This window comes from Tenebrio molitor, chromosome 8 (assembly GCF_963966145.1).
Source record: "Tenebrio molitor chromosome 8, icTenMoli1.1, whole genome shotgun sequence".
In the NCBI taxonomy this organism is placed as follows: Eukaryota; Metazoa; Arthropoda; class Insecta; order Coleoptera; family Tenebrionidae; genus Tenebrio; species Tenebrio molitor.
This window is the reverse complement of record NC_091053.1, coordinates 11,281,193-11,353,281: the sequence shown is the minus strand read 5'-3', so window position 1 is coordinate 11,353,281 and position 72,089 is coordinate 11,281,193. Positions and strand designations below refer to the sequence as shown.

Genomic DNA, 72,089 nt, shown 5'->3' with positions numbered 1-72,089 from the left:
TACTTATCTACCAATTGCTCAAGGATATCAAAAATGTGTTGACTCTAGTTGACGAATGACGTCGCATGAAACCATAGAACCATTTTTTCCCGCCATACGTTTCTCATTGTTAAATCGATGGATGACATGGTTCTTTTCAGCCAAGTCATAAGCTATTCTTCTTCTGTCGGTAATAGTAAGACCGAACATTCTTTCTTCAAATTTCAAGATATATTGAACGAGAAGTTCTTCTATTTCATGGTCAAAGTCAGTACGTCTGTCTAATACTTTTATCTGACCGTTGGCGATTTTATTTTTATTCTCTAAATGACGTTTTAGAGTGGCCTTCGGTACATTATACGTATCTTCTTTGGCATTCTTTCAGTCCCGATTTATTATTTCTGTAAGCTACTCGTATTATAGCTTTATCTATATCGGATTGATACCATTTTCCATTTTTTCCTATCTTGGACATAAAAACATATACGAATGACAATAAAGTAAGGAAAGAAATCAGTTCCCAAAAAAACCTGTCCTATTTCGGCAACTTCTGTTCATACACTTTTCAGAAATAACATATTTTTCATTAAAGTTTGACTACAAAAAAAAAAACCTTTTTAAATATCATGGAGCAATTGACTCTCAGTTGTCGCCAATAAACTGCAGATACGGGGGCGCACCCATATTGCCGTCGCGGTCAAAGTTAATCCCATCCCATACCGAAACTGTCGTCAGAAAAATGTTTACCTGTGCCTATGTGCAGGTATAACTCATGCAAACAGCCCTTCTTCAAAAACACTCATTACCCCAGCAGGATTACTTTTAATGTCGGTAAAAAACTTGAATAAGGCTTCTTAAATATAAAATTAGTAGTTTATTTCACGAATTCATGTGTAAATTGGTCTTTTTTAGAATGAATGGGTCAGTTTAAAACGCAGAAATTGTTCACTTTAACTACTTCTGGAATTTTCGCGTTTTTTCTGGCTACACAGTCTCAGGGCGTCCTCCTAGATCGTTTCCCACCATTCAAACCTTGTGCAAATGCCTTTTTTTTCTCTTGCTGTGTTTCAAGGTCGCATCAAGGTCGCGCCAATGTCTTAGTATAACTAAAGGATAAGGAAAATTCATTTGCACAAGGCTTGAGTGGTGCAAAACGATGTAGGAGGACGCCCTGAGGCTGTCTAGCCAGAAAAAAACGGGAAAATTCCAGAAGTAGTTAAAGTGAACATTGACCTAAAACGCAAGTGAAACGAGCGTTTTAAAGGGCTACGAGTACCAAAAAACAAATTTACACACGAAAGAGTTGAATACAACGTTTTTTTGTAATTTTATAATTGTCAAAAACAACTAAGGGATTGCCTCGTTTACTAAACATACACATTAATTTCATGTTGAGGTGTTGCTACCACGAAAGTTAAAATAAAACAAACTAAAATACCTACCCACCTACATTTTAGAGATAAAGTCAATTTCCAGAAAAGTGCTAATTACTTACTTACTACCACAGCGGCCTTTACCTGATTGAAGGGATTAAGAACCTTAGGATTAAAGTACCCTTAATAAGGTCAGTACGACCGTGACGGCAGTTTCGGTCCACCCAGATACGGGATATAAAAGGTGAAAAACCTACCTTTAAAGTTGAAGGGAATATTTTCTTAGTAAATATATAGTTCGAAATATAGCTGTACACCGTAAGAATTTACAATTTCGTGCCTCCGTTATCAATGCAATCTGCTAAACGGGTGCAACGTGGCATTTCTTTCTTATCGGACATGGTTCAAATAAGGAAACTCTCCTAAAGACAAAAAAAGGTGATCTTCTCGTCTTAACGTTTTACTTTTATGGGACCTTGTCCAACTCGTCTAGTGTACGTTCCTGTGTCTATTTTTAATATTTTCTAACATTTTGATTTGGTCCTGCCTATTTCTCCGCTGTACTACGAGTAGATTAAAAATTGACAAGACCTAGGATGGTGTCTTTCCCGAAATCGTTCTTCATACTCTCTCGACGCCTCAGCCACATTCCGATAGCATTGCCCATACGTTACCAACATATACAGGTTCGTGCTAAAAAACGCCGCAAGCCATATCTCCGTTATTTATGACTCGATTTAAATAAAACAAAAACTGGAACAAATCATTTTAAAAACACTATAAGCACGATGTAGTTTTTTTTTTGTTTGACACTGTCAAAACTTGAGAATTTTCTCCTGTGTGAACGGATTTTGATAAATTTGACAACTTGTTAAAATGAAACGTCAAGCTAATTTTAAAGATTTTTAGCGATTTGGAGCCTTCAAGGGGCTCGTCGAACAAAAAAACTTTGTATTCAACTCGTTCTTGTGTAATTTTGGCTTTTTTTGGCACTCGTGGACCTTTAAAACTCTCGTTTCACTCGAGTTTTAAACTGGTACACTCATGCCAAAAGAAGCCAAAACTAGACACGAACTCGTTAAATAAATAACTATTTTTTCAAAAAGTCATTCAAAGTCAGATGATAGTCAACTTTATTTTTTCAAATAGCTTGGTATATTTTTTTATTCTGATTTTGAAAGAGATTATTTTTCTGAATCCAACGATAAGCCACATGTTAGAATAAATACATTAATAAAATACAGGGTGTTTTCGAAGTTGAGGCGTTCCTTTTAACATGTGACAGTATGCGTTGTTCTAAAGAGTTTTAGCCAAAATCACCTTAGTAAAATGTGTACCGCAATGAAGATACAATAAGTTAATTTTTTTGAAATTTTTGAAACCGGTCCTTGCCAAATTTGCGCTGATTTGTTAGAAATTAGAATTGACAAAAAAAAATATCAAATGAGCATGGACGTTAATCAAAAATACTGTCAGAGTTGTCATCTAATTAGTCCGAATGGCTTTATCATTACAAAAATAATGAGTTCACAGATATCTTGCTAATGTATGGGCAATGTTATCACGTTATCAGAATGCAGCTGCGGCATCCAGAGAGTCCGCAGAGCGATTTCCAGACACCATCCTGGGCCACGTCAGTTATTAATCTAGTACAGCAGAGAAATAGACAGGACCGGACTTAAAATTTTAGGAAACAATAAAAATATACAATCAATTATCTCCCTTAATACAACCATTTTACTAAGAAGATTTAGGCTAAAATTCTTATCAATAATGTATAGTACCTCGTGCTACAAGGAACGCCTCAACTTCGAAAACACCCTGTAGTATTTTTGGAAATTTTTTGCTCGAAAAAAATCAAGTATACTATGGAAATCAATCCTAAACGTAATATTTATTACACGTTCTGTCATTTTTTTTTTAAATTTTCAGAAAGTATTGTTATTGCGTTTAGGATTGTTTTCCCATAGTATATCTGATTTTTTTCGAAAAAAAAAATTCCAATAATGCTATTTTATTTATTTATTTTCGCGGTTACTGTTAAATGCATTCTAACATATAACAATATGCCTAAATTTTGAAATAGAATCGCACTAATTATGAATATGAACAAAAAAGATATACACATTTCTTCAAGGAACACATAAAATTACTACAATACATCCTCGTATGAGGAAGGTGTAACTATTTTAGCATCTCTTACATTTGTAGTAATTAATTTTCAAACTTTTTCTGATTAGTGAGGATAGTAGGTATGAACGTTTTTTTTCTCTTGGAAACAAAATGACCATAAAATTCTACTCTTCTCCAATTATTCTATTTTTTACCTCCAGGTGTACAATCAGTATTTAAAATTCGCTGATACATGACGGGCGTTTGCAATGGCCCAGCTGGTTTGAGAGTGGTTGTGACAGCCTAAACATACTTTCACGTGTTGGGCCACAGGGCCGTGCATTCCGGGTCAGAAATAATTTTTTCTCCCTACCGGTTAGAAATGTAGGCTGTGGATACCTCATTTGAGGTGAGAAAATTCAACTTTCTCGCTAAGGTAAGAAAGTGAATCATGAAATGTTTATGGTAAAACTGTACCAAAATACAAATGTCAAAAGTGTCAAAAGTGAAATAAGTTATTGATAAATGAAAGCCAATTCAATAAAGCAAGTTGGTAGATCAATCATATAATCTGGAAAATAAACGGATAAGCTAGGTAGGTAGATTACTTTACTCTGTTTATATCAAATTTTCGAACAAACCTCAAATCTTCAAATGCGATGACAAGTTAATTAAACAAATAACACAGCCTACTATTCAATTCTCAAAATTTTCGTTTTAATCACGAATTTAACCATCTTTTTTGACTTTTTTCAACAAAGTTGTGCCGGTAGGGAAAAAAATTGTATTCAAACCTTGTTAAGAAAGTGTCCTTGCAGACCTTAGGCACTTACAAACCTCGTCTACGACTCGATTTATAATCTTTGCCTGCGGTCTGCAAGAAACCACTTTCTTACCTTGGTTTGAAATATACTATTCCTAACTCGTCTTAGGGTGTGATCTACACCATAGTGTCCGGTGGTAGGAGCATCGTGATATTCCTTAAGAATGTTGGCGTATTCTTGTTGGGGAACAACCAATTGTGCCTCTTCTGTGTCGTCCTCCTGGGAATATCTGTACAATACTCCTTGACTCAGAAGGTATCCGCGGCCTGTCCATCGACTGGCATTTTCCGGCTTGCCAGATTCAATGGTAGCAATAATTTCTCTAAACTTTGGATCCTGGAGTTGTCCTTGGCGGGTGTCGGCAGGTCCGCGTGAGGGTAGGTCGATGGCGATGATGCACAGAGAGCAGGTTTGAGTGTTTTCTTCAGAACATGGGGGTCGAGAGAGGGTATCAGCGACCAGCCTTTCCTGGTCTATACTCGATGCGAATATTAAAGGGTTGTAGTTTAGCGAGCACCAAGCGAGTCTACCGCTGGGTGATTTTAATGACATTCTCCACCGCAGTGGTTGGTGAGCGGTGATAACAACAGTTGGGGTGTCTTCTAAGTTTGCCCGAAATATCCGAACGGCAAAGACCTCCTTTTCCGTAGTGAAGTAATTCCTTTCAGTCGGATTGAGGAGATTCTATTGGTCGTTCGCTGGGTACCTCCCCATGGAGAAGGGCAGCCCCTAGAGGCCTAGAGCATAGCCACTGACGTCGGTTCGCAAGGGCGTAGCAATGATTTTTTGCTGGGGTGGGCCAGATTTTAAACCACAGATAGATGATACATAGATATTGCAGATGTATCTTGTTTTTAATGTGTTTTACTTTTATTCTAGGGTGGGCCAGAAGGATTCTGGGGTGTGCCGGGCCCACCTGCCCCCCCCTTTGCTACGCCCTTGCCGGTTCGTAATATACTCGTATATCCAAGGTGATAATCAGCTTGTTTCAAAATGGGCGCTATTATCAGCGTTTCTTTAAGCTTGTCATAGGAAGGCAAAATGGGAATCTCACTTTTTAATTTAAATAACTTTGGACTGTATTTAAATAAAACTGTAAGGGTTATCATTATCAGGTAGGTATACAGGTATTAGCAGGCAAAAATTTATCCCTGTCGTAAATCTTAATAATGATAATCCTTACAGTTTTATTAAAATACAGCCCAAAATTATTTAAATTAAAAAGTCACTCTACAGTACTGGACCACTTAAAACACCTATTTACGTGAAGCGAGTACTAATAGCCAGTACTCGGCTTTAGTAACTCGTGCGAGTTACTGGAATCGTGTAAACCGCCTATACCTACTCGAAGGGTTGGATGAAAACGAGTGTTTTTCAACATTTCAACGTGGTATGTATGACCGTTGCCTGATAGCAACATACGGTTTTGTCGTGCTTTTTCCGCGTCCACGTATTTCTTTTATTAAAATAGGGCCCTCTAATCTACCCCGCAGTTTTGGAATGGGCGGGATGGTATCACGCGGTCCGTTAGTATAAATATTAATTACCGATTAGTTGGACATATTTTATGGGTTTATAGTTGGAGCGGCGAACCACTGGAGTAATCACCAGATGTTCACGTGATAGTTCTTAGCGACCTCATGAAAAGCCTGATGTACACTGCTTCACCAAATTTGAGTTTTGTGCGGGAAATCTTACGACCTTAAGAATGGACGGAAATTTCGGATGCGTGCATTGGCTGCACCATACTTCTTAACGTGCGCCCTTTACCCAATAGGAAACCATCCCCCGAAAATCACGAGATGATGACGCCAGTTTATTACTCCAGTGAGTCGCCACGACAACTATAGTGTGACCAGACCCGGCGGTTACAGTTTCGTCCGTAATCCTTTTATGATGCATAAATTAAAGATTACACTTTCGTCCAAATAGTTCGAATTTATAAAACTTAAAATGCATATACATACATACAGTTTCGCCCCAAGAGAGATCAGGTATATCCGCTGGGGTGGCCGGGTGTAATTACCTAACATTTGAATAAATGTTTCAACTTTAATCATCCTAACATACTCGTATTTGTATTTTTAGATATGTACCATTCAAAATTATCAATGTGAAGTTTATATGTATACAAATTCAGAGCATTCACAAAAGAAAAAAGCCCTAATATTAGAACTCAGAAAAGGGAAAACTTCTTAAAATAACAAATCAGACAGTTACTTTATTTTCACTACAAACCTTATTTCTCAACATCTATCTCTTAATATGAGTAGAGGTTGGTATCTAATAATTTCCTTTACAGCAGCTACTTCCGGACGAAACCCGATATTTTACAGGTAGAGAGTTTTAAGGATCAGGTAATTAAAAGAATTCTCTGGACGAAACTGTATCAACCCACGAGACCTTACTCAATTACATTTTTTTAAATTGATTGTACCTTTGATTTTATATTACTAGATTGGCCACCTAAATGGAAAACCGTATGCAAGAAATTTTACTTTTGGATGCCACTGATAGAGAGCGTAGCAATCAACGAAACAAATTTTTACAGTCGACCGAATGAATTTGTGAGCACTAATTAGAGTTGATGAATATTCAGGCGAGCGGTTCTTTCTTTGCAACTTTTCACAGAATCACAGACGCAGCAGCGTACGCTATCAAGGGCCGATCCAAGCCAAGTAGTGGAGCAAAATCGGACTGAAATTATGACTTCTAGCGATTCCAAGGTATAACTCAATGAGACCGATACTATCTTGTAGAGGACATTTTGGGACATAAGGAATGGTCATCTACAACTTTTTTTAATAAGACCGAACTTTGAAAACGGCTTTTATACGTAGTTGAGGTGTAATCCGAAACACTACGTTTCTCGTAACATTTAACGCTGTGTTAATTCAACTATTGAAGCTATAATTTGGATTTTTTGTATATTTATACTAAAAAGTACAGCGCTTCCAATAGTGAATTGGAAATTTCGCAAATATTGAGAGTTTTGAAAAAAATAATTAATAAATTTAGATTAATCACAAATGCGCATAGTAAACTTCACTTTGCTGGGACCTATGTGAAATGTTGAAAATTTCGATACACATGCAGCGAGTCAAATGTAACTAAGATATCGGAAAAGTTTTTAAAAAAAGAATTAATTCTGTGGCCTGTATACTTTTTGAGAAAATAATTATTTTTGTTAGCCGTGTCAAAACAATAATTGTAAAGTTTTGAGTAGGTAATATTTTTGTATTTTTGCTAAAATTTACCTATGTACTTTAAATGCTTTCTTCTTCGTTACCCTCATCCTCATATAAACAAGAAACATTGTTCTGACATTTTTTCCAAGAACAATCACTGCAGCATTTTAAGACTTCCTTCATGCACATATGTACAATTATTGTTTTTTTTTTTTAAGAAGGATAGATAAGCTATGGTAGATACTTTCACACCATTACCAAAAAAGGTTGTGGTATTCGCTCCACCTTAGGAAATAATTAATCATAATCTTCAGAAGAACAAAGTACGGGGTCATTATAAATGATTGTCCCATCGCAGTAGGCGTTGGTGACGTAGTTGAATGTGCCGCAAGCTTTATAACATGAGTGAGACTAGCATCCCCGATAGGTAGTGCTGCTGGCGGTAGTGTAAATTTGTCTACACTAGTACTAGTACTAGTACACTATTGTCTAACGTTGCGAAGCTAGAGGCACATCCCAAATTTGTGCGGGTTTTCAACGCCAACTGCGATGGGACAATCATTTATAATGATCCTGTATATAAGGTGCTGCTTTTTTTCGGTTCCGGTCTTTTATTAGGTTTGTCATATTTTTCAATATTGTGAAATGATACTCCAATGTATCAGCCTTTAAAGGGAATATTCAATTACTTTAGGGATTTCATTGTTTGGTGTTAAACTATCACATTTTTCTTGAACAAAGACCAAAGCGGTGGGTGGTATTTTTTTCGTTAATATAGTTTACTGAGGTCACTTAGTATAAGAGTTTAATGCTGTGATATTTAGCGTCACAAGCAAAGCAAAAAATTATTTCTCCACGACTATTAAAGAATGAATGCATTCTTGTTGGATATTCAACGAAAGAATGATATCAATTCCATATCCAGTGAGAGAAAATGCTAAAACCCACGGCTGTCGACCAATCCATCCCTGCATCCCTCGTATTTACATTCCCTCACCCGCAGATCGCCAATCAGATGCGTTTCTGAACAATAAGTCGCGCATCGCGTAGCAACCGCTAAATGAGGCACAATTTTAATTGTCAAATAGTAAAAGTCAAATTAAATTAAATTCAACCTGACATTAGAAAACTGATAAACATTTTTTGCACGGACCAATTATGCCAAAATAATAAATGTATGTGCATGAAGGAAGGCTTAAAATGCTGCAGTGATTGTTCTTGCAAAAAATGGCACAACAATGTTTCTTGTTTAGGTATATGTATGAGAATGAGGATGATGAAGAAAGTATTTAAAATAGGTACATTTTAGCAAAAATTCAAAAATTGACCTACTCAAAATTTTACAATTATTGTTTTTAGACGGCTACACTCTCTATCTACATCGATATAGACGACTAAATACGCGTGCCGGGTTATTTTTGCCTTCCAGGAGCCGCCGCGCATTTGCTCGTCGAATAAAAACATTATTTTCCCAAAAAGTATACGGGCTATCGACTTAATTGTTTTTTTCAAAACTATTCCAATATCTTAGTCACATTTGACTCGCTGCATGTGTATCGAAATTTTCAACATTTCACATAGGTCCCAGCAGAGTGAAGTTTACGATGCGCTTTTTTGATTAATCTAAATTTATTAATTATTTTTTTCAAAATTATCGATATTTGAGAAATTTCCAATTGACTGTTGGGAGCGCTGTACTTTTTAGTATAAATATACAAAAAATCAAAGTTATAGCTTCAATAGTTGAATTAACACAGCGTTAAATGTTACGAGAAACGTAGTTTTTAGTACACATCAACTACGTATAAAGTCCGTTTTCAAAGTTCGGTCCTATTAAAAAAAGTTGCAGATGACCATTCCTTATGCCCCAAAATATCCTCTATATTATACAAGATATTATAGATCTCATTTAGTTATACCTCGGTATCACCTACCCTCAGAATAAAAACCTTCCTTCATTTCGCTGTTATCTATCTTTAACAGTTGCCTCTATTTGCGGCCACTTTTCCATAAGCAACGGTATTCCATCGTGTAGAGCAAAAACTTAGCTTTATTTTGATATAATTTATGAGGATAGGTTATGATATGAACATATAAATTAAACAGAGACGTAGGTACCTGTTTACACCCTGTTGCCAAAAGGTTGGGGCCAAGTGAGAAATGGCAACCCAAATTTTTTAAGTTCTTTACACATCTCTCTTTGAAATGAATTATAATTTATCAAAAACGAGTGAACGAAATTGTTTGCAAAAAATAAATTAATTTAATTTTAATTAAAAATACTTGCGGCTAAATTTTCGGGTGCAACTGAACTGCGCACAAAATCCATTAGATCCTTAATCCGACACTCAAACTGCGCTCAAGAAATTTTTTCTACCTGGACTGACTTTTACAAACACCTGAACTGCGCTCAGTATCCAAAAGGATTAGAGAGATGGTGAAGTAACCATTGATTCAAATTCCTTTTCCCTCACAAATCAAATTATTTATTTCAATATTTTTACAAAATGTAAATGTTTATATTATAATACATAACATAAAAAGTAATATATTTACCTATTACAAATTCGCAATACTACTAAATTTATACGAAATACATTTAACAAAATTATAACGTGATATTTCATGCCTATCTAACTGTATAATTTTTGATCGGATAAACTTCTGTTTTAACAATATTTTCCGTCGAATATATTTCTTTTCATTTCGCTTAATAGAATTAAGTTTTACATATGTGTCGGTTTGCATTTCCAACAATACTTTTAAAAATGAATGTATGTTTGGATATGGGCTTGAATTTTCTCTTTTAAATTTAGAATGGAAAGATTCGCATGTGTTTGTCGTCCTTAAAATGCTGCAACTGTTTTCCGCCCATATCTCTGGGGGAAATTTAGACTCACTGTCGATGTAATTGTCAACCAAATAATCAGCAAACTGGTCAAGTTTCGAATTTTCTGGTTTTTCGCACATGAAATCTTCCGCGAAACAATCTCCCACTTCCGCCGGTGGAAGAAATGTCAGGCCGAATAAATGTTTTAGCCAGGTTCCAATATAGTAGAGTGCATTGATATGCTTTTTGTGACTTCCGTGGGGGTTTTGGTGTTACAAGCTGAATTATATATAAAATAGAAGCTTATCTACTGAGGTTTCAAAATCCCAAGGCCGTCAAAAAACGTCCTGTTCCAAAGGACATTAAACTTAAAAAGCGAGTTAGATAGATGATCATCAAGAAGAATAAATGACAACATTTTTGGTATATTTTTCACAAAAAGTTTTGTACAGCAAATATTTTTTTTAATATTTCTAAAATGGTCCGTGATTAAAGTTAACATTAGTCTCTTACGGGAGAATAAAATCGAACAAAACTTTAAACCCCAATATCTCAGTTTCAGATGGTTGAAAATCTAATTCATTTTACACAATTTTTTCGTTTCTATCGCGACATCTCTAAAACAAAAGCTCTAATAAAAATTTTGTATTCTTTATAAAAGTTTGTATTATCTTTTGTGTTCATACTAGTATCAGTTTTATAATTTTGTGAATTATAATAAAAACGTTATATAATTTAATGCAATGCAATGTAAATTTTCGGCGATTGGCTATAAGTCGCTACTAGGCGTCCACACCCCGATGAACCATCTTTTATTGCACTTTTCTCCGTAGCTCCATTGCGCTTCCACACATTACAGATATGTATTATCACAGGATATTATGTATTAATTATTACTATTTATGTACTCATAACAATACCAGTATATAACTAGTATATTATAACAAATCTATCTTTATACAATATTTCAAATTTAACCAAGGGGTAGATAGAAACAAAATAAACTCGCGTAGAATACCAATCAATAAAATATAAACATATTATAATAAATATGTATATAGCCTAGTTATGATACTGTTAAATCCATATTGAATTCTAAATGAAACGTTTAAAGTTAATAAAATTTCACTGGTCATCAGAGCTTTCTGAATCACTTTGTGGAACTGGTGGAAGTGATGCGGCTGCTGTTATTGTTATTGCATTCCTGCAGGACTTCTGGGCCATGCACTTACAAGCACCTATGCACCCTAATGTACTTTTCTTGCATGTGCACACTTTCCTTGCACAATCTGAAATTACCAGATTATTAGTAGACCTATGAATGATTAGTAAAACAATATCTTACCTTTTTTGCACCCGCAAGAAGTTAAAACTGTAAATTTCTCTGGAAGTGGAGGCAATGTTGTTATAGTGATAAATAAATTGCTACTGTCAGATAGAAGAAGTTGGGTTATAAACTGGTGTTTCAAATTATTTTATTTAACGCTATTTAAGGTATTGCATCTAAATCTTCCTCAGAATAGAACTCCAATTCTGATCCTGAATCGGACGCGGCAAGAGAAATAATTGTTGGAGGAACATCAGCAATAGATAAATGACTCATATGCCTTTCTAATGTGGCAACATTATTTTACGTAAATTACCAAGTTAGTATAATAGGGATTTTAAATATTACCAACAGCTTGTCAACCTGACAGTGCGGATGTCAAGTGAACGGATAATACATAGTAGTCATAGTTCCGATTGTAGAAAAAATGTTGTGTGTGTTGCGAGCGCAAGTGTACTATTGGGAGCACGGAAATTCGGACAGACTTGAAATTTGACTGATATAAGATGTGAAATAGGCTTTAAATGCTAGACGACTTAATAAACCTCATTTTAATATCTACTATTGTTGCATGTCATTTTGACAAATTGCATTCATCAATCCTGAAAAGTTGCAAGTGCTTAGATGTGATTTTCTGGAAACTAAACAGTCTTTTATTAAACTTTGGAAATTACAGTCGCGGACAAAAAAATAGGACAATATTTTTTCGCTAATGTAAGGCTCTATACTATTTCTATGGTTACTATTAAAATATTTATTTATTTATAAGCCAGGTTTACTTAACTCAATTTTAGTTAAATTTCGTAATAAGACTTGTCCCACTTTTTCTGTCCGTGACTGTAATAACTAAAATGTAAAATAATTGTGCATAACTGTTTATTTCGTCAAAATTAATTGTTATGACATTTATGACAATAAAGCTTAGACTACATTGGGTTTTTTTAAATGACATAAATAGCTGCCCGAAATTCCATGCTCCCAATAGTACATTGTCAATCTCTCAATCAACATCAACAATGTATCACTTTGCGTTCTTAATACACAAAGAACTACATATTTCGTGTTAGTTTCCTGAGATACATAACGTGAAAAGTCAACAAACAAACAGTTACCATTGATACTCGGGAATGAATTTTATAATAATTTTTTAAACTAAAACAATGATTTAGTGATTACAGTATGAAATAAAACGCATTGCGTTATATGTCCAGTAATATTTTAAACAGTAACTCGTCGCCTGGTCTGTTCCCGTCGCGTTCTGGAAACATTTCGAATTTCGACTCGATAGTGCGATACTCCCGTGCGATACTCCGAACTCCGCGCTTTATTTAAGTTACGACAAGCTTACTCTGGCGACAGAAACGTAACGTATGTCTAACCGAATTCACACAGCGGCAATAGGCGCTCCCTCTGGTATCCGCATCCAAAAGTTTGCAGAAAACTGGTTCCATTGGTGGCCAATCTAGTAATATAAAATCAAAGATTGTACCATTAACCGCGAATGGCTAACAGGTGGCTTTCACCACTGATATTATTGGCCAAGTGCATCTTCGTCGTTAATTCTAATTTTTCTCCGATTGTCTGGCATGGATGAAACGCCATTTTTTTCATCAAGATGTGTTACGAATATTTTTTCAAGATCCTCTCTGTGTTCTTTTGGAACATAAAACAAAAAAGCACAAGAATATGTGCATAATATATTTCGTTTTTTACTTGCTTTTTGTGCAGGTGTGTGATCTTTTACATAATTTTTTGTGACTGCATAATTATATGCTATCTGTAACATGCATAGTGACTTAATGAATTTATTTATATTCAACTCTTACTCTATAATCAGGCGACATGCTAAAAATTTCGATATCTAAGGGAAATTCAAATACTACCCGTTACGCCGAATTGGTAGTACAAATGCGTTCTGCTACTACCCTCGTGGTGTCGCTAGTAGTACCTTGCGGCCATGGCTTGCGGCACTACGCTCTGTCACAGCCTCCATTGGTCAAACGTTCCCGCCGACGCCACATCATCAACCGTCGTCAAAACGGCGCCAATCGACGCCTATAAAAAATCGACGCCCGGCCAGTCCGCTGGGACTCAACTTCTGTAACCTCTCTCCTATCCTAGATACACTGCTTACTTTTTGGTTACTTGTATGAGGCCGAAATTTGAAGCACGAGGCGTCAGCCAAATGCTACAAAACAGGCCGAATACCTGAAAACTGACAGCCCACGAATAATGAATAACATTTTTCGTGTTCGTTTAGGCAAAGTCTTAAAAAGCATTAATTTACTGTAAATTTTGAGGTGATCTTTGACAGATGTCAAGTTAGGTATATAACCGGGAAAGTTTATATATGTTAAAAAGTGTTTATCTAAACTTCCTTTGGAATTCGCTTTTATTCACTCTTTTACTATTTCGTATATTTGAACAGAAACTGTCATTAATAATAAATTGTTTTTTTTTTTTTAATGTCTCTATGCAAATCCTTTTTTCCTTTTTGTATCGCGGTGTCTGATCGATGCTCGCGCTGGGCCATCAGTTGTCCTCAGATGTGAATGCTGCTGCCCTGTCAGCTATGATTCTTCTAGGTTTTCCTATTTATTCGAATACTAGCGATAAGGCCCTGATTGTATCCTCCGTGCTCTTTTTGAGGATGGGGCGTAAACTACAATACTTTGAAAAGGCATCTATCACTACTAACAGTTGCGTGCAGCCATGACTCTTCACCAACGGGTCAGCATGATCGATGTGCCAAACATCGAGAGCACTAGATGGTCTTTCACCTCGTTGCCAGAGGCCAGCTAGACGTCCGGTGTGGGACTTCCCCAGGACACACTAACGACAATTCCTGATGTATTTTTTTAGAGATTGCCCCATTCGTGGCCAGAACAACTCTTCTCGCATCTTGGCGATGCACTTCTCCCAACCGATGTGAGAGGATTTGTCGTGGTACAAACACATAGCCTGTAGACGCGCGGCTACTGGCACGAAACACTTTGGGTCTTGTCCTTTTATCATCACAAGATCGTTTTTAATCTGACATTCATTGTAGTCATCGGAGTTATTAAGAACTTCTTGACAGAAGCGGTCACTTTTCTGATAATCACGCAAGGAGTCGATTGCAGTGAGTTCGGGTTTTGTAACACGCACGGTGCATACTTTATCTAACGGATTTCTGCTTAAGTCATCAACATGAGCCATTTTGCTTCCTGGTCTATACTCAATCGTGAAGTCATAGACCTGTAGCTTGACCCACCACCTGGCAACACGTGGATGCAGATCCTTTTTGAGGGCCGTCCCTCGGATAGCATTACAGTCAGTAAAAATGGTAAAGTGCATTCCGTACAAGTAAGCACGAAAGTGTTCCACTGCCTTCACGATAGCTAGCGTTTCTAAATCGTAGGAGCAGTATTTTGCTTCACAGTCTGTAGTACGCCGGCTGTAGTAAGCTATCGGACGCACAACGCCGTGTTCTTTCTGCAACAATGCCGCCCCGATGCCTAGAGCACTAGCGTCGGTGTGCAATTCACATGGTAACTTGGGATCAAACATCCGCAGCACGGGTTCGGACACTAACTTACTTATTATTATTTGTCCGGCATTTTCACACACCGCGGTCTATTGAAACACGTGATTTTTACGCAATAAGGTGGTTATGGGTGCCGTAATCAGAGAGAATCCTTCAATAAAACGTCGGAAGTAACTCGCGAGTCCCATGAATTGCCTCACGACCTTCACATCTGATGGGACTGCCGAGTGTACAAGTGCACTCACCTTCCGAGGACTCGGTTGAACTGAATCATGACTGATTACGACCTCTAAGTATTTTGTCTCTTCGGCAAGGAACGTACACTTACGATAGTTCAATGAAAACCCTGCATTGGCTAAGGCGTGTAATACATTCTCTAATCGTTGCAGACCTTCCTCTATGGATTCGGAGGGTATTAGTACGTCGTCCATGTAGACGTGGGCTTCCGTTCCCTTGAGCTTTCCGAGGGCTTTATCAATGGCTCGTTGGTATACGGCTGGGGCGTTGACGAGACCAAAAGGCATCCTATGATACTCGTACAAGCCATCCGGGGTGATGAAAGCGGTAATGTGCTTTGAGCCCTCGTCTATTTCCATCTGGTGAAACCCGGATTTCATATCGAGTGTTGTAAAATACCGCGCGTGGCGTAGAGTGTCGAGCAGATCACGTATGAAGGGTAACGGGTATCTTTCCCTTGCAGTCTTTTTGTTTATGTCGCGATAGTCCACACATAATCGGGCCTCGCCATTTTTCTTCCTTTTCTTCCCTTTTGCAATAGGTCTGCCACGATCTCTTTGACTTGGGTTCTTTCTGCATGAGCTAATCGTCTGGGTCGGTACGCTACTGGAATATCATCTTTCAGTGTGATCGTCAACTTCCCCGTGGTGATATGGTCTAGAGTTGCTTCCCACGTCTCGATCAGGAGTTGTTTTAGTCGTGCTAGATCCCGTTCGTCCAACCTTGTTACTTCTAAGTCATGAAAAGCATCAGTTTCCGCGATGGTTAGAACATTCCCGGTGTTGGTGGACACCTTCGACTCGGTTGGCTTCTCTGGCTTTTCCGTTTCTACGGGGTTTTTAGTTGTCTACTGTACGCGACAGTTTCTTGACGATGACCAACCCGACCACAATTAAAGCACTTTCCGCGGAAAAAAGGGCCTGACCTACCCGGCCGTTGGGCTGTTGAACGCGCCGCGCTTTTTGTTCCCACCGTGTCAAAAGAACGCGAGCCAACCACAGCTTGATATTTGCGTCTACGTCCATCAATTTCGGAGAGTAACTTCAGGAGTTCTCGCTCATCTCCTGGCTGTCGGATCCTGATGGAAGCTTGGGCTTCTCCATGGTCAAGGCCATATTCGATCATACTCAGTATAGTCGCCCACGGTAGCGCATCACAAAAACGATGAATGCAGCGAAGCTTCTGGTTTCCGTAGTCGCTGAGCGATTCACAGTCTTTACTTCTCAAAGTAGCCGCCGTAAAAGCACGGACACATTTGAAAAATTATGAAAAAATGTTTAATATAAAAATTGTTTGGTTTATTATCATGCATGACGTTCAACAAAAATTGTCAAATTTCCATGGCATTCTTGATATTGCATTTTATTACTTAGTAAGTTAATTTTATCACCTTTGTTTATTTTTTTTAAATTTTATTCTTTTTCCCCATAATGGCAAAACTGTATTTATGAATACAGAAAGATACGCTTGTTTGAAAATCACACCAAAAATGTATGGGTGCTATTTAAAAAACCAAAGTTGGTTGCCACAGCAGCGAAACAAAAGAAGATAGGAACAAACTAGAAAGACCAGATGATGCAGGATAATACACCAATCAACTTTTGTATTAAACATTTTTTCATAAATTGTCAAATTAAAAAGTTACAGCCAATATTTGATACTTTTGTTCCACCCTGTGTATTTAGTTATATACCACTTTCCCGGTTATATATCCCAGGAAACGAACACGAAAAGGTTTTTGTAAAAGGTGACAACTGTTAAATAAATTAAATCATTAAAAATTATACAGGGTGTGTCAGCTAAGACTTTCGAGCCTAATAACTCAGTTATTTTCCAGTGGATTTTTGTAAAATTTAAAATGCAGATATTTTAGACGGTGAAGAATAAAATCCCATTAATGCAAAAACCCGTCTTAAAAACGTAATTTTTACATGCCTTTTTAAAATGTTGATTCAATTAATATTTACATAAAAAATTGATCGTCAATAAAAAATGCTGTAGGGAAAAATTTGTCCTTGAAAGATGTCTGGTTTGCAAGAAAAAAGCCAACAACTGTGTTAAACGTAGCTGCAAATGCAAAAACGTAGACGTGTATGAAACAAACGCGCAATTTTGCAGAATTTTGGTCATCGCTTTTCGCAGAAGCGCAGGTGACATATTTGATGTTTATCTTGCTAACCTTACAAACACTTACAAAGTTAAAGACATCATTTGGACGTAATTTATTATACTGGATGCTTTAATTCTTCCATAAAGGACTAAAACACGGTCGGAATATTTTAGCAAGGTAATTTAGTTTACGTACGCTTCTTGTGTCTTCAAATAAGTTGACGACTCTCTTAACCTTACATTTTGTAAAGCCTACATTTGGATAGTGTTCCACGAGAAAACGAACTGTGTCATTGAAGTTCTTGTGACACCCTCCATAGGCAAAATTTTTTTCGTTTTTCAACAATATTGAATTTTCTGCCGCTGTCTATTTTTAGAGTATTTTCAATAAATTTTCACAATTTGACGTTTCTGATAAAGTGCGCCCAATTTTGACAGGCTTTAAAGAGTGTACAAAATGTTACTTGGCAATTAATCATCAATTGTTTCAAAAGGTAACTGCTCAAATACCTTCAAATTTTACATTAAATTTTTAACGACAAAATCTAATCTTTTCGTTGAATCAGACAAGTGATTTACTTAATTGTTTGTGAAGACCCCTATTTTTTAATCTTTAACAATCTAATAATAATCGCGCATAATTTTCGATAAAGGAAACATGTGTTAAAATTACATTTTTTAACTTGAGGTAATTTTATTATTACTAATTGAATCTTCACGGTCTAAAATATCTGCATTTTAAATTTCATAAAAATCCGTTGGCAAATAACCGAGATATTAGGCTCGAAAATCTTAGCTGAGAGGGTACATACAGTTTCATCCGGACAAATCTTTTAATTACCTAATCCTTAAAACGCCCTACCTGCAAAACCTACGGTTTCGGCCGGACTCAATTTTAGGGTACATGCACTTTCGTCCGGCAGTACCTGTTGTACTTAATAAAATTTATTGAGTACCTGTCTCTACCAATGTTAAGACATGTCGAAAGACAGGGTTTGCAACAATGAAAATAAATAAACTGTATATATAATTTTATTATATTTATATACATATTTACATTCAATTAAAAACTAAAATAGTGGGAAGTCAATTTAATGAACTGAAGCCGAGTAATTTGGTTATCATCTAATTGTTTTATTTTTTCTTTTAAGTAGTTTTCTCGTTTCTGGGTTCTGATATTAGGTGTTTTTTTTGTATGAATGCTTTGAATTTGTATGTAAATTTCAGACTGATAACTCTGTATGGGGTTACTAAAATTGAAACATTTATTTAAGTGAGCATGAAACGATTCGCATGCGTTTGTGGTTCTTCGGCTGCAAGCTGATTTCGAAGCCCAGATTTTTGGTGGAAATGGAGCATCATCGTCAATATAAGTTTCGACCAAATAATCTAGGAATTTTTCCAGTTGCTGATTATGTGGCCTGATTTCATTCAGCTCGAACACTAAACAGTCACCAACACTTTCGGGTTCCGTAGAAAGAGAAAAAAAAATTTAAAGAGAAAAATATATGAAAATTACAATAACATAAAATTAATGTGAAATTGTACAAAATAATAAGTAATTTTTTTACCCAAAAAAAGAAGACCAAAACAGTATCCAATTCATTTTCCAACTTCGGTTGTTTCTTTATAATCCTTAGATAGTCCCAATTCTTGAAATTTCCTCCACCATGCTTGACTAATATGAAATCGACAGCCTATTATTTTAACTTCATTCCATACAATTTTGACGGCGTTGTGAATAGATTTTTCGAAGTCGATCACAATTTCTTCTGGTTGGAACTTCAAATTTATTTCCTTACATTTGTTTAACAGAATAGTTAGACATTTTGCATACGTCTCTGTTAATTTATCTTTGAGCAAACAAAATGCCAACGGAATATAATGCCCATTATAGTATCCATGAAGTGTGAATAATTGTAAGAAATACTTTGGACAGTATTTGAAAGTTCCGTCCATGAATATACGAGTACATCTGCACAAATGCTTTAAATTTACGTCGCACGAAAAAATTATTATGTTGGATTCAATATCGTTAACCATCAAAAATTTTTCTTTTCTGTTAGTAATTATTTTTTCTTTTATGTCCTCCAAAGCGCGATGCGATTCCAAACAAGATTTAGGCAACTTTGGAAACTTCTTGCGTCTTTCTCCGTATATACTCCTTTTTACAGATTTTACGTCATCAATGGTTAGTTGATCCGATTCATTTTCTTTTAAAACAGAATGGATAATTCTTTTAGGTTGTAATCCAATATCTTCAGTAGCCTTGCGTTTAGCTGCTACTGCCACGAATTGTTTTTGTAGTGCTGACTTACTGAGTTCCTCGTGAGAATGGATTAAATTATGCCGTGATATTAAAAAATCTTCACCAATTGTATAGATCGTGGCGTTGCACTTTGGAACACTGCATCTCCATCTCGACTCACCATTCAACAATTTATCACAAAAACTGAACTTATAATTGTTATCAATCAACAATACTTTTCCACGTTTAGAAACACTTTTTTGGATGTCTAAATTTTCCATTTTGCAAACTTAGAGGGTAGGAGTTACCGGGTTTTTCCAAAGGATAGGTAATAAAACCCAGCCACCCCAGCGTACCTATATACCTGATCTATCGTAGGACGAAACTGCATATTTTAAGTTTTACAGATTTGAACTATTTGGACGAAAGTGTAATCTTTAATTTATGCATGAAAGGATTACGGACGAAACTGCAATCGCCGTTGCTGAGACACCCTGTATACCGGGTACCCCAAAATTCGCGGAACAACTCAGTGGGGCAATGTCAACTCATGCTAGAAAATTATGAAAAAAATAACACATACATTCTATACATTTTAGTTTGAAGAAATGGGGGCTCAAACGGTGCAGTTTTCATCTCGTTTATTTTAAATTTTAAATATTAAAAAAGATTTTGACAATTTATTTTTTACTAACCCATGATATAATAATTCTGAACGATTGTGATCAGGTTTTCAATTATTTTACTTCCAAGTACCTAGTAATTTTATGGCGGTTTTAACTCAAATAACGTACGGCAACATGGCTTTGATTTTTCTCTCGCATTTCCATGGATACAATAAAAATGACATATAGGCTCTGCCATTTCTATTGAAACACCACCTGTTGGATTTTTCCTAAAATTTAGCAATGTGTAACAAGTTCGGTTGGTTGTAAAACGGCTTTTAGTGAGAAATTTGAAATTTTGACATTTTCTAGTTTCTAAAACGTCAAAGCAAATCACTGTCAAAATAAATATGATAAATTGATGAATCAATGATCTAACTACACATTTAGCAATTATTTATCTCTTCTACGCATCGTGCATTCTTAATATACAGGGTGTCCCAAAATTGGCGTACAAACTTGTTACTACCTTATCGAGGATGTTTAAATGTACATGAAAAAAATATGGAAAAAATGTTTCCGACAAAAAAAATCTATTATTTTTATTTTTCGTATCCCACCTCCACCCGGCGGCACGGCAATTTTGCCGGAGTACATACACTATTACGGATAATACTATCAAGTAATAGTGCAGTGCTTATCAACATAATTACCGGCGTCTCGCCTCCACATTTTGACTTTTTTGTGTTTTATGTTCTGTGTCAATGTTAAGGAATTTCCTCACGATGTGACATGAGTATAATAATAGACCTTTTTGAATTTCAACCACCAATGTGTTCTCTAAGTCCAAAATTTTTAAATTTTTAAAAAGAGATTGCGGTACTATTCCTGTTGCTGAAATTATAAATGGTAAAATCGAAATTTTTTCTAAACACCAAAGATTTCTCATAGCAACGGAGAGTTCTAAATATTTATTAATTTTTGTATTATATGTCTGTGTGAATTTGGAACAGCTATACAGTGAGTTTTTTTTAAGACTGGCCATAGGGTTTTACATGCTAATTTTTCAACCCCGTGTTAACTTTTGTTCTGATGAAAATATTCAAACCATTTTTGGAAGAAAGTTGGAAGATTTTTCAAACTATCGGATAGATTACAATTCAATATCCCAACCTGTCGAAAAAGTTGTGAAAAAAATATTTTTGTGTGCAACCGTACGCGAAATGAGCACTTCGCGTGCCTTGAGCAGGCCGCGAAATTGAATTTCGCAGCCGTTGCCTTGACGACGCCCGTAAAAGTAAAAGCCATTTCAATATTTATTTATTATCACAATTACAACATATCTATCTCTATATTTGCCGTGTGATCTTACAAAATCTGGATTGGGTACAGTTAAAGTTTTATTTATGCCAGTTTTTGTCTCAGGAACGGCCGCTATTAGTACAGAATTTTCATCTGGTTTGAAGTTCCCGCCAATTTCAAATGGAGTGGTGGCTTCATGAATGACGAGTCGGTAAAAAAGATCCCGATTATCGATCTAGAAGAATTATATAGGTTAATTTTTAACTGGTCAAAAAGGGAAATATCTAGTAACTAGTAACATATCCTGAATCCTGAATGGCATCAACAGACATTTTGGTTTATTTGTCTCTTCGCACGGCATCTGATATTTCCACGATTAAAATAACCTAAAAGGGAGCAGATGATAACTTATCTTAACAGAATTTAACATTTACCTGCCACAATAAATAAATTCCAGTAAATAGGTAAGCCAATGCAACATTATCCAACACGGTTTTCACATTCTTCTTGTTACATCAGTCTCAAAGTCACTGTAACATTTTTTTATATTGCTGTTTCGATTTTTCAGGTTTCAAATGCGACACTGCACAATTTATAATATTTTTTTAACTCTGGATGAGTACACGGAACAAGAGCTGCATATTTGCGGTATAATCTTACAAATTCTGGATTGGTGACAGTAAAAGTTCGTTTTATGCCAGTTTTTGTGTCAGGAACGGCCACTATTAATACAGAATGTTCATCATTTTGGTTAGTTCGTCTCTTCGCATGGCTCCTGATATTCCCATGATTAAAATGACCTAAAAAAGGGCAGATTATACAGCAAATCGATCTGGTCTCGTGTCAATACCTTAGACTATTTCGCCTGATAACCAACTGACTTTTTTTTAAAAAAGGTACCAATTTCAGAAACTTCGTAACACCAATGCCATCCCGAATGTTCAGCGTGAGCTTCAACATTGAATATGTGCTCCATAAAGTTGAACTTTTCACAGTTTTTGATTTTTCCATTAAATAAGCCAAAACAACAATCTCCGACACCGTTTTCATATTATTTTTATTACACCGCTCTTTAAAGTCATTGTAACACTTATCGTACTGCCGTTTGGACTTTTCTGGTATTAAATTGGACACTGCACAATCTGCAATATTTTTTAACTCCGGGGAAGTAGACGGAACAAAAACGTTGTAAATTTCTTGCGACATTTTTCTAATTTTTCTCAAAATGAATTCTTTTATTTATGTCGTTTCCATAGCGACATGGCGACATGTAGGCCGACTTTATTTTTATTGACAGTGAAGGAAATTTTACTTGTTCATTTTATAATTACAAATTTTCGGGTTGCACACAAAATGTTGTGTACACCTTGGCTACGAAATCCTTTGACGACCTCGAGATTGTTTTGTCTCGGCCGCAAAGCGGCCTTGACGACAATTTTTCTCTCGGTTCGTCAAAGTAGGATTTCGCAGCCTTGCTATACAAATAACTATTTAGCGCGCCGAAAGCGTCCAAAAGTGGAGATCGTCAGGTGCTGGTTGAGCCGACAATGGCGCTACTCTGGCGGCCGCTCGACGTACTATTATTTCGGCGCCCTGAAAATATTTTTTTCACAACTTTTTCGACAGTTTGGGATATTGAATTGTAATGTATCCGATAGTTTAAAACATCTTCCAACTTTATTCCAAAAATGGTTTGAATATTTTCATCGGAACAAAAGTTAACAGGGGGTTGAAAAATTAGCATGTAAAACCCTATGGCCAGTCTTAAAAAAAACTCACTGTACATATCTAAAAGATATGCTTGCTTTTGTTGTTTATTTAAAATAATAATGTCTGGTCTGTTATGCTGAATGTGAATGTCAGTTAAAACTGTTCGATCAAAATATAATTTGTAATTGTCATTTTCTAAACAACTTTCTGGTTTATAAATGTAATGTGGTTGTGTATCCTTTAATAAATTGAATTTAACTGCTAAATTCATGTGTATAATTTTTGCGAATATATCATGACGTTTTTTATATTCGCTTTGAGCCAAAACGGTGCAAGAAGAAATGATGTGTTCAATGGTTTCCCCTTCAGTTCCGCAAATCCTACATTTATCAATGATCGAATCTAAACCGCATATGTGTTTTTTTATAATATCTTGTATTGCAAATATAAAACCCTCAGTCTCAGGATGAATATTTGATTTTTTAAGCCATGCATGAGAAGCTTGAATATTAATTTCTGGCTGTTCTAGCTCTTTAAAATATCTCCCATGTAAAGACTTTTGTTTTATATTTGCTATAGTGTCAGGTATATTTGGCCCAACAATATCTGAAATTATATTATCACTTAAATTTAAAGGTGTGTAACCTTTATCTGCTGAAACCAAAGCATTAAAAAAAGTGTTATCACGAGCTCTATTGAGAAAATAATTTTTTAGTGAAGCAATTTGATTGTGTTGTAGAATTTCTAGATTTGAAAAACCCCTACCACCATTTTCGCGTGGTAAATTAAATCTTTCAATAGCAGATTTGGGGTGATGTTTACAAAATTTTGTAAAGAGAACTCTAGTTTGAATATTTATATTCTGTAAATTAGTTTTGGACCATTTTATAACACCAAAAGAATAGGTCAACAATGGAACAGCATATGTATTAACTGCTTTAATTAAATTATTACCGTTTAATTTTGATTTTAAAATAGATTTAATTCTTAAATAAAATTGTTTTTCTAAATTTTCTTTTATAATTGAATGTTGAATATGATTTGATTAATTAATACCTAAATATTTATAAAATTCTCCTTTATTTAAATTTTTAATGATTTCTCCTTCTTTAGTTATATATTCTAAATTTTCGTAATGACCGCGACATATTGATTGCGTTTTACACTTATCAATACCAAAACTCATGCCAATATCATTTGAGAAATTTTCAGTTATTGTTAGTAAAGATAAAATGTGATTCTTTTTAGATGCATAAAATTTTATGTCATCCATATAAAGAAGGTGATTTAATTTATTATTATTAACGGTAATACAATATAAACAAAGATGTATTCGTACATTCGTACCTTGCAATGTTATCGTAGTAGACTTAAAATAATTTTTTCGATTTCCAAAAGTTCGAAATTCTCTACTATGCAGGATTAGATATTGGTAGTGAATGATCTTGTACTTTGTGATAATATGTACGATTAGAGGTAGCTATCATGACAATTTCATACATATATTTCAAAATAATTGACTTGTTAAGTGCCACTTTCAAAGACCGCCAAATCAGCAAATAAGTCCAATAGAATTTTTCTGACGTTTACGGTAATCTCTTCTACACCGTAGTGCACCGTTAGTACGCAATTTTTGGGACATCCTGTATATAATCTATATACTGGGTGCCCCAAAATTCGCGGAACAACGTAGTAGTACGTTGTTAAGTAGTCATTAAGAGATCAGGTAAAAATGTTTAAAAAATCAATCTTCTTTTTTGTAGAAGATATGGACCTATTCGTTACACTAAATGTGGCAACATTTAAAAACATTCTATGCATCCCAATAGTCTGCAAATATTTCATTTTTGTTGTATCCTTGGAAATGAGAGGGAAAAATCAAAGCCGTGTTGCCGTACGCTATTTGAGGTAAAACGAACAAAAATTACTACTTGGAAATGCTGGAAATAATGAAGAAAATAATTGCAAACCTGATCACAATCGTTCAAAATTATTAGGGCACAGGCTAGTAAAAGACAAATAATCAAAATTTTTTATATTTAAAATAAATGAGATCAAAGCTGCACCTTTTGGGCCCCCATATCTTCAAATCTAAGAGGTATAGAATTTTTTAATTATTTTTCTCGTTATTTTCTAACATGAATTGACATTGCCTCATTGAGTTGTTCCGCGAATTTTGGGGCACCCAGTATACAGGGTGGTCCCGATATAACCTGCCAAAAAAATTCTGGGTCATTAAAAGGATCTAAGAAGTCCAAAAAACCCCTTTTCATTAGGTCCAAAATAATGGGGATAAATTAACCCCTATCCACACCCATTCGACGCTGCTGACCACAAAAATACGTACCTACTCAGGAATTAATTGTTGGTGTTTGTAAGGATGACAGTATCTAAGCAACATAGGTACCTGAATCGTTTATGACAAATCTCAAATCTGACAAACTAAATCAAATTAATGACATTTATTGAAAACGTGTACACTGTGTGCGTTAATTCACCAGCTTAGTTAGGCACAAAAGCTGATTTCGTAGACTGAGATGAATGAGTAATAAATGAAGTGGTATTCCTCAATGTGTAAATAAATGTAGAGGTAGTGTGTGCAAAATTGTGGAAGAAGAGTATCGTCTAAGGCCGGTATTTATAGTCGGCAACTCAAGTCCAACTTGGGTAAGTTGTACTCAAGTCCTGAGTTTTGCTCAAGTCTAGATCCGTATTATAGTCACTATTTCGGCAAAATTCGTAAAAGTTAGGCTTGAGTCTTACTCCAATTTCGTTTGAGTCGAGTTGCCATGGTTATACCATACACCTTGTGACCGCTTCTTTTGAATTCTTTTGCAAAATGAAAATCCCGTACAGTTTAAAGGAGAAAATTCTGTTGGCTTCTCTCATACACGATATGGAAGAGGCAATAGAAAATAACAAATACAGTTTCGGTAGAACGAAAAAAAAGGTTGTACTATAGTCAAGAAAAAAATTACCTTACATTCAAAAAATCTGAAAAAATTACCATCGCTTACAAATAATTCAAGCTTAATATAAGATTAATTTTAAAAAAATCTACCGTACAGTTTCTTAAAAAAATTAAAAAAACCATGTTTTTAACCACATTATATTTTTTATATTAAAAATGGGATGATAGATCTTAATTAAAATCCAACATCAGGTTACAATAGCCTTTCTGTAGGTGTTCCATTTTTTTGAGTGACTTTGAATGTACAGTTTTTGCATAAAAAAATAAAAAAATGACGATTCGCAATCAAGCAAAAATACATTAACTAAAATTAAAAACCCATTGTACAGTTCGTAAATATAATAAAAAGAAAATTTACATCAAATAATTGACTGCAACAATATTTTTTTCCTCAAAAAAAGCATTTTGAGTTTATGATTTCAAAGTGCAACACTACTAATGCAACACTGCACAGTAGCGTCCTAATAGCTTGGACGGATATCTTGTCAATTACTAGCTCCAATGTCACCAGTGCCATCTGCAAATTACTAGAGAGACAAAACAGTTTATTTATTTCAAGAAACTGTAAAATAGATTGGTAAAACATCATTAGGATAACAATCACTCTTGCAAGGTGCAATTACGTAGTTATGGCTTTAATTTCATTTTCTATAGATATTATCGGGATATCAAAAATTATCTTGGTCAAAGGTGGTAATGGATTTTCAAATAATTGTCGAAGCTATATCGTGCATTTTTGTTAATCATTTTTTGAATGTCAAAATCTGTCAGACAGTTTTTGAATTATGGTTTTCAGTACAGAGCACAAAATTTATATGATTGAGGCGTATTTTTGAACTGGTCAACTGGTATGCAAAAAATGAAGAAAAAAGTGGGCGTTCTCATTTAAAAAAATTGGTGATGAAGTCGTTGCGCAAAAACCAATGACGTCATTTAAACAAGTTGCACGCCACATGATGGCATTTTTCAAAATAAAATCGACCTACCCTAGCGATTTTCCTAAAAACATCACATAATGCCATTATAAATTTTGTTCCAAACTTTATGTTCACACTGTAGATAAATCAGTTAAACGTTCTTGTAAATCTTGTGATAATATACTTAATCGTAAGTTTTGAGTTCCTCGAACAGGTCAATGCCATCGATATCACGATCATTTGAATCTTTATCATTATTCAATTTTAAATGTAAATCTTTACAATGATTTACGTTACTTTCCTGAGAGAGTAGTGTCTAAAATACAGCGTGATCAACAATGACTGAGTCTGTTGGCAATTAAACAATTGAAAAACATCGGTGTTCTTTGTCTCATAATTGGCACTGACCGGATGTTTTAACTTGACACGACATTAACAGTTTTTGGTTATGTCGGTTATGTTTATGCAAGGCCAGCGTAAACATTTGCGGGGCCGTGTGCAAAGTGTGCGCGGGGGCCCTCTATACCTATCTACGAGTATCAATTAAAATTTCGTGCTTTTTAATGAAAAAATCGTAACAAACATCACTATAATCTAGGTTCTTTGATTCCCGAACGAAGATCCGTTCAAAGTTCTATTATTCTATTCGGCTATAGTTCTCCCAGAGCTGCAGCGGTTTTATGGCAGGGTACCATTGTATAAACGTTAACAACACCGACAATAGGTTTAAACCGCAAGTACAACCCCTAATCGTAAATTCGTCCAAGTACTACCCTGTAAACTGACAGGTATAGAACGAAAATGATGATTGACAGGGGTCTGTTTATGTCGCGTATCGGCATCTCAACAGGCGTAATAATTACTATTGCCCTGCCATAAAACCGCTGCAGCTCTGGGAGAACTATACTCTTTTAGCTTTTACCTCTTATATTTTCAAACCTTTTAAAAACACATGTTTCCAAATTTTACTCTGAAAAGAGAAAGTGGAAACGCCCATGACCATAAATATACCCCCTAATTCATGATAGTAGAAGCACAAGTCCACAAGTGTTTAGCCTAGCTGACCGGTGGCGGGAGGTCTTCGTCGGTGTTCTCTAAAGGACCCGGCGATTCCAAACAAAATTATATGATTAATTTAGTGCTTCATTTTTTTTCAAGCAATGCGAGCACCCTGTTTCTTATGGCATCCCTAAACCGACAATAGGCGCTCATAAAATGTCTTTCTTTTTTTGTAATTTAAATATAAAAACATCGTTTGTTTAATTCTGTTGGAATTATTAGTGCGGAGTCCTCTAAGGGGCGGGACCCTCAAGCCGCGGGACCGTGTGCGGTCGCACACTTTGCACACGCCTGCCGGCCGTCTTTAGGCAATTAAAAATGAATCTTTGATGGTAAATTTCAAACTTGCCAAATTTCATTGTTATAATATACCAACAGATTCAGATTCCGTCATTCTTGATCACGTCGTAATTTTAAAATTATCTTTAGGGTTATTGATTGGTTCATCATTCGCCTCATAATCAAACATTTTTTTTTTTCGAATTTCTGTAACAACTGGATATACATCTAATATGTCTTGCCATTTCCTTTGCGGAATTAATTACACTTTCAAAATTTTCATCTGATCTAAAATCTTTTAATTCTTTAGTAATTTCTTCAACGCATTCAATAACTGTTTGAATATTAAATGTGCATCATTTTACTGACGACATTGGGCCGTATGACGACACCGTTATTAAAGTTGCCGTTAACTAAAGTCCATAAACGATATATTATGTAAATTTATGCAATTAAAGTCCATTAAAAAATCAAAAAACCACCAACGTCGCATTTTCCTCGATAATTACTATCGGCAACGCTGTCTAGTGTAAAATTGAGTAATTTTGAAGTTAAGTATTTATTAAGCGTCAAATTACTCAAATTTATCGGGGGTTCGTGTGAATTCTATTCTGGGCAAGTAAAAATAATAAGAATTAATAAATAAATGAAACGTGCTGAGCAATAATAAAACAATTTCAACGAAATTCAAAGCTATTGGATTTTATTTTGAATCAAATAAATGTCATAATTTATACCGAGCGATCATTTAAAAAATAAATCGAGTTTGCTTTGGAGCCGACTCGATTTATTTTTTAATTGATCGCACCCGAGATCGCACCGTAGTTACAAACATAGTAAGAAAAAATAACTACCTAGGGTTTTTAAATTTTACGAACCTAAAGCAACAGGTGGTGCTTTTTTGATTTTTGAATGGACTATATGTATATGCCAGAAAGAGATTAATTTTTTGTTTTTGTTTTTCCCAAAATACACTGACTGGGTATTTATTGCTCTGTGGCCCTTTGAAGTCTGGTCACCGTAGACAACGACATAATTGTAGGATTTTCCCAGATGGAGACGGCTCTATCTGTCTGTCTGAAAGACGGCCCACCCAAAGTGAACTGACGCGATTTTTGGGGGTAGGGGGCTAGAATAATAAAATATACAGAGTGATCAACAAGAAACCAAATCAAGAGTGCTACCTCATCTTTTGTTTTATCGAAACGTATTTCTATCATGGATCAGCCGCTTTTATTTACTTGCTGTGGACACTCGTTTTGTTGGTTGCCTACCTCTCAAAAATCTATCATTAACAGCCTTTATAAATTTTTTGTAATTCATGAATAATAGATTTAAAAGCCAGTTATAATTAATTATTATTTATTATTGATTAAAGAAAAAACACACAGTTACACAAAATTCCTTCATAAGGCACAATCTTGAGTTACAAAATTTTAAAAATAATTATTTTTCACAATTCTTTGTTTTGTTGTTTTCTGTAAGAAAAATGTAAAAGTTATTATTCTCTAAATTTTGGGTAATTGAGAACTTACTCGTATCTTTTCTAGCAGTGTTTAAAACATTTAAATTATTCCAAGGTCAAAAAATAAGTTTTCACAAAAACTGCTCAAAATGTTCTCCATTGTGGTCCAGACAGAATCAAACTCACCTCTCATAATTTCAAAAACCCTTAAGAAGCTGTCAATTTGTTTAGGGTAATGTGTGGGTTTTATTTCTTGCAACACACAAAGGGAAACAAATTAATATCCTTCTTAAAAAATTTCTGATAAGTGCCATAACACAATTTAACTTGTTGTCTTAAACGCCTTATGGAAGTTGAGGGATGTTCCTTGATAAGTTGTTGAACATTTTGCACCATTTCTAAAATTTGAACTAAGGACTGACCTGACTTCTTCTTAATGATGGGTTATGATTTGCTAAAATTAGGCACTATAATTTTAAGACATTGAAAAACTTGTTGATAACCAATACCATCAGGTTCGGACATCTGCCTTAAAATTCTTCGGTGTAAGGGGGAACAAAGTAAGGCCAGTCTTCATTTTCGTTTCACCCTCTTTCGAAAATAATCTAATAAAAATGCCTTCTCTTTAATGGTAAAACCCATTTTACAACTTATTCTGGGATAATTATTGCTTACAACTTCAATAAACGTCTGTAAACTTTGCCGAAATCGAAGATTTGTTTTCAAGGTTAAATCACTTAAATTGTCAACAACAACAACCTTGAATTTTGCAATGTGGCATTTCAACGAAGCATCTTCGTACCAGTAGCGTCGCGTTTGGCAATAAAGATGATAATTTACTTACTGTTACAAATGTAAAATGTTGCTCTTGTTAATCTTATAAATTGTTTCCCTTATCTTATAATAATAATAAAATGCACAATTATAATTCCAACGTCTAAAATTCATAAAGTATCATTTTTATTAAGTAGCGTTTGAGACCATAAATTGTCTACGCCCTTGTTTCGACCGCTTATGTGCATATGATTTTGCTACGACGTGACCGATAATTTGCAACGCTTGCTCTGATTTGGATTCTTGTTGATCACTCTGTATAAGACACTAAATAGAAATTTAGATATTTACTGTTCGTTGAGACTTTGTCGTCGAACTTTTGAGCTTTATTTTGTACTTTTGTGATTGTGGTTTTTTTCAATATGACTCGATTTAAAAAAAAATCTAAACGTGGCCTCCATTTCAAGCGAGAAAGGTAAGTAACTATTTTATTGTTTCCTAAATTATGTGACATTTATTTATTTGCTGAAAATAAGAGTACATAAAAAATGATTTTCACAAATTTTATCAGTACATACGTATTTTGATTTGTTGTTTAAATGTCACAGCGTCTCTTATATTTATTTGTTTTTAGTATCCCAACTACTTTGGATAAAAAAAACCATTTGGTTCCACCCTGCGTCACCACTACGAATTCGTCAAAGGCCGAAGTTGCAATGTCAACGGATTTTGTGGATGTGACCTCGGAAGTGACTTACGATGATCTACCGCCTTTAAATGTTGAAAAGGTAAGACTTGCCGGAGAATACGATCCTTGCATAGAAAAAATTACTGGACGGCGCTTAGTTAACATACAGCATATTATCACCAACATCCGCAGGCTTGAAAATCATATGTGCCGTATAAGTAAAACTGGCTACTTGTCTTTTGAAAAAGAACAAACGATAGGTTTAAATTCTAAATTATTTTTTTCGTGTAAGGAATGTGGATTTAGCACATCATTTGAAACCAATCCTACCAGTAATGACAATTCAAATAAGAGTGATGATAACGTCAATTATTTCGCTATACTGCAAAATCTGGGGTAGCCATAATTATTGGGGTACATACAAAAAAAAATTTGTTTATGGGTGTGCGTAATAAATATTGTTCAATATGTGCTATGGCGATGCGTAAGGGAACTACTATTCCTACGCACGTTTGTTTTAAAAATTGGGAAGGGGCTTCGACTGGCATGGAAGCAGACATTTTGCAGGAAGGATTTTCTTGTAGTGAGGCAATGCACAATCTGCGGTATATTTCCTTTGTTGGTGATGGCGATTCCAGCGTACACAGCAAAATTTTGGAAAGTGTTCCATATTCCCGATCAATAAAAAAAATTGAGTGTGCGAATCATGTAACTAAAAATTTAACAAAACACTTATTTAATTTGGCAAAAGAATCGAATGCTAATAAATCACTGTTAACTAGTGCCAAAATTGGTCTAATTGGGAAAACTGTTAGGAAAGTTATATCTTGGCACGCCAGTCAAAACGATTCTTCTCCAACGATTTTAAAAAACGACATCCTAAATGTTACGAATCATGCTTTTGGTGACCACTCTCGGTGTAACAAATTTTATTGCTTAAAAGTAGGAACAGTCGGTATAAGCGCATGTTATAAAAATTGTTCTACACAAGTAAAAATTCGTTTGTCACAAATAATTGGTGGAGTCACTGCAAAATGTGAAAGTTTAATTCTTAATGCAACAAGTAATAGGGCAGAGATGTTCATGCATCAGGTTGCTAAATTTAATGGGGCCAAAGCAACTTTTTACGGAAGAAGGAATGGTTTTAGCATAAGATGTCAAGGGGCCGGATTAGCCTATCAGTTTGGACCCGAGTGGTTTTTAAAAGTCTGTAGACAAAAAACACCTGGCAAACGACTAAAAAGGCTAGTAAAAAATCGCACTTTGCGAAATATAAATCGTCTAGGAAAAGCATTGCCTCCGCCCTTTTGTTTCGAAAGAAATACCTCAAAAGAAAATCAAGGCAACGATTCGCATTACGGTTTATCTTGTGCCAAACCTGATATGCAGGAAAGCGAAGTCAATTTTTTAATTAATAAACAAATAAAACTTTTAAATGTGTCTTTGGATGAGCAGGAAATTATACAAAAAAAACTAAAGATCAAAGTAAATGCGACGATTGGTTCGCAGAAAGAAAATTTCGTTTAACATCTTCTAAGTTTGGTGACATTTGCAAACGAAAAAAAAATTTTGGTAACTTGGTTTTTAGTATTTTATATTCAGTACCGAGAGGACCAAGTTTAGATTATGGGAAATTAAATGAGGCTGTTGCTAGAAATGAATACGCCACTTTCAGTGGCAGCACAGTCGACGAATGTGGTTTTTTTGTTTGTACTAAAAAAGACTGGGGTTTTCTTGGTGCGTCACCTGATGGCTTGGTGGGCGAAAATAAAATAATTGAAATAAAGTGTCCTTATTCTGCAAGATACTTACACCCACTGGATATACCAAAAAATATTAAAACATTTTATTGCAGTTTAGATCATGACGGAAAACTGAAACTCAACAAAAAACATAATTATTTTTTTCAAATTCAAGGACAATTATTTGTGACCAAACGCAAATACTGCGATTTTATAGTTTGGACTCCAAAAGGAATCAATGTTGAAACAATAGTGGCAGATGATCAATTTATGAAAAATATCCTTCCAAAATTAAAAGATTTTTTCTCCCTACCGGTTAGAAATGTAGGGTGTGGATACCTCATTTGAGGTGAGAAAATTCAACTTTCTCGCTAAGGTAAGAAAGTTAATCATGAAATGTTTATGGTAACACTGTACCAAAATACAAATGTCAAAAGTGTCAAAAGTGAAATAAGTTATTGATAAATGAAAGCCAATTCAATGAAGTAAGTTGGTAGGTCAATCATATAATCTGGAAAATAAACAGATAAGCTAGGTAGGTAGATTACTTTACCCTGTTTATATCAAATTTTCGAACAAACCTCAAATCTTCAAATGCGATGACAAGTTAATTAAACAAATAACACAGCCTACTATTCAATTCTCAAAATTTTCGTTTTAATCACGAATATAACCATCTTTTTTGACTTTTTTCAACAAAGTTGTGCCGGTAGGGAAAAAAATTGTATTCAAACCTTGTTAAGAAAGTGTCCTTGCAGACCTTAGGCACTTACAAACCTCGTCTACGACTCGGTTTATAATATTTGCCTGCGGTCTGCAAGAAACCACTTTCTTACCTTGGTTTGAAATATACTATTATTATAAGCATTACGGCCCCGAATTGGTCGACAGTAGGCACGAACGTAATATGAAATTACGAGATACAAATTAATTTTTTGGTTATTATAATTTTTTGACGCTTGTAGAAAAAAATTATAGTTATATTTATGTACGGTCGGTGGACAAATAAAACTGGGACACTTAAAATTTAATCTATGTAAATCAGACCATTGAATTGTCAATATATTTGTCAGTGTCTATGTAATATGTCATACCAAAGTTAACCTATTTGTGATAAAGCCGTAATTAAACCATGCAAATTTGTAAATTTTGACTTATGTGATTGTCATTTTTGTCCCAGTTTTATTTGTCCATCGATTGTACCTAGTCTATTCACGATGAATGTGGTTTATTTTTATCATGTTAGATAAACTGACTCAATTTTATATTTTTTTTTCCTGTCAGAAATATGACGTGACTTTCAACATTCAAATTTGAACAATGTTGTCTAATTTAATTTCATTAAAAAATCCTGTTGGGTCTGTGAATAGATGGATCTATATAGTTTTATAATATACTAAATATACAGTTTTCCTTAGTACCTATATTATACATATAGGATCAATAAACCTTGCACATTTGTTTTTATAAATATTCAAGTTCGAATTTCAGAGGTATTCATACATTCAAGTTGGCAATGATGTTACCATTTCCGTCACATAAAACCTTAATTGAAATCAACCTAACCTGAAAATTTCTAAGCAAAATTTATTCAAGGGTATACAAATACAATTAAATTTCGAAATTCACAAAATAATAATACCTGCTGTCATCATGAGTAGTCAAACTAATGGAGTACTAGCCAAAATTAAAACAGTCTACAAAAATGCAATTTTCCAGTTAAATTTAATATTAGAAAGAGTGGCACACCAAAATAAACCAGTGAAAATTTTTTTCGCGAGTATTGAGGGGTTTTCTAGTTATTTATTATACAAGACGATAAAATTTTATTTTATCTTCGAGAGCGGTTTAAGCCTCGAGGCGTAAGCCGAGAGGCTAATACGCTCGAGAAGATAATGGTGAATTTTATCGTCGTGTACAATACAAAATTTTATTCCATCCTCCATTACTTCGATTGAATTACTGAATTATTTTGATTATGACAATTATAAACGTCAAAAAAATTCAACAATCAAAAAAACGTCAAAAACAGAAAAACAACAATGGATGTTAAACATTAGAAACTCAAAGCGGGGGCTGTTGGCATGGGAGTCGGTTACCGAGATAATTTGTTTATCAACAAAGTTAAAAGCAGTTTCGTGAAAGCGTCGTGAAAGTGTTTCATTTTTGAGGAAATAATGGCCCAATCTTTCCTTAATGAAGATGAATTGTATGTTCCTGAAGATATTATTAAAGAAGCCAGATCTGTTATTGAAAATTTATTGCCGCGAAAATCTGTATCGTTGTATGAAAAAGAATACAATATTTTCTGTGCCTGGAGGAAAAGCAGAAACATAAAAGGTGTATCAGAAGAAGTCCTGCTATCGTACTTCGCAGAAAAGGTAAAAAAGTATAAGGCTTCAACATTGTGGAGTTGTTATTCAAAGTTGAAGAGTACCTTACTGATCAAGGAACAAGTAGACATATCAAAGTAAGAAGAATGATTATTTTGAATATTATAATTAAAACGTTTATTTTTTTAGATTTTTGAGTCTGAAGACTTTCCTTAAGCGAGAATACTCAACCTACACACCGATTAAATCAAATGTGTTAGAGAGGGAACATTTTAACAAATTTTTGGAGGATGCACCTGATAAGATTTACTTGTTGATAAAGGTAAGTGTTTTTATTATGGTAGTTTCACTCAATATTAAGTAAATTATCTAAAGGTTGCCTTGGTCATGGGAATCGGCGGAGGATGCAGAATGGATGAATTACACAAAATGAAAATTGACGATATCGAAGATCGAGATAATATTCTGATAATACAAGTTCCCGAAACAAAAACGAATAAGAAGCGTATGTTTACTATTGTGGATAATACGAAAATAGGAGTTAGCAAGTTGGCTTTATACAAAAAATATAGTGATTTAAGACCTGCAAATACACCAACCAAGAGTTTCTTTTTGGGTTATCGCAATGAAAAATGTACAAAGCAAGTGGTGGGAATTAACACATTTTACAAGATGAATGATAGCGGAATTTTTAAAGCTGCCATTACCTGAATCTTACACTGGTCATTGCTTTAGGAGATCAAGTGCTACTCTTTTGGCGAACAGTGGAGCTAACACGCTTATGATGAAGAGACATGGTGGCTGGAAATCGAATTCGGTTGTAGAAGGCTACATTGATGAATCAGTTGAAAATAAGAAGGAAATTTGTAACAGAATTTTGATGGGAACAAGCAGCACAAAGAATTGTCAAGGATTTTCAAACGAATTACCTGGTTGCAGTGGCGCTAACCTCATCAAAAGTGAGGATGTCGTTAACTTCATCAAAAGCAAAGATGTCGCTAACGAGAATACTGTCAAATGTGGTGGAAAAGTGTTTAAAAAGTGCACATTTAATTTTTATTAACAATGTTATTTCCGGTTATTTCAATTCAGACGTTTGTAATTTTGATTAAAAAAGAATAAAGAAACTTGTGAAAATGTAATTACTTTAACAAATGCGAGATCTTTAGCTGTTCTGGAGACACAGATTTAAAAGTCATAAAGGAATTTCAAAATTTAGCACCAGGTATTAAAATTTGTGACCGAGGAAGTTTATCTCTTTTAGGCTCTCCAATCTTTGACCAAGGCTTCAAAAACACTGTCGAAATAGTTATTTGTATAGCAAGGCTGCGAAATCCTACTTTGACGAACCGAGAGAAAAATTGTCGTCAAGGCCGCTTTGCGGCCGAGACAAGACAATCTCGAGGTCGTCAAAGGATTTCGTAGCCGAGGTGTACACAACATTTTGTGTGCAACCCGAAAATTTGTAATTATAAAATGAACAAGTAAAATTTCCTTCACTGTCAATAAAAATAAAGTCGGCCTACATGTCGCCATGTCGCTATGGAAACGACATAAATAAAACAATTCATTTTGAGAAAAATTGGAAAAATGTCGCAAAAAAATTACAACGTTTTTGTTCCGTCTACTTCCCCAGATTGTGCAGTGTCCAATTTAATACCAGAAAAGTCCAAACGGCAGTACGATAAGTGTTACAATTACTTTAAAGAGCGGTGTAATAAAAATAATGTGAAAACGGTGTCGGAGAATGTTGTTTTGGCTTATTTAATGGAAAAATCAAAAACTGTGAAAAGTTCAACTTTATGGAGTACATATTCAATGTTGAAGCTCACGCTGAACATACGGGATGGCATTGGTGTTACGAAGTTTCTGAAATTGGTACCTTTTTTGAAAAAAAATCAGTTGGTTATCAGGTGAAAAAGTGTAAGGTATTGACACGAGACCAGATCAATTTGCTGTATAATCTGCCCTTTTTTTAGGTCATTTTAATCATGGGAATATTAGGAGCCATGCGAAGAGACGATGACGAACTAACCAAAATGTCTATCGATGACATCCAGGATGAACATTCTGTATTAATAGTGGCCGTTCCTGACACAAAAACTGACATAAAACGAACTTTTACTGTCACCAATCCAGAATTTGTAAGATTATACCGCAAATATGCAGCTCTTGTTCCGTGTACTCATCCAGAGTTAAAAAAAGATTATAAATTGTGCAGTGTCGCATTTGAAACCTGAAAAATCGAAACAGCAATATAAAAAATGTTACAGTGACTTTGAGACTGATGTAACAAGAAGAATGTGAAAACCCTGTCGGATAATGTTGCATTGGCTTACCTATTTACTGGAATTTATTTATTGTGACAGGTAAACGTTAAATTCTGTTATAAGTTTTAGGTTATTTTAATCGTGGAAATATCAGATGCCGTGCGAAGAGACAAATAAACCAAAATGTCTGTTGATGCCATTCATGATTCAGGATATGTTACTACTTACTAGTTACTAGATATTTCCCTTTTTGACCGGTGGAAAATTAACCTAATTCATACGTGTCTGTTCTAGATCGATCTTTTTTACCGACTCGTCAATACGTCAATCATCGAATCATCAGGCGACCACTCCATTTGAAATTGGCGGGAACTTCAAACCGGATGAAAATTCTGTACTAATAGCGGCCGTTCCTGACACAAAAACTGGCATAAATCAAACTTTAATTGTACCCAATCCAGATTTTGTAAGATCACACCGCAAATATAGAGATAGATATGTTGTAATTGTGATAATAAATAAATATTGAAATGACTTTTACTTTTACGGCCGTCGTCAAGGCAACGGCTGCGAAATTCAATTTCGCGGCCTGCTCTAGGCACGCGAAGTGCTCATTTCGCGTACGGTTGCACACAAAAACTATTATTACAGTTGAAAATCTTTTAAATAAAGCTGAATTTCTTAGCAGACACGTGGCTTATACCTTAATCAAGAACTGTCTTTTCATACCAAAATTTAATTTTTTATTAAGAACAACTCCTTTTTGGAAATTTTCTAATTACGTTAATTCCATTGATTCTTCTTTAAAGTCTTCTTTAGAAAAAATACTTAATTTACGTTTAACTGATTTACAATGGTGTCAGTCCACTTTACCGATTAGATTTGGTGGACTGGGAATTCGCCGCATTTCCGATATTTGCCTCCCTGCTTTCCTATCTTCAGTTCATGGTGTTAAAAAGCTTGTTTCTCAATTACTAAATTCAAAGGATAATGAGCTTATTATTCACCATTATGATGAAGCTTTAGCAGTCTGGGATGTAGAAAATGAGAACGAAAGACCAACAATTCCACAATTTCAGAAGAATTGGGATAATATCAATATCAAAAGAATAATTGACAATGACTTAATCTTTAATTCATCTAGGGACTTGGCTCGTTTTAAGGCTTTGCAATGCAGAGAATCAGGATCTTGGTTACATGCAATACCTTCTCCTAATATTGGTACTCTTTTAGATAACACTTCCTTCCAAGTTTGTATTGGTTTAAGATTGGGTTGTAATCTTTGTACACCTCATATTTGCAAATGCAATGCGAAAGTTGATGAAATTGGTATTCACGGTCTAAGTTGTTCCAAAAGCAGTGGTAGATTTTCAAGACACACTGAAATTAATTCTATTATCAACCGGTCTTTGACTTCTATTCATGTTAATTCAACTTTAGAACCAAACGGACTATCTCGTGATGACGGAAAACGCCCTGATGGGATGACTTTAGTACCGTGGAATAAAGGTCAACCTTTGGTTTGGGACGTTACTGTCGTAGATACACTTGCAGACAGTTACGTATTGAAAACATCTGAAGTCTCAGGTTTTGCCGCTGAAATGGCTTGCAAACGCAAACATAACAAATATCGTTCAATTATTTCGTCAAACTACATATTTAAAGGTTTAGCCTTTGAAACCTTAGGCCCTTGGTGCAAAGAAACAATAGATTTCATTAATGTCATCGGAGACCGACTTATCGCGGAATCAGGGGATTCAAAATCTAAGAAATTCCTTTTTGAGAGGATTTCCCTTGCCATTCAACGTGGAAACGCTGCAAGCATTCGGGGCACTTTTCCAGATTCCGCATTATTATCGGAAATTTTCGCATTGTAAATTAAAAATGTTATTTTATGTTAAATTATTTTATTTTTCTAGACGATAAAACTTCATTTTACCATGAAGAAAACAGTAGATAAAATACCATTTTATCGTTTAGGATGGAATAAAAAAATTTTTTCATGATCACCTAAGCGAACGCAAATTGGTATAAAAAAGATTGCTACGAGGCGAGCGTCTAGTACCCGTTACCCACTATTCGACAAGCCACAGGTTTAGTTCCATATTTGATAGATATTTCCGTTGTTTTTTTTAAGTATATATTCATGTTGGATTTTTTATTGTTTGTTTAAATGCGTACAAACCAAAGAGGTTTTTTTTATTATTAGGGAGTATGGCTATTGGCGAGACCCCCCTTATAGGTCAACGCATTGCCAGTAGTACCTCATTAGGTAATGTGGAAATCTATTGAAGTTAAAAAAAAAACCAACATGGATATAGACAGCAATAAAAAAGTATTGGGTACAATCCTGACAATCCGGATTGATCCAATTTGGCCACGAGCCGCCACTGCATCTATCTAAATAAATCCGAATCAGATATTTCTGCTCCTCCAATAGGACTATTTCCGATGTTTTTTGTTTCAGAGCTCCGCGGACACGTAGTGAACCAAAACAAAAATTAACAAATTATTTTTGAGTATGTTTCAGATCCCATCCCAGGGCCGGCTACAGTTTCAAGAGGACCAGGTGTATCGCACCGACCGGTAGTTTTTTCATAAATTTTTGTTGAAATTATAGCAAGGTGTCGAGCAGGAAAGTGTCTTTGTCACCCTCACCCTAGGGTTCGCGTTCCGGTGACCCCGTCGTCAGGCCAAGACGCAAACGCCTACGTCGTTTGTTTATTTCTGCCGCTGCGCCGGTCGAATAAATAGACCATTCACTACCCCTGGTCCCGACTTATATTTTAGCTAAGACTACCTGCAAAAGGGACAGGGATGGTGAAAGTCTGATAGCCATAAATTACATTATAACAATATTATTTTACTTTTATTATTGTTATGCAGGCACATATTTTAATCTGTGATCTTTATAATTTAAATAAATGTTACTATTATCCAACTTTTTCGTATTCTGTGTTAGGTTACACCTATCCTTTTTGTTTGTATAGAACAATTATTATAGGATACCAGAATCAGACAATTTTATGGTTATTTATATAACACGTGTGTTTTCAAATCATACGAGATAAGGTTAGTCCAAGAGGCCGTCACCTCAACAATTAATAACAATGATGCTCTCCAAAAAACCAGTCCTCTTGCATTTAACAAAAAAAACGGTTCATGTCACTTTGTAGAACCCGCCCTTGAACAGATGGTCAACAAATTTTGGGAATTGGACTCTTTTGAAAAGGAAACAGTCAGTAATAACTCAAGATGACGCTCTCTGTGAGCGAATATTTGTTGACCGTCATAAACGATCAAAGACGGGTAAATATGTGGTTTCATTACCATTCGCACAGGAAAACTCTAATTCAGGTACCTCTCGAGCGGGTGCCGACGGGAGCTTTAAAACGATTTTTGCACAGAAAACCGATCCTTCGGAGAATATAAAAAATACATGTCACTAATACTTCCGAAATCGAAGAAGGATGTCCAATTATATGCACAAAGGCAAACGAATCCACTGAGTTGTTAAAATATTGATCTTTTAATATATTAAAACGATTTTTGATTATATATTTTATATATTGTATGTATTACATATTAAAATGGGTTCAGTAATAGATACTTAATAACTTAATTTTTCAACATAAAGACGAAATTGATGAAAACAACTAGGTACATATTGTTTATTGACCAAAAAAAAAACACAAACATTGTTTAAAAAAACAATTGATTGTTGTTAAAAAACATTTTTAGAATCTGCGTCTCTAATACTCGTAGGTCTATTATTGTATTCAATTTGGAGTCGTTTATGGCTATCTTTTAAAGCACTCGTAGCTTAATAGATCTCTAAGAAAATTTTTATAAATATTTCAGTGTATTATTGTCATTTACACCAAAAAACTTGCAATATTAATGTTCAAACTCTACTTTTTAAGATATGTTGCAGATGTAGTTGCATCCGTTACCTCGAATAACCAATTAATACAAAATTTCCTAGAATTTGAAATTTTTTTTTTTTTTTAATTAAAACAAGGGTGCAAATCCTAAAAAATAACATAAAGAACTGGTTTTATCATGCCGACAGCCGTGAGTTTTAGCATTTTCTCTCACCGGATGTGTAATTGATATCATTCTTTCGTTGAATATCCAAGAATGCATTCATTCTTTAATAGTCGTGGAGAAACACTTTTTTCCTGTTATTCGATTCAGATGAAATAGTAGGAAAAGGGTACATATGCATTATCTAGAGAATGAAAAAGAAATGAAAAAATGACACGTCAAATATTTTTGGTCAAATAAAGTGACACTTGAGAACAATAAGGCTGGCCATTGTTTAAAAGATATTTTCTATTTTCTGTTTAATTTATCATCTTAATAGTATGTAATAAATTATAATATATTTCCAGTTTCCATGTACAGGGTGGTCCAACACTTACCATTTTGGCGATTACGCGGTTTCTAATTATCGAAAAAATTTTACGCTTGGCTAAGAAGAGACACACATTATGGAGCTATAAGCCTGTCCCATTATTTTATTTATTATCAATTGGGTTTCACGTCAAGAGGCGATAAAGTGAAATTAATCAAAATTCAAAAAAAAAAAATTAATCTAAATAGGTTCAAACTAATACAGAAAACAGAAATCTGAAAATAAAAAAAATTAAAACGCATCACATTGCCGATTTATTTGCAATTAAAGAATGTGCCGCACAACTGACAGGAATTTATGACGCAGTTACACTAAGTGCCTAATCACAAACCAAACCAGAAGTAAGATTTACAATAGCCCATCGCCAAACTGCAGGTACTTACCCTGTCAGGGCCGAACTCGACTATTTTACGCCTAGCAATTTCGGCAAACGTTCTGAAGAAATTTTCAAATAAATTACGTAATGAAGTTGAAATTATTCAATATTCAGTTTTCTAAAATATCTATTTTTCATTTAAAGAAAAATCCTTCACTTGCTGTGAATCGTTTCTATAATAAACTGGAATTTCACCAGTACCTACTGACCTGAAAAATGGTTTCGGGGGAGCCGACAGCCCTGCGTCAAAAAGATTTATTGGGGGGCCATCACATTACGAGCTGTCCTATTCAGGTCTACCATAAACGGTCTTGGATTCCAGCTTTCTTTAACTTGATATTTGATCGCAATTTTCACTATTACCTAATTATAATTCAAAGTCGGAAGTGGATCAATCAAAAATGTGAGGAGTTCTGTAACTAGTAGAGCAAAAAAAAGCTTTCAATATTTGGACCAATTTGATATTAAATCGTTATAAAGTTAGCTCCATCACAAAAATTTAATTGAAAAAAATTGATCATGCTCAATCATACAATATTCATTGTAGATTGTGCTTACCGAGTTTCAGAATTTTTGGACAATTATTAAACGTGTAATCGCAAAAATGGTAAGTGTTGGACCACCTGTATAGGTTAGGTACCCAAAGCTTCGGGTCATGGGGTAGACAGGAGGTGGTTGAGGGAAGCGGTCCAGTTTGAATCCACCTACCGGTCAATAGAGATAACAATAATTGTGCTTGAACACCAACCCTCCTTATTTCTGTAAAGTCTGTAAAGGGAAGGCTAGAAGGTTGGTGTGTTGCCTATACGCCAACTATCAGAGTGTACCAGTTCAGAGCCATCTTGCGTTTGTGAAACGTAATATTTTTAGGCATTGTACAACCTTGAGAGTACTACAGTACGCACGGCCCAGCAATTGAAAAAACTGTGAACCAATATGCAATACAGGGTATTTCACGGAATAAAAATGAGACCCACACTACATTTCCGAAAAAAGCTGGCTACTGAAATTAAAATGTCCGGCTTTTTTTGAAAATATATTGTGGGGTGCATTTTTTATTCCGTTAGGCTCATTATCACTCGTGAAATAGCCTGTATACAAAATACGTTATTGACGTATATGTATTTGGAACTTCTTCTTCGTAAATAAAGTCATAACAATCTTCCATCCTGCGATAAATAAGTATTTAATGCTTACATCTAAAATTCAAATCTGAACATTAGGACCTACCCATATAATTGAAACGAAACGAAAAACAGCAGCTGTCAGACACTACAATAGTTATTTGTATAGCAAGGCTGTGAAATCCTACTTTGACGAACCGAGAGAAAAATTGTCGTCAAGGCCGCTTTGCGGCCGAGACAAGACAATCTCGAGGTCGTCAAAGGATTTCGTAGCCGAGGTGTACACAACATTTTGTGTGCAACCCGAAAATTTGTAATTATAAAATGAACAAGTAAAATTTCCTTCACTGTCAATAAAAATAAAGTCGGCCTACATGTCGCCATGTCGCTATGGAAACGACATAAATAAAACAATTCATTTTGAGAAAAATTGGAAAAATGTCGCAAAAAAATTACAACGTTTTTGTTCCGTCTACTTCCCCAGATTGTGCAGTGTCCAATTTAATACCAGAAAAGTCCAAACGGCAGTACGATAAGTGTTACAATGACTTTAAAGAGCGGTGTAATAAAAATAATGTGAAAACGGTGTCGGAGAATGTTGTTTTGGCTTATTTAATGGAAAAATCAAAAACTGTGAAAAGTTCAACTTTATGGAGTACATATTCAATGTTGAAGCTCACGCTGAACATACGGGATGGCATTGGTGTTACGAAGTTTCTGAAATTGGTACCTTTTTTGAAAAAAAGTCAGTTGGTTATCAGGTGAAAAAGTGTAAGGTATTGACACGAGTCCGGCCCTGGCCTGTGTTATGATAAGAAGTGAATATCGAAATTGCACGATTAAACAGAAAATAAGTGAATATCAATCCAAAAAAAAGACTGGAGACAATCCAGGAAGGAAGTTAGGTATAAAATACAGAAATTTTGGTGCCTATATAGAGTGACAGATATAAATCAACATTTGTCGAAATATTATTAAGGTTAGCTGATAGTGCAAAGTCCGAGAAGTCGATTCGCTGTGCTGCTATCTCGCGCCACGTAGATAGACAACCCAAAATACTGTATTATCACACATGGACGTTACGGAACAAGAAAGGAAGAAGAAAGGAAATAAAAGAGACAAGCCGGAACACGACTCGCCAACAAACGAAGAACGAGTATTCCAAAGGAGTAAAGTAATAGATCGTACGCCGACTAAAACAGAGATAAACAGACAACAACAGAACACGAAGATGGAAGAAATCAAAACGATGATTCAACAACTGAGTCAAGACTTTAAGGAGGAGATGACCAAATTCAAAAGGGAGATTAAAGAGGACATCCAGGAAATAAAAGATGATATAAATATTTTGAAAACGGAAGCGAGACAAAATAGGAAAAAGGTAGAAGATTTAAATGGGAAGATTTGTAAAGTGGAAAGAGAATGGACCAGAGAAAAAAATGAAATGAATAAAAAATTAGCAGAAACCGAAGATAAAATTGAAATGATGGAGAAGACTAGGATCCGCAATAACATAATAGTCACTGGAATAGAAATAAACACGAAAGAAAGTAAGCAATTAAAAGAGGCTGTTGCTCGCATACTAAATGAAGAACTAAATGTAAAAGCTGGCGTGAACAAGGCCTACAGAATTGGGGTCAAAAAATATGTAGTAGAACTCACAGACTGGGAAAGTAAAATCCAAATACTAAAAACAAAAAAGGTAAGTACTGAAAGGAAAAGACATGTACATTGAATCGGAGCTGACTAGAGAGGAGATGGCAATACAAAAGAAAATCAGGGATATAGCCCGAGAAGAACGGAAAAAGGGCGCTGCAGCCAAAGTGAGATACCAAAAGGCTGAAATAAATGGACAGATTATGGAATGGGACAAAAAGAACCACAAACTCGTTTCAAAAAACTAAGAGAACTCCCAGATGGATTCGATATGATAACGACCCGGCTACGTAAAAGGTATAGAAAAGGAAAAGTAACAAGAAAAACTGAAGACACACATACGGAAGAAAACTTAATAGATACAGGTCAGGAAGACTCTCGGGTGCAGAAGAGTGATTACCTCCTCACCTTAAACCAGCAAATCAATGAAACCGAAACAAAGCTAAAACACAGGAAGCATAAGGTAATTCTAGTAGCAACGTGGAACGTAAGAACCCTGTACCAGGCTGGAAAACTCAGGCAAGCTCTACATGAGATGGAAAACTATGGGGTGGAAATAATGGGAATAAGCGAGGCAAGATGGAAAGGTGTGGGTGAAATTTCAGTGGACAGATACAAGATAATATATTCAGGCCAAGACGAGACAACTGGGGAACATATGAATGGAGTTGCAATAATTCTGAATAACAAAGTTCGAGACTCACTGATATCTTGGGAACCAGTTAATGATAGAATTATCACAGCGAGGATAAATATGAAAAATAACAATTTTACAGTTGTACAGTGTTATGCCCCTACAAATGTTGCCGATATTGAAGATAAAGAGGTCTTTTATAGCACACTGAATCGCACAATGGGATCTATTCCTAAAGAAGATATCGTCCTGCTGATGGGTGACTTCAATGCTAAAGTTGGTACAGACAACAATGGACTAGAAGATATAATGGGCAAAAATGGTATAGGAGAAAAAAATGAGAATGGTGAAATGATGGTGGAGCTCTGTGGACTGCATCAGCTCAAGATTGGAGGAACACTATTTAAACATAAAAACTGTCATAAAATAACTTGGGTATCTCCCGATAAGAAAGTCCAAAACCAAATTGATCACATATGCATAAGTGAAGCTTGGTGTAATAACCTACTTGATACACGTAATAAAAGGGGTGCTGATATTGAAACAGATCACTACTTAGTAGTTGCAAAAATTAGAGCTGAGCTACAAGTCATGAAGAAGAAATATAAACCTAGAGTGACGAAGATTTTTGATATACAAAAATTAAACAAAGAGAAGTTCAAAGAGAGATTTATAGACATGTTGAGGGAGAAAGAGGCATCCATAGACTATGACAACAAAGGAATACAAGATGTTTGGCAGCATTGCAAGGACGCATTCTTGGAAACTAGCAAGCAAGTACTCGGGTATAAATCAAGCAAGAAAAGAGAATGGATGAGCCAAGACACTTGGAATAAAATTAAAGAGAGAAGAGAATTAAAGAAAAGAGGACTATCAGCAAAAACGAGAGAGAACTACGACCAGATACAAAAAGAATATTCAAAAGTGGCAGCTGATATTAAAAAGAAGATAAAAAGAGACAAGAGAGCACACATGGAGAGCATAGCACAAGAAGCACAAAAGGCAGCTGAGAGGGGAGACACAAGAACACTATTTAATAATGTCCGAAGAATAAGTGGAACCAAAAGATCACAAAAATTAATTAAGGATAAAAATGGTAAAGTTTTAACTACAACCGAAGAACAATTACAAAGGTGGACAGAATATTTTAAAGAAACTTTGAACATGGCGAGAACTAATAGAGACGCTCTAACAACAGCGAAACAACCAGAGCTGCAAATAAATACAGAACCACCAACTATTGAGGAATTAAAGGAAGCAATACAAAGCTGTAAGAATGGAAAGGCACCAGGGATTGACCAAATCAGAAGTGAAATGCTTAAAGTCGACACAGACACCACTGCAAAAATGTTGTTACCACTGTTTAGAAGAGTATGGATAGAGGAAGTATTCCCTGACGAATGGAAGACCGGAGTGGTTGTAAAACTACCAAAGAAAGGTGATTTAAAACTCTGCAGCAGTTGGAGAGGTATAACACTACTCAGCATTGTTAGCAAGACCTTCAACAAGATAATATTAAATAGAATAGTAAAATTATTAGATAAAGAATTACGGAAAGAACAGAGTGGTTTCAGGTCGGGAAAAGCATGTAGAGATATGATTGTTTCGTTGAGGATAATAGTAGAACAATCGATGGAGTATCAATCTCCCCTATACCTTCTCTTTGTAGACTATGAAAGGGCCTTCGATTCCATAGACCGAAAATGTATGTGGGCAGCACTTACGAATAAAGGCCTTCCCCAGAAGTTTGTCAATCTTATTAAAGAGGGATATAATGGCTACAAATGTAGGATATTGCATGAGGGTACACTATCCGAAGAGTTCGAGACCAGTACAGGGGTCCGCCAGGGCTGCATCCTTTCGCCACTTTTGTTTTTAGTGGTTATTGACGAAGTCCTAAAAACAACAGTCCAAGATAAGAAAAGGGGATTAATGTGGACCTTTGAGGAGAACCTAGAAGATCTCGATTTTGCCGACGACATATGCCTACTCTCCCAGAATGGGAAACAACTACAAGAAAAAATTGATCACCTAAGTAGAACGTCTGAAAAAGCGGGTCTAAAAATTAATAAAATCAAGACGAAGATCATGCGCTTGAACACAAAGGCAGCAACAAGTATAGAAGTAGGCTCTGAAATCATAGAAGAGGTGGAGGATTTCACATATCTTGGAAGTATAATATCAGGGGAGGAAGGAGTCCTGAAGGATGTAACTTCACGTGTTTCAAAAGCACGTAGTGTATTTGTAAGACTAAGCAAAATTTGGCGATCCAGCAGTACTACTACAGAAACAAAGCTCAAAATTTTCTCGTCAATGGTGAAACCTGTTCTATTATATGGATGTGAGTCCTGGACAGTGACAGAAGGCATAAGACATAAACTCCAAGTATTCATAAACAGATGCTTAAGAACTGTATTGAAAATTTGGTGGCCCCGCACTATAACCAATGAAGAATTATGGATGAAGACCGGACAAGTAGAAATAGCACACGAAATTAGGAAAAGGAAATTGGGATGGATGGGGCACACGTTAAGAAAAGACGACAAAGAGATATGTAAAAGAGCACTCTACTGGAACCCAATAGGGAGAAGGAAGATCGGACGACCAAAAGAAACTTGGAAGAGATCCACGCTGAGGGAGACCAATAAATCTGTGGCAGAGATGGGGTATATTGCGAGAGACAGAAACGAATGGAGAAAATTTGTTTCTTCCCTATGTCCCAGCCGGGAATAAAGGGCTTAATATATATATATTTATATATTGACACGAGACCAGATCAATTTGCTGTATAATCTGCCCTTTTTTTAGGTCATTTTAATCATGGGAATATTAGTAGCCATGCGAAGAGACGATGACGAACTAACCAAAATGTCTATCGATGACATCAAGGATGAACATTCTGTATTAATAGTGGCCGTTCCTGACACAAAAACTGACATAAAACGAACTTTTACTGTCACCAATCCAGAATTTGTAAGATTATACCGCAAATATGCAGCTCTTGTTCCGTGTACTCATCCAGAGTTAAAAAAAGATTATAAATTGTGCAGTGTCGCATTTGAAACCTGAAAAATCGAAACAGCAATATAAAAAATGTTACAGTGACTTTGAGACTGATGTAACAAGAAGAATGTGAAAACCCTGTCGGATAATGTTGCATTGGCTTACCTATTTACTGGAATTTATTTATTGTGACAGGTAAACGTTAAATTCTGTTATAAGTTTTAGGTTATTTTAATCGTGGAAATATCAGATGCCGTGCGAAGAGACAAATAAACCAAAATGTCTGTTGATGCCATTCATGATTCAGGATATGTTACTACTTACTAGTTACTAGATATTTCCCTTTTTGACCGGTGGAAAATTAACCTAATTCATACGTGTCTGTTCTAGATCGATCTTTTTTACCGACTCGTCAATACGTCAATCATCGAATCATCAGGCGACCACTCCATTTGAAATTGGCGGGAACTTCAAACCGGATGAAAATTCTGTACTAATAGCGGCCGTTCCTGACACAAAAACTGGCATAAATCAAACTTTAACTGTACCCAATCCAGATTTTGTAAGATCACACCGCAAATATAGAGATAGATATGTTGTAATTGTGATAATAAATAAATATTGAAATGACTTTTACTTTTACGGCCGTCGTCAAAGCAACGGCTGCGAAATTCAATTTCGCGGCCTGCTCTAGGCACGCGAAGTGCTCATTTCGCGTACGGTTGCACACAAAGACAATTTTGGTTCGCTAAACTCATGTAAGCGAGACTTGAGTCTGCCTAACCCCTAACTTGGGCTTGAGTCAAAATTGAGTGCTCATCAATGCTCAAGTATTGTTTATAAAACACAAATCGGAACTCAAGTCTGTCTCAAGATTGAGTCTAACTTAAGTTTGGACTATAAATACCGGCCTTAATTGTGGTTAAATAATGTATTGAATAAATTTATTTACACTTTACATATTCGTACTTTCAACTCTAACTCAGAATATCTACTAACTAATGAAAGGTAAACTAGACTGTGTGCCTGGGTTTTTACCCACTTAGTAATACAGAACACAGCATTAAAACACAATATTTTCAAAATTTGATGCCAACTAACTAGTAAATATCAGTATTATCAAGCTCAAGGAAGTTAGGATCGTTAAATTTGGAAGATATCATTGATATCAGGTATCGTGAAAACTTAAACTAATAAACGACTTTTACTTATCAACTCGTATTCAGCATAGGTAGACAAGCAAAAATTAGTTAAAATTATTCATAATATTTTTTCACTGTAGACCAGTGTTTCAATCACCCAATAAAACTGCTTGAGATTCATTGTGATTTTAAACTTAATGGAAGAAAATAAATCGTTCCTTTGGAGATGAAATTCTGACTTAATTAAATTGTGACTTAAATTCTGGAACAAAACCGCATCACATTCCAGGCACATCAATCACATCACACATTTCCAGCATTTCAGCAGTGTAGAATACTGCCGATAGAATTCATCTCCCATGTAAAATTCCTCATTTTTACTTTGTTTTCACATTTCCAATAGCTTTTCACAAATTCACAAAACAATCACAAACAAATTTAGGTATTGAAATTTGGACAAGACAACGTCTGTCGGGTCAGCTAGTAATTTAATATAAATGTCAATAGAAATCTAAAAATTTTACGGCTGCGAGTCCTACCACTACAAATGTGAGTGAGTGGTTTTTAGCGTGGTTATGTGTCGTGGTTAGTGTTCCTGCTGGAAGGTGGAAGGTAAAACCCAAGGGAAACTCAAAGAATTTTAATCAATGAACAAGGAAATTACAAAATCAAAGGATTGGCGCCAGTTTTGGAATCTTGAAGGATTTCGCCTCTCAGGTGTGATTGGATAATTCTGTCGACAGTAATATCAGATACCTATCTTGAAAAAGAAATTGGTATTATGGAGGTATATAGGCAATGTGGGATAAGATTGTAAGGATTAAAAAAAAATTAGGAGTTTGAGGAACTCAAAACTCATAATTGAATGAATTGGGGAAAAGTTTAAGTAAAAAAATAATTATTTTGGTTTATTTCAATGTACTTATATGTATTAAGTATTTTATGTTCGATTGTATTATAATTCATGATTTATGATATCGTTTAGTGTCCACAAACTATCTGCTTATGGACTAGTCCATAAAGATAGTAAAACGGCCGCTTGTCAATTTTGGGTATTACTTCAAAATAAACGTCAAAATTTTCCTGATTTTATTTAAATCAGGAATGAATAGAATTAATAGAAAACTTTCCAGTCAAGATTCTTTAGCTTTTGCCGCAATTTCACTTACTTTGCTCATTATTACAACTAGAAATAAAGACGATTTCAGTTCGTATTTCAAACACAAACACTGTTCGCTTTCAAATAAATAGTAATAAATAATTTCGTAACCACAGAAACAAAAACAAAACACTTCGAAATTATCGTAATTTTTAGAATCTATTAATTTTGTATCTAAAAGAAACTTAACTTCACAATCGAACATAAAGCTTTGTATGTAATTCGTACATAATTAGGCTTTGTGAACTTGCCCTATTTATTAGCCTCGCTCGCAAGCTCGCTCTGCCATAAACTATAGGGCTCGTCCACAAAGACCTATATTATGTACTTATTACATAAATAGCTATTAATAAACTACACTTGCTGAAATGCTTTTTTTTATTGAATGTTTCTTATAGTGAAACCACAGAGGATGAACGAAACTTACACGTAACCTCACTTTTCTGCTGTTAAAGTTAAATGAGTTATAATAATTAATAACAAATAAAACTGCACTTAAAGTTAGCTGAAGAGATGAAAATCAAAGTTACAATTAATTCCAATTTAGAACAATAATTTAAGGTGTCCCCTCAAGTCGCATGTGCCAAGTGGCGTGTGATAAAAAGTGCGGGATTTAATTTTGATGTTATACCTAAATGTTAGCATTATTAGCAAATGTAAATACGTTCTAAGCTGAAGACGCTGACGCTTTTTAGAATGAAAGAAAAACACCTTTTTTAACTTACGGAAAAGATTTCTGAAATTTGAACACAAATTTTTCTGACTGACCACATAGGCTGACTTAAATGTAGTTTCTCATATAATTTAATAAGAGTTCTCATCATGTCAACACCCACAAGGACTCATTTTTTTTCTATTTTGCTCTATTTTTGCGAAAAAACAATAAATTCTTGATAATTATTGGGTTATAATTTAATGAAAGACGCGTTGAGTCAAATATGACATGACATTCAACAAAAATCAAGATTGGCAATAATAGTAGAATATAGGCAGAATATAGCCTAAGGGAGTCCGTTTCGGCTCAGGGACGCGAGGGTCGCGGGTTCAATTCCGACCCAGGGCGAAATTAAAAAATTAAAAAAAAAAGGCTATATTCTGTCTCGTGATTCGGAAGTCACGTTAAGCCATTGGTCCCGGTCTATTGAGTTGGTCATCATGCCCCTCATAGATTTGTAAACCAGTCCTCGACTGTGTAACAAATTTTTCAGCATAACAGACCAGACATTATTATTTTAAATAAACAACAAAAGCAAGCATATCTTTTACATATAGCTGTTCCAAATTCACACAATATAACACAGACATATAATACAAAAATTAATAAATATTTAGAACTCTCCGTTGCTATGAGAAATCTTTGGTGTTTAGAAAAAATTTCGATTTTACCATTTATAATTTCAGTAACAGGAATACTCGTAGTACCGCAATCTCTTTTTAAAAATTTAAAAATTTTGGACTTAGAGAACACATTGGTGGTTGAAATTCAAAAAGGTATATTATTATCCTCATGTCACATCGTGAGGAAATTCCTTAACATTGACACAGAACATAAAACACAAAAAAGTCAAAATGTGGAGGCGGGACGCCGGTAATTATGTTGATAAGCACTGCACTATTACTTGATAGTATTATCCGTAATAGTGTATGTACTCCGGCAAAATTGCCGTGCCGCCGGGTGGAGGTGGGATAGTAAAAAAATTACTAAACATATTTGCAGCGTTGCCAAACTGTCAATCAACAGGTGGTGTTTCAATAGAAATGGCAAAGCCTGTATATTATAATTCAGAATAAGTGGCATCGCGGTAGGCTTTGGAAATTCAAATTTACGTTGGCAGCAAGACCCTTGCTAATAATACCCTAGTTTCGATGCTGTTGGTAACCTTCGCTTTTAATTTGGCCTAGATATTATCATTGGAATCGTTTTGTGTTTATTTTCTTGTTATAAGTATTTGGAATTTCCTTGTTTCATTTATGAAAAGTGTATTATTTGTCTGGGGGTTATCTCTGCTGTGGGTGAAAACCATGTTAAAATTATGTAACGCATAACCTCAGAATAAAGTAATGACGGTTTCACATGTTTACTAAATTTTTTGACATAACATAAAGCTCACTTTAGAGAATCAACGCCTACCGCGATGCCACTTATTCTGAATTATACTATATTTAGTTTTTCAAATTGACAATTTATTTTATAAAATGTCATTATTTATACGTATTTTTGGTTGCATATACTGATACTCGTATGTGGGTGACATTAAAGTCGCTAGATGGACATACTGTACGGGGAATTGCATAGACAACACAGTAAACCTATAGAACGCAAACTCCTATGCATTTTATCGTTTTTTTTGGAAACGCACCCACCACAAGCCGTCAGGGGACGCTGCCGTTTTATAAAAATTATGGCCCCTACAACTACGTTATGGTACCGACATCGTGGCCCAAACATGACATTTAAAAGTAACCAGCAGTGTATAGTTGGTTGCATATATGTGCATTAAAAAAAAAATATATATTATGGCCCCTACAACTATGGTGTATGTAAATAAAGCAATTCTTTTTATTCATAGAGACACTACCATAACAAGTACTTGCCTTAATAGTTGTTATTTGTTTCTGTAAGTTTCTTATGTGGTCTTATTAGTTCTAACACTTCTAACCACTTGCCACGACGCTCAGGAATTTTCGGGATTCTGTATAAGGTAAATCCCTTCTCATTTGTATTTTTACAACTAGTAATGAAACAACTGGGCATTTTTATTTACAATGAGTGGTTTTACATTTTACAATAATTATTTTACAACGCAATGACAGTATGAAGTGACAGCACAAGTAATGAAATGTAAATCATAGCCGGCTTTATTGATGACATATAGTGACTTCAGCGTTACCAACCATATTCTGGGCCAGCCAGATGTCGGTACCATAACGTAGTTGTAGGGGCCATAATAAAAATCAAAGCCAGTCGATTAATAAAGTACCGACACGATTTGACGTTTACATAAAAGGCAACCGTAACGATATTTTCGCTACAAGAGGCACTGATATCGCTATTTTGACTGGCTTTGGTGAACATTTGTTCACCAAAGCCCATGCATTTATTAGTAATAATTAGTAATTTATTAGTAGTAATTAGTAATTAATTTATTACTAATAAATCCATGCCAAAGCCAAGTCAAAATAGCGATATCAGCGCCTCTTGTGGCGAAAAAATCGTTACGGTTGCCTTTTATGTAAACGTCAAATCGTGTCGGTACTGTATTAATCGACTGGCTTTGATAAAAATTAAAATCGCGGAAACTTATGCCAAAATTTAAAAAATATATATATTTTGACATTTTAAGTCATAAATAATGAATCTACTGTTACGAGAATTTGCAGAGTGCAAAGGTATTTAAACCATGTGGAACTCGCCATAGATTTTCAAATCCAATTAAATATCCTGGGCATTTTATGGAATGGATTAAAAACACGGGTAACAAGCAGTTATCAACTTTGTAGCCTTTTAAAGTGTAGGTATAACAGCTACACTGTGTGTGGACTTCATTTTACCAGCAAATACTTCGGCACGAACAATAGATTGCTGAATGTGGCCGTATCCTCGACTCAATACAACTTCCCTCCTTTTCCAGTCCAGACTTACTTCCAGTAATAGTAAAAAAATATTGATAATTATACAGAGTGGTCCCGATATAACCTGCCAAAAGAAATCCAGTAATAGGTGACGATGAGTAGAACTCATACACAAAAAAAGTTTCTAATAAAAGTCTTTTCGTTTTCGAGATAATTGAAAATTTGGTCAAAATTTGCTGTACGCTAATGAGTTAATCGGTTTTAAAAAGGTAATTCTGGTTACTTGGCTGCAATTTCTTTAGCAACGGTACCTGCAACACCTATGACATTTGTCAAGTTTAATTTTAAATTTTCGAATCCTTCAAAAGGTTATGAAATTCACAAAACAAGAATACGCCGATTTGCATTTACTCTATGGCGAAACACGTGGTAATTCAAGACCGGCAAGGCGACCATACGGCGAGCGTTTTCCTGAAGGAGTCCTTCCGTCCCGTTGTACTTTTGTGGAGCTACATCCGCATTTATGTGAGGTTGGTTCTGACTGATTCCAATACGATGGCGTCCCCGATCCTCCATTTAACCCCTCTGGATTTTAATTTTTGGGACCACACGAAAGATTTGGTATACGAAGTTGAAATAAATACAGGAGGCCAACTCCAGAAACGCGTAACAGACGCCGCGAACCAGATTCGTAAAAACCCAGAAATGCTGAATTCTGTTTATTAAAATTGGTACCAGCGTACTCAAATGTGCTTAAATGCCAACGGAAGGCACACAGAACATTTATTATAAAATAATTGTTCTAGTCTAGTTTACCTTTCATTAGTTAGTAGATATTCTCAGTTAGAGTTGAAAGTACGAATATGTAAAGTGTAAATAAATTTATTCAATACATTATTTTGGCTATTTAACCACAATTAAGACGATACTCTTGTTACACAGTTCTTCCACAATTTTGCACACACTACCTCTACATTTATTTACACATTGAGGAACACCACTTTATTTATTACTCATTCATCTCAGTCTACAAAATCAGCTTTTGTACCTAAATAATCTGGTGAATTAACGCACACAGTGTAGGTACAGCGTTTTCAATAAATGTCATTAATTTGATTTAGTTTGTCAGATTTGAGATTTGTCATAAACGATTCAGGTACCTATGTTGCTTAGATACTGTCATCCTTACAAACACCAACAATTAATTCCTGAGTAGGTACGTATTTTTGTGGTCAGCAGCGTCGAATGGGTGTGGATAAGGGTTAATTTATCCCCATTATTTTGGACCTAACAAAATGGGGTTTTTTGGACTTGTTAGATCCTTCTAATGACCCAGAATTTTTTTGGCAGGTTATATCGGGACCACCCTGTATTTTAACTGAAAACTATTTTTTATAGAATTTTCATCCGATCTACTAATCTACGATATTTCTACTGAAGACGCTATAAGTAAATAGTGTAAATCCTGTTTTATGTAGTAATGAAGATATAAATTCTTGTGAAAGTTTCAAAAAGAAAATAAGAAAAGCTGAGCATAATCAAAATTATAAAAAGCCAGAATATTAATCCAAAATTCGGGCTACAACTACGGGCTGCAATGTACCGAAAACGTTACATGCAAAATTCGATGTCAAAATAAAGAGCAAAATTTTGAAGGTGAGGAAGCCATAAATCTCTGTTTGTCGCAATTGAGGAAAAGAAACACCAAATCAAAATTTATAAAAATGCAATGGAAATGTATCTAAAAAAATTTAAAATAAAAACTTCACTTATTTTGCACCTACCACAAGCCAGTAGATGGCGTCGGGACACAAAAAACTATGGGAGTTTGCGTTCTATAGGTTTACTGTGTTGTCTATGGGGAATTGCATAGAGAAAATAAAATAGGTACTATAGAATGAAAAGTCCCTAATAAATTTTTGGAAAATCGTTTAGCGCACCCTCACCACACCGCAAGAGGGCGCAAATGTTTTAAAAAGTTAAAACTTTAAAATCAAAGTAATATCAATAATCTAAAAATCAGTCAAAGCAGTGTCAATCTTTATGTCACTATCTTGTAATTCAAAATGAGGCTGTATCACGTTCACAAATAATGTAGTACCGCTGCTAAGATTGCTAAATTAATAATACTTGTGCGAAGTGTATATGCGTGTATACGTGTATGTGTACGCTCTGCAAGTTTCATGGTTTTTAAAGGGATCAACAGTGTTTTTGGTTCCTGTTCTGTTGAAATAGTGTGGACTAATCGTACGTTAACTAATTTCAGGTTTTTTTTTTTTTATATATACCTTTTTATTTTTGTGTTTTTTTTCTTGTGCTGGATTGACTTTTACGGTTATCGAGTGGGTGAGTTGTTTTTACCACTGCTGATAGTACGTGCTATCGCAGTGGCATCACTTCTTTTGTCGCCATAAAAATGGGACGAAAATGCATGAATTGTAACAAAACTATCGCTCGTTCTGATGATTATTTAAGATGCAGTAAAGACTGTGCGGGTGTTTTTCACTTGGCATGTGTCCGAGTTTCAAAGGCTTTATTTGCAGTTATGAAAACTGAGGACAAAGTTCGCAGTTGGGTATGTGTAGGTTGCTCGTCAGACGTAACCTCACCTATTCCTAATATAGAGCAGTCTGTTGACAATATGTTTAACCTTACTTCTACCGTTTTGTCTGATACTGCTGGTAATACAATAAAAACCGACGTCTTACTACCACCTTTCCTGCCTGACAGTAACACTTTAAACAATGTTCCTGACGCCTTCAAAAATGTTTTCAATGAATTCTCTGGAACTATTTATAAATATTTTGAAATTTTCGGGGAAATCTATGAGGAATCATTTTAATTCTTTAAACGGACAACTTGCGGATCTAAGAAAAGAGAATTCTCTACTACGAACTGAAATTCAGAAACTAACTGATAAATTATCCCAGAAGGAATTGCTGCAGAATAAATCTCAAGATTTACCCTTATCCAACGTATTATCTTATGCTGCCACTATTAAGCGATGTGCATCTGTGGTTGTCATGCCAAAAGAATCTTCTCAAGCAGTCTCTAAAACCAAATCTGACATAATTAACAAAATTGATCCTTCTAAATCAAATGTTGATATATCGGGTGTACGTTCAACGAAAAATGGCGGTCTTATTCTGAAATGCCATGATCCTTCCGAGTTCAAAAAATTTGCTTTGGATAATAAATTAGTGGACTCGTACGAAATTAAAGACTTAAAAAATATTTCGCCTAGATTACGCATTTCAGGGGTTTCTAGTGATTTAGGAAAAGAACATATTATATCATTTTTGGTAAAGCAAAATAGCTCTGTATTTAGTAATCCTTCTCAGCTGAAAATCCTTAAATATTTTCCCACTAAGAAGAAACCTGATGTTTTTCAGTTCATCTTGCAAGTTGACGTCAATACTTATATTAAAGCTTTAAATTCGAAACACTGTTTGATTGGATTAGACAACTGTTATATATTTGATGCTATTGATGTAATTCGCTGTTATCGCTGCAACGGCTATCACCACTCTCATACTTTTTGCAAACGTAATCTTAGTTGTCCTAGATGTGGTGAATCCCATGAGGTAAAGGAGTGCAAATCTACTGTTTTAAGATGCATAAACTGTGTATCCCTCAATTCAAAGACCAATCTGACTGGTGTAAACGCTGCTCATGCATGTTGGGACACTAACGAATGTCAGTATTATTTAAATCTAATAGCTAATATAAAGAAAGATTTATTTGGTGATGCTACTTTACCTTCATAGCAACTAAATTCGGATTCACTATTATATCAAGAGGCAGTTAATATTGAATCGTTGTCTTTGTTTGTTGATGGTAATATCACCCTAACTGGAGGTGACCGTCTGATAAGTCCTTTAGACCTTGGCTCCTCTGTTGCATCTGCCTCCAATAGTGTACGTAAGCCTGAGCAGATCTCATTCTTGGTTCAGTACCTAAATGCCGGTGGTATGAATACTAAGATATCTGATTTTTTTGAATCAACTGGTGGTTCTCAGAGTGACGTCATTGCCGTCTCCGAGACTTGGCTATCTGATAATGTTTCATCCTTGGAAATTGCTGATAATAGCATTTACGACATCTACAGAAAGGACAGAAACTTTACTGATCTTGGCCTCGTGCGTGGTGGTGGCGTTTTGCTGCTAATTCACAAATCTTATCGGGTCTTTCAACTGAATCTTGACCATATTATTGCCCATTTGCCTATTATTGATATAATAGGTTGTAAAGTTGTATTGAATTCCCAATCTTTTGTGTTCGTTTTTGTTATTTATATACCACCTCAAACCTCAGTTGATGACTTTGCCACCCTGATGGAGTTTTTGGAGGTCTTGGATTACTTGTATGAACACGATGTACTGTTTATAGGTGATTTTAATGTGCCTAATTATATCAATAATAATGGTTGCAGAATAGACTCTAAAAACGAACTTTTACTTAATTTTTGTAGTATTTTAAATCTTAAACAATTCAATTATATTACGAATTGTGATAATCGTTGTTTAGATCTAATACTATCAAGTTTTGATTGCAGTGTTATGCTTGATTCCGCTCCCCTGTTAATTGGAAGTGCGCTTCATCCTCGATTTAATTTCCGTAAAGCTAACCTGTTGGGTCTCTACGATTGTATTGCCAATTGTGACTGGAGTTTTCTGCATGCTGTGAACGATGTGAATGTGGCAGTCGGTTTATTTTATGAAAAGTTATATGACATGTTTCGGCAGTTTGTACCGCTGAACAGAGCGAATTCTTCACATTATCCGGCCTGGTATACAACCGACATTATCAGGAAATTAAAACACAAGTTTAAGGTTTTTAAAAGATACAAAAAAACTAAGTCACGCTCTACATTAATTGAATTTAGGACCTTGAGACGTGATCTTAAGATCAGCATTAATGCAGCATACCATGAGTATATTTCTACGGTTGAACAGCAACTAACTCACGACCCTCGTTGTTTTTGGTCATTTGTGAACCATAAAAGGAAATCTAGTACTATTCCTTCAGTTATGCAATTAGATGAGGTCGAGTACTCCACCCCGCATACTATCGCTAACGCCTTTCTATCCTACTTCGAAAAGAATTTTTCGTCACCATCAATGACGGATTTTCAGTTTAATAATCCTTGTAACAACAATTATATTCATTTGCCAAGTATTTCTACTGATGATATCCTAAGGCATCTTTTAAAACTGAAGCCGTCTTCTGCCAGCGGTGAGGATGCCCTTCCTGGTTTTATCCTTAAGGATTGTGCTCAAATACTGGTTACGCCTTTGCATTTTTTATACAATTTAATTTTAACAACCTCAGTTTATCCGTGCTTATGGAAGGTTGGTAAGATTTGTCCTATATTCAAGTCGGGTAAGAAGAATATCATCTCAAATTATAGACCTGTCACCATTCTATCGCATATTTCCAAGGTATTTGAGTCTATTATTTACTCTTATATATATACTAATGTACAAAATGTTATCTCTGAACATCAGCATGGATTTTTTAGGGGTAGGTCTACGTCCACCAATTTATCTTGCATCTCGCATTTCATTTCAGCTGCGTTGGATAAAAATACTCAGGTTGATGTCATCTACACCGACTTTTCAAAAGCATTTGATCGCATCGATCATAATATCTTATTAAATAAACTCAGACACTTCGGGTTCAGTGACTCTCTTTTAAATCTATTCGAGTCTTATTTATTGGATCGTTTTTGTTACGTAAATGTTTTAGGTTTCTATTCTGCTCGGCTAGTTGTAAATTCAGGTGTTCCCCAAGGGTCTAATTTAGGTCCCTTGCTTTTCCTTTTGTTTATTAACGATATCGTTGAAATATTTAGTTTAAATGTGCTTTTGTTTGCCGATGATGTTAAGCTGTATTCTACTATTAGAGATATTTCTGACTGTATGCGTTTGCAATCAAATGTTGATGTGCTTTATGGTTGGTGTCGCAGTAATGGTCTCCCCTTGAATCGTGACAAATGCTACATTCTCTCGTTCTCTCGTAAGACCAAGCCGCTTATGTTCGATTATAGAATTGGGAATGCTTCATTGACTAGGTGTTTCACTTTCAAGGATTTAGGCGTTACATTTGACGCTCAATTCACCTTCAACGAACATGTTGATATTATTGTGGCATCATCAGTCAAAACTTTAGGTTTCATCTTTCGATCGTGCAAACGATTCAGGTCTGAGAGTTGCTTAAGGGCACTTTATTTTACCTTGGTCAGATCTAAATTGGAGTACTGTTCAATTGTATGGTCGCCGATCTATCGAAGAGGTGTTGATGCTTTGGAGTCGGTTCAGAGGAAGTTTGTCAAGTATCTTCTGTTCAAGTTAATTGCTGAATTTCCTCCAAGAGGTACTCCTAATTCTGTTCTTTATGATATGGCAAATCTGCGTTCTCTCAATATGAGACGTAATGATAGTTTTCTGATATTTCTATATAAGATCATACACGGCATTACTAATTCTCCCTTCTTGTTATCCCAAATTTATTTCAATGTGCCTCGGGCAAATCTTAGATCTGGTCGTTTTTTTTATGTTCCGCGAGCAGTTACTAATATACTGCATCGTTCCCCTCTTTATACTGCCTGCACATTATTCAATAGCAACTGTAGTGAGTGCGATATTTTTGTGATTAGTCTTGGACAATTTAAGAGATTGATTACCTGCATTTCAGAGGTTTAATTGGGGCGTTTCCCGTAACGGGTACACAGTCGCTTTTTGAGCTGTTGCATTGTATAACGCTGTTTACTGTTGGTTTTTGCTAACCAACATACCAAATAATAATAATAATAAATTTGTTGTTGAGAGAATCAAGCAAAATTTATATAGAAAACAGTCAACAAATTGAAAGAAAAATAATACTTCAAGACCAAGAGATTACACCATTATTTGATACACCATATCTTATTAAAGGAATTAGAAATTATAGGATAACAAAAGATTTGGTTTGGGAAGTAAACGAAGAAATTTTAAGTGTGAAATTGGACCATATAGTGAAGGTTTATCTTTATGATTCAGCGTGGGGCGAATTAAGAGCCCTCCACAAAATTACGGACATGCAGATAAGATCCAAAAGATGTCCTATGCAACTCAAGTTTTGAGTCGTCATAATCATGATAAATTCAACTATCACGCTATTAGTTAACTGTTGTAATTTCTAATAACAATTGTTGTTAATAATCTAATATATATTTTAACTAACAGGTAGAACAAACCTAAATGATGAAGACTTGGGAACTGCAAAAACAATAACTTTTTTGACAAACTCTTTGATAATAATCTGGAGGGAGGGACATTTCGCCCACGTTGCGAGAAACCTCTTGCTTGTGCAGTTTACAAAAATCCGGGGCACACAAAATTTTCGCAGGAAGCAGTCCTACACTTACGCAATATGTACCTACTTTGGAACAATTTTTGGATTAAAAAAACAGCACTTCTTTCCATAAAAAAATTGAATGAAAACATTGGAAGGATTTCTGGATGTATACTAAAATTTAGCAGAAAGTGGCAAGTGTGAGTTTTTTAGAGTTTGTAAAAAATGTTAATAAGATTCATAATATTTTCAAAATTATATTCAGTAACATAATTTCGGCCGATAATATTAAAAGCAAAATTTTAACGGTAGTTCAAACAAGTAGATACCTAATGTTAATTTTTCGTTTCCTTAAAAATAAAATTGAAGATGAAATTATTGGTAAAATAATTCATTTAACCACATTTACATTAAGGGGTAAAATTTAATTTTAAGTGGTAGGATACGGGAACGGTAACATTTAGGAATAATATTTATAAAAATGAAGCAGAACTGTATCAAAAACGGTTGAAAATAAAATATCGAAAGTATTGCTGGCATTTTAATTTGTTGTGAAAATTTACGATGATAAAAAAAAATCAAAGGAAAGGTAAACTCATCCAGTAGGCTGTGATTTTGCACCCTCACCAGGATAAGAGATGGCGGTAAACGCTTTGTGCCCAAAAAATGTATAGGGAGTTTGCGTTCTATATGTTCTTATTTTGTCTATGGGGAATTGCATAGACAAGAATTGCATAGACACATGGATTTATTAGTACTGGATACGGCGTACAGCGATCATAGTTGAACAAGACGTACCATCTATTTCTGTCGCTCTCAACGCATTATCTGGATATTAGCACTATCCTTTAGAGAGTCCCCCGATGCTGATTGGTTTAAATTCTCAATCTATCAATTATTTATTACTCTCCTGTCATTCGTGTCATCTTTTTTCTAATCTGTTTCTCTGAAGTTTGCATAGTTCGAGAGTATTTGAACCGTTAACTCTATCAAGTATTATTGTTTTAGAACTTGAACATAGTAAGAATGACTAATTCGTCTAAAGCCAGGTATTTTTCACTCTAATGTGAAACACTGACAATGCTGTTGGTAAAGATTTCACAAAAGGAAATCCAGGTTTGGACTACAAAGGTGAAGAGAGTTGTCTGCCTTCAACAACTATACTTTTGTGAACCACTTAACTTTAATTTGTGCGTAAATTCAAACTCACAAGTATCTATGAAACTTACGAAAAAACATCAAAATAAATATTAGTCGTAACAGATTCTTATATTTATTCATTATTAAATAATGCAACTTTGTTAAGTTTACTTCTTATCTTGTTTTTGTTTAGAGCTTTCGCAGTTTTCTTACATTCGTACTGTATTTCCCTTTGCTCGTCAACATATTGTTGGATCATATTTACATGTCGTTCTGCTTTTCAAGGGCTATGCTCTACTGTTACATCTGCATTATATCTCGGATCTACTGATTGAGTAGTCGTCGTTTTATTTTCTAACAATTTTTAAAAATAGGTAAGTAAGTTATGAAAGAGAAATTAAATATTTAAGTTTTATACGCTCTATCTTTGTTGCCACTACAATGTTCTTCTGCGAAATTGAGATTAAAGGGGGCATTAGGTGTGGTAGGAAAATTCACGTATTGTGAAGATAACTATACAACCCCTTTTTAAAATTTTGCATGGTTTTTTACATTCCTCATATTCAGAATTCCGAAAATGTTTTGAACAAATAACCGCATCTTTTGGAACTTTCATTGTCTCTTCCACACTGATATCCATTTGTTTCTTAAGAAGGTTTCTTTTGGAAAACTGAAATCATTTTTTCACCCAGGTCTTGGGTATTTGTAAAGAATCGTCTATTTTAGGTACATACTAGTGAAAAGATAAGTCTTGTCTTGAAGAACTGTAAGGAGCAGAACAAATTCTGCAGGTTTTCATTATTGCAATTATTCTATTTTACGAATGCAGGAATAATGTTAGAAATTAAAACATCAAGTTTTATGACAGTTAAGACCACAGGTTCAGACTTTTGAATTAATTTCAAACTTCAAAATTGACATTTGCGAAACATCAAAACGACATACGTATTGTAATACCAGAGAGAAACATATTTTAATACAGGTTAGAATGAAATGGGGGAAGGTACCGAAGTCTGTGATATGTTTTTTCAAAGTCGACATACGTTTATAGGGTATTGCGGTATCCAGTAGAAAAAATAAGTGTAATTTAGAATGCAAACTCCATAGTTTTTTCATGGCCAACTTCATCTAGCTTCCGCTGCGCTCCATGGAGTGCAGCGGAAGCTAGATGAAGTTGGCCATGGTTTTTTTTCTGATTGACGCCATCTATCGGCTTGTGGTGGGTGCAAAATTTCAAAGCATACTATGTGATTCCATATTCCCCTCCTTTTTGCCAATAATATTATGTATCGTGTGTTCCAATAAAAACTCACTCGCAGTAAGCCATGACTACAGAGATAGATAGACTGGTCATGTCGATTTTAGAATCACTGGAAGTAGTTCATTTGTTACTTACAAATTTTCATCATATTGTGAGTGACACATATCCTATAAATTTACTTTAGTAGTTCATTTCACATCTGGTACTAAGACATACTTCACTTTTGTCATGGCTTGCTGCGAGTGAGTTTTTTGTGGAACACACGATATGTTGCTGAACGAATTTTTCACTCCATTCAAAGGTAAATGTTGGCAACGTGACTTACTCTGTATGCAAAATAAGGAGTTTAATGAAGTAACTTGAGTCAAATTTAGCTATTAAACTTCTTGCTTTCCATACAAAACCTGCCACGTTGCTAAAATTTAGATTCGAATAGAGTGAAAAATTCGAAGTTCTGAAACAAAACATACAGGATGATTTACGAGGAATAATGAGCCCGACGGAATAGAAAATGCAACCCGCAATTCATCAGGAGAAAAACCCGGACATTTACCGCTTCGATGTCCGGCTTTTTGTTGCAATGTATTGTGGGTTGCATTTTCTATTCCGTCGGGCTCATTATTCCTCGTAAATCACCCTGTATAATTACTAAATTAATTATTAAATTCAAAAGTATACAAAAAATAAACACAATTTTATTTACGATTTTTTATATTTAATTTCTTTTTGTAAAGTGTTACAGCTTCATTATAAACTTTATTTTGGTACTGAGTTACTCTGGTATCTTTACCACTTAATATCAAATTTATACCTTTGACAAATGTAAATATAATTAAATTAATAATCTTGTTTATAATTTCAGTTTCAATTTTTTCTTTATGGTCACATGTGAACGAAAATTTTACGTGATAGGGAATTACAATATGTTTACAATTTTTAAAAGATGTAATATTGGCCAAAACAATTTTTGAAATTACATAAACATTTTTGTTTTATAATACAAAAATTTCCGATAATATTGCGGAATCTGGAAAAGTGCCCTGAATGCTTGCAGCGTTTCCACGTTGAATGGCAAGGGAAATCCTCTCGAAAAGGAATTTCTTTGATTTTGAATCGCCTGATTCCGCGATAAGTCGGTTTCCGATGACATTAATGAAATCGATGGCTTCTTTGCACCAAGGGCCTAAGGTTTCAAATGCTAAACCTTTAAACACGTAGTTTGACGAAATGATTGAACTATATTTGCTATGTTTGCGTTTGCAAGCCATTTCAGCGGCAGAACCTGAGACTTCAGATGATTTCAATACGTAACTGTCTGCAAGTGTATCTACAACAGTGAAATATTATAAATTTTGTTAATATTTTTAATAAATTGTATGTTGCAATATTTTAGTTTTCTGTAGTGACAGTCATATTCTCTCTCATTAATTAATTTGTAACTATTTTCGGCAGGTGAAAAGTCTGTAAAAATATGAGATTTTCAAAGATCACAATTAATATTTTTTATGTTCGATTGCATTATAATTCATGATTTATGATATCGTTTAGTGTCCACAAACTATTTGTTTATGGACTAGTCCATAAAGATAGTAAAACGGCCGCTTGTCAATTTTGGGTATTACTTCAAAATAAATGTCAAAATTTTCCTAATTTTATTTAAATCAGGAATGAATAGAATTAATAGAAAACTTTGCAGTCAAGATTCTTTAGCTTTTGCCGCAATTTCACTTACTTTGCTCATTATTACAACTAGAAATAAAGACGATTTCAGTTCGTATTTCAAACACAAACACTGTTCGTTTTAAAATAAATAGTAATAAATAATTTCGTAACCACAGAAACAAAAACAGAACACTTCGAAATTATCGTAATTTTTAGAATCTATTAATTTTGTATCTAAAAGAAACTTAACCTCACAATCGAACATAAAGCTTTGTATGTAATTCGTACATAATTAGGCTTTGTGAACTTGCCCTATTTATTAGCCTCGCTCGCAAGCTCGCTCTGCCATAAACAAAGACTACTTATTACATAAATAGCTATTAAAGTTTTGGCAACCCATCCAGAAACATAGGTACCCAATTATACTTTTATGAATATTTTTCTCAAGCTCAAAATTTTGCAGTTTCGAAATATATTTACATATATTAAAGGTCTCTGGTGAAATCTCATTCTCGTCTCGAGCAATATTTTGCATTTTGTTGATGAAGCCTCTAATATTAAATAAGTCGGGAATGTTCGTACTCTCGCAGTTAGCGCCTATTGATTTCGATCCAAAAAAATCACGTATCAATAAAGATTTAAAACTGTCTCGGAAGTGGAGTGCTGTTGGATTTACTGCACGACATCGCTGGCTTCGAATTTTTGCAAAATAATTTTCAACTGCGTCTTGATTCATTCAAATTCAAAAATCCTACTAGTGTAACAATCCAGTTCTTTAAACTTGGGGGTATCGTTTTTTTTTCCGCCTTTGTCAACAAAATACATATTTTTTAACGCTTTTATAGCTTCTTTCCAAAAATTCACATGGTCGGAATTTTTCCACACACCACCACGTAGGGGTTTTCCACAAGATGGGCGAAGTGTTCCGCCGTTCACGCTGTCAAAAACTTTATCGAAGAACTTGACTATCTTCGCAGTGCCCAAAGCGTCTTCCTTTAAATTGTTATCAGCTACAAAAAAGTTAACTAGAGCGTTTGCTCGAGTACATATGTTGCAACCTACCACTTTTAACCATCAGTGAGATAGCTACAGCCATGCTATGACTGAAAAGCTGAGTGGCGTAACATACCTAAATATAACAACTGTTCAGACAACGATAATATTATTTTTATTACATATTACCTTCATTTTTGGAATTTTTTCTGGAATAACATGTAGGTCATTAATTTTTGGAAGCGCTCTTAGGTCTCCGCAAGGTTGGTCAGTCAAATAAGCTTGCAATATATGGTTCCATTCTCCTTTAACAATTTCTCCATTGCATTCCCAAATTAGATCTTTTGTAAGTAAATTGTTCCTGATCAGGGGTATCAAACATAGGAATAATTTCTTCGTTCTGAACTATAATTCTCCTCTTTACGGGTAATTTTCTACTGTTGTAGATCGATCGTGATTCATTGAGTAGAGTATTTATACCCGCTTGATTTGCAACTCCTTGATCACAAATAGTGGCAATAATTTTTAGTCCGCATTTTTGAATTTCACCAATTAATTGTTTTAATACATCGACTATAACAAAAGATTTTGTGCTAGATGAAGAAAACGAAAAATATATCGGTTGCTGCCATTTCTTAAAAATACCACAAATATAAAAGACAAGGACGTGGTCAGCAATTTTTATGTCTGGAGTATCAGTTGCAAACCCATAAAATTCATCAGAATTTTTATCGTAATCGATGTGCGGCATAATAGACATCTCATCGAAAATAAGGGCACACATTTTGAAACGACTATTGAATTTTAAAGCAGCATCTTTTAGATTGTCAAATATGACTTGATTAAAACCGGCATTAATTGGAACTTTATTAAGCATAGCCATCATAGTTTGTCGAGTGGGAAGTGCAAACATTTTCCTTAATTTTGAGTACGCTCTTCCAGATTGCTTAAATAGTGCTAGAGCCAAAACTTTCTCATCAGTGGTGTATCTGCGTCCTTTTGGTTGAATATTTCGCTTTTTCAATTGTGATAGACAAAAATTTGTAGCATCACTCCCCAAAACTGAGCTTTTCATTTTAATGTCAAATTGTTTAGCCAACCGTAACTGTTTTCGATAAGAAGTTGCCCTAATTTTATTGATACGTGCCACTTTTTAAAATTTTATCAAGGACTGGTACAATTTGTTGGCAGTAGGTGACAGTACTTTTTTTTCAGATTTGCAAGGCTCGAACTTCCTGCTTTGTGACAAGGTGGGAGTTTCAGGAGTTTGTAAGCTGACGGAAGGTGGTATTACTTCATCTTGCAGATGAAATAGTTGGTCTTTTGATGTTTTCTCTAAAAAAGCAAAATGTATACATGACATTTTATGTAAATATCATTAAACTCACTGTATGGAATTCTTAAAGTGGGTACAGCGGTATTTTTCAATTTATTATTTGCAGCAAAATAATGCTTCTCAAAATGCAGACCACATACAGTGTGGTGATTGTATACTTTCCAACTATCTAATGTTATTAATTGAGTATTATCTATCCGCTTCAACCAATCACTAAAACGCTCCGGATATTTTCCCGGATTAGGAAATCTATGCCTGGTTGCAAGTGGACGATAACATGTAGGAACACTGCACAATCTCATCATGATTTTTTACAATGTTAGACTTATGCCAAATTATTTGTATGACATACCGTGACATGATTTGAATTCCAATATTTTTGTCATATCCCCCTCTTTTTTACATGGCCAACTTCATCTAGCTTCCGCTGCGCTCCATACGGCCGTCCCATTATGCCAATTTTCATTGTTGAAATTGATTCTACTAACCTCAAAAAATCGTTTGGTAACTAGCCCCAACTAGCGGAGAAAACTGTTAATAACAATGATTGACGTTTCCTTCAAAAGTGTCATGAAGTTTCAAAAAGATATGAAAATCAAATGAAAATATGTAATAGTCTTGTAAAACTGGAAAATATATAACTATATTTAATACATTATTTACCTAAAACAATGGAAAAGGAACAAAACTTAAAAGTAACGTAATTTTAAACAGCATAAAGGAGTGATAACTAAAGAACATACCTAAATGGGTGGATAGGTAGGTAGGTATGTAGGTACCTCTTTGGTAGATACGTAGTGTTATAATTTTAAAACCTTTCCACTTATGGGTTTATTAGCAATTGATTTTCTTTTTATAGAATCAGTTTTTTGTGAACAACTATTATTTAAAAGTGGTTTCATCAATAATTCTATAACTTTACAAATTTTGTCATTATGTGTGTTACAGATAAAGAGGGAATTACGAATTAAATGTGGAAGTAAAATTGTTACGAGTTGCCAAATATGATAAAATTTCTGTGGTGGCAATATCTGCCAATTCTTTAAAAAAAACTTACAAACTGATAATTTGGATAAGTCAAACCGCCATGATTTTGAAGATTAATTGAACGTAAAAGAGGACCAGGGGTTGAAAAAGACAATATAGGAGAGAGACAACTGTCGCAGTGAAATATTTCATTTCATTTTTTTACAATATACTGTGTTACTGCGATTAAAAATAATAATTGGTTTACTTAAATTTCGAATTTTCTCTAACAGTCGAAAGGGTAGTATCAAGTCCGGTTCACATTTTTCCGCCAAACTGACAAAAAAACACGGTTTCCCCATCAACCCATAAATATTTATGTTAAAAATATTGCAACAGATGGGGCTAGTTACCAAACGATTTTTTTAGGTTAGCAGAATCAACTTTAGACCCTTATTGGGACGGCCGTATGAAGCGCAGCGGAAGCTAGATGAAGTTGGCCATGCTTTTTTAAAATGAAGAGCGCCACCCTACGGCTTGTGGTAGGTGCACTAGCCGTGCTCACAACCCTGACACAAATTTTGTAAGCAACTTTGCATTCTAGATTATACTTATTTTTTCTATGATAAAAATTATGGCCCCTACAACTACGTTAAAGTTTGACTACAAAAAAAGCCTTTTTAAATATCATGGAGCAATTGACTCTCAGTTGTCGCCAATAAACTACAGATACGGGGGCGCACCCATATTGCCGTCGCGGTCAAAGTTAATCCCATCCCATACCGAAACTGTCGTCAGAAAAATGTTTACCTGTGCCTATGTGCAAGTATAACTCATGCAAACAACCCTTCTTCAAAAACACTCATTAAACTCATTAAATATAAAATTAGTAGTTTATTTAACGAATTCCTATGTAAATTGGGCTTTTTTAGAATGAATGGGTCAGTTTAAAACGCAGTAATTGTTCACTTTAACTACTTCTGGAATTTTCGCGTTTTTTCTGGCTACACAGTCTCAGGGCGTCCTCCTAGATCGTTTCCCACCATTCAAACCTTGTGCAAATGCCTTTTTTTTTCTCTTGCTGTGTTTCAAGGTCTCGTCAAGGTCGCGCCAATGTCTTAGTATAACTAAAGGGTAAGGAAAATTCATTTGCACAAGGTTTGAGTGGTGCAAAACGATGTAGGAGGACGCCCTGAGGCTGTCTAGCCAGAAAAAACGGGAAAATTCCAGAAGTAGTTAAAGTGAACATTGACCTAAAACGCAAGTGAAACGAGCGTTTTAAAGAGCCACGAGTGCCAAAAAACCAAATTTACACACGAAAGAGTTGAATACAACGTTTTTTTGTAATTTTGTAATTGTCAAAAACAACCAAGGGATTGCCTCGTTTACTGAACATACACAATAATTTCATGTTGAGGTGTTGCTACCACGAAAGTTAAAATAAAACAAACTAAAATACCTACCCACCTACATTTTAGAGATAAAGTCAATTTCCAGAAAAGTGCTAATTACTTACTACCACAACGGCCTTTACCTGATTGAAGGGATTAAGAACCTTAGGATTAAAGAACCCTTAATAAGGTCAGTACGACCGTGACGGCAGTTTCGGTGCACCCAGATAGGGGATATAAAAGGTGAATGAATTTAAATTTGAAGGGAATATTTTCTTAGTAAATATATAGTTCGAAATATAGTACACTGTGTAGTGACCCAGTTTAAAATTTAAATTCAAATTTCCGGTACCGCCACAACAGCGCGCCAAATGGGAAGGTATACTCCGTAGGGTGATAGATTGCACGTTTTTAAATTCTAGTTCCAAAACATAAAGCAGTGAAAAATACTAAACTCTCCATCTCAATTGTTTCACGTTATGTAGAAAACCATTGTATCCCTGCAGATTAATTCCCACCAAACCGGTTTCTGTGTCTGTCTTCTGTCAAAAAACGTGCAATCTACCAGAGTACGGAGTATACTAGCGGCTAGACTAGGAACTAAGGGATGGGGAAAAGCGGAAATATAGCGGGGGTAAAGCGGTCTCTCGCGCGGGTAGTTGAAGGGGGGTAGGTCACTTTTGTTTAGTTTTTCGAAACGAACACACCTTGCGAAGAGCGATCCAAGTTTCTCAAATTTGTAAGTTAAATCCGAACCAATTACACTACCGTCCCGAGTAGATATTTTGTGTCCCCGTGAAGAATCCGGCAGTTTCTTTTTTTATCCACACGGGTAATTATTTATCTCACGTTCGTTGTCCGTTGTTTTTGTTTTTGGGACCAGGACCACGTGGTAAGGGTATGTTGTAGATTTCATTTTGTTGCATGCTGTTTCTTTAAGAAGCGCCCATTTGTTAATTTTAAGCGTTATCCCTAAGTTTCTCCCGGGAGGTTCATTTTTTTTGCAATCTTGTAATTTCGGAAATTAGTAGCCGTCGTCCGAACCGCGTACGT

General features: G+C 35.0%; 6 long non-coding RNA genes across 8 annotated transcripts; 3 read left to right on the top strand and 3 right to left on the bottom strand.

Annotated features, from left to right (window-relative positions):
• Positions 1 to 21,755: 21,755 nt before the first annotated feature.
• On the bottom strand, positions 21,756 to 22,644 carry LOC138136453 (uncharacterized). The gene is made up of 4 exons (XR_011161295.1): positions 22,511 to 22,644; positions 22,095 to 22,460; positions 21,953 to 22,046; positions 21,756 to 21,895 (listed from the first exon to the last, which is right to left on the bottom strand). It is a non-coding gene; the product is annotated as an uncharacterized lncRNA (long non-coding RNA).
• Positions 21,986 to 23,636, top strand: LOC138136456 (uncharacterized). The gene is made up of 2 exons (XR_011161298.1): positions 21,986 to 22,124; positions 22,229 to 23,636. It is a non-coding gene; the product is annotated as an uncharacterized lncRNA (long non-coding RNA).
• A 6,305-nt stretch (positions 23,637 to 29,941) lies between these two features.
• Positions 29,942 to 34,186, bottom strand: LOC138136454 (uncharacterized). The gene is made up of 3 exons (XR_011161296.1): positions 30,571 to 34,186; positions 30,132 to 30,515; positions 29,942 to 30,074 (listed from the first exon to the last, which is right to left on the bottom strand). It is a non-coding gene; the product is annotated as an uncharacterized lncRNA (long non-coding RNA).
• Positions 34,187 to 35,044: 858 nt separating this feature from the next.
• On the top strand, positions 35,045 to 36,262 carry LOC138136452 (uncharacterized). The gene is made up of 3 exons (XR_011161294.1): positions 35,045 to 35,735; positions 35,788 to 35,920; positions 35,974 to 36,262. It is a non-coding gene; the product is annotated as an uncharacterized lncRNA (long non-coding RNA).
• A 639-nt stretch (positions 36,263 to 36,901) lies between these two features.
• LOC138136455 (uncharacterized) lies at positions 36,902 to 40,193 on the bottom strand. Its single transcript, XR_011161297.1, has 2 exons — positions 37,938 to 40,193; positions 36,902 to 37,834 (listed from the first exon to the last, which is right to left on the bottom strand). It is a non-coding gene; the product is annotated as an uncharacterized lncRNA (long non-coding RNA).
• Positions 40,194 to 43,974: 3,781 nt separating this feature from the next.
• Positions 43,975 to 49,708, top strand: LOC138136560 (uncharacterized). Of its 3 annotated transcripts, XR_011161335.1 has the most exons (3): positions 43,975 to 44,561; positions 48,884 to 49,273; positions 49,469 to 49,708. It is a non-coding gene; the product is annotated as an uncharacterized lncRNA (long non-coding RNA). The 3 variants fall into 3 exon arrangements; XR_011161334.1 differs by having other exon boundaries at positions 43,975 to 44,556; positions 48,884 to 49,708; XR_011161333.1 differs by having other exon boundaries at positions 48,884 to 49,708.
• The last annotated feature ends 22,381 nt before the right edge of the window (positions 49,709 to 72,089 follow it).